The sequence below is a fragment of the Mercenaria mercenaria genome, chromosome 11 (assembly GCF_021730395.1).
Source record: "Mercenaria mercenaria strain notata chromosome 11, MADL_Memer_1, whole genome shotgun sequence".
NCBI classification, from domain to species: Eukaryota; Metazoa; Mollusca; class Bivalvia; order Venerida; family Veneridae; genus Mercenaria; species Mercenaria mercenaria.
Genome location: NC_069371.1, coordinates 12,621,497 through 12,691,239, shown reverse-complemented (window position 1 = coordinate 12,691,239; position 69,743 = coordinate 12,621,497). Strand labels below are relative to the sequence as shown.

At 33.5% G+C, this 69,743-nt stretch overlaps 1 protein-coding gene across 1 annotated transcript; it reads left to right on the top strand.

Annotated features, from left to right (window-relative positions):
* Nucleotides 1-37,350: 37,350 nt before the first annotated feature.
* Nucleotides 37,351-63,666, top strand: LOC128547022 (ras-related and estrogen-regulated growth inhibitor-like). The gene is made up of 4 exons (XM_053518578.1): nt 37,351-37,875; nt 60,906-60,962; nt 61,164-61,237; nt 63,022-63,666. Exons 1-4 carry the CDS (start codon nt 37,737-37,739, stop codon nt 63,466-63,468), a joined length of 717 nt encoding a protein of 238 aa, XP_053374553.1. The 5' UTR covers nt 37,351-37,736; the 3' UTR covers nt 63,469-63,666.
* Nucleotides 63,667-69,743: the final 6,077 nt, after the last annotated feature.

Sequence of the window (69,743 nt, the reverse complement as noted above, 5' to 3'; positions counted from 1 at the left end):
CCATGAGAAAACCAACATAGTGGCTTTGCGACCAGCATGGATCCAGACCAGCCAGCACATCCGCACAGTCTGGTCAGGATCCATGCTGTTTGCCATCAGTTCCTCTAATTGAAATAGACTTCGAAAGTGAACAGCATGGATCCTGACCAGACTGCGCAGATGCACAGGCTGGTCTGGATCCATGCTGGTCGCAAAGCCACTATGTTGGTTTTCTCATGGCACAGTTCATTTTTAGTTAAATTGATTTCTGACATGTGTAAATGACTGTAAATATTCAAAATACAGTCAAACCCGTCAGTGAAGACCATCATTTGGAAGAGAAAAAAGTCGTCTTTTTTGAGTTGAATACACTAAATTGATAATTGGGAAGAGAAAAACATGACCATTATAAGCAGGTTTCATAGAAGTAGTCTTTATATAGAGGTGGTCTTTAACACAGGTTTGACTGTATGCTACATCTTTTTATGGAACCCGAGCAGGATTTAAAAGAGAATCTTTTTCTTCTAACACAATCTGTAAAATAAAAAATTGAAAGCTTTCCAATTATATATACATGTAGAAGGTATCAGTTTATGTAATGAGTGTTAGTATTGAACTTAATGATTTTTTGGAAATGGTTTGTAGTTGGCGTAAATGCAAAACCTACCAAATGGTGAAAATTAAAATTGATTATTTTAAAAAATGACTGGAAGAAACTTAGTTAACAGTAAAATAAATGCAAAAGTGATTGTTGCACAAACCAAAATAAAACTGTAAAATAGTTAAATCTAGATCCCAATGCACAATTATAATATATAGAAATAATAATTACATGTTTTAATACTTTGGGTAGCTTTAAGAAGACAAAATTTTGTTTCATTTTTAGAAAAGGGAATTCCTTATATTTTATTTGGGTTATATAAATATATATTTGTTTTTCTTTTTATTTCTCATCAGAAATCGGTTTTTCATTTTTAGCTGTCCTGAGCAATGCTCATGGAAAAATCTTCAAACGACATCTCCTTCTAAACCGATGGTCCGATTTTGAAATAATTTCACACAAATGGTCCTTATGTCACCCTATACCAAGATTGTTCAAGTTATTTTGATTAGTCAAAAATATGGCCACCAGAGAGCATGGTCACTTTTCCCTATATGTATGTAGTGGAAACTTAAAAATTCTTCTTGTGTGAAACTGCTAGCCCAATTTTAGAATAATTTTACACAAATGGACCTTGTGTGACCCTCTACCAAGATTGTTCAGATTATTCTGATTTGTCAAAAACCATGGCCGCCAGAGGGTGTGGTCATTTTTCCATATATGTATATAGTGGAAACTTTAAAAATCTTCTGCAAGTTGTGTGAAACTGCTAGCCTGATTTTAGAATAATTTTACACAAATGGTCCTTGTGTGACCCTCTACCAAGATTGTTCAAATTATTCCAATTTGTCAAAAAAAAACATGACAGCCAGAGGGCATGGTCATTTTTCCCTATATGTTTATACATGTAATGGTATCTTTAAAAAAATCTTCTTGTGTGAAACTGCTAGCCTGATTTTAAATAATTTTACACAAATGGTTCTTGTATGGCCCTCTGCCAAGATTGTTCAAATTATTCCGATTTGTCAAAAAACATGGCTGCCTGGGGCGTGGTCACTTTTCCCTTTATATATATATAGTAGAAACTTAGAAATTCTTCTTGTATAAAACTGTTAGCCTGATTTTAAAATAATTTCACTCAAAGTTTCCTTGTGTGACCTTCTACAAATACTGTTCAAATTTTTCTGATTCGTCAAAAAACATGGCTGACAGAGGGCGTGGTCACTTTTTATCAACACTTTCTTTAAACAACGTCTCCTCCAAAACTACTGAATGTATTTTAATGAAACTTTACACAAATGGTTTTTGGGTAGCCCTCTTTCAAAGTTATTAAATGGTTCCGGTTCATTGAACATAGGGGTCTGTTTGGTTAAAAATAGGTTTTTAGCTATCAGACTATAAAAATCCTTTTCTCTAGAGCTTTGATATTTGGCATGTGATGTAAGGGTTTGACTCTCTACCATAATTGTCCAAATTTTTGCCCTAAGGTCATTAAAATGGCCATGCCCATGTCTGACATGTACTTACTATAGGCTTATATATCAGAAATTTTGAAAATCTTCTTCTCTGAATCAATAATAGCTAGGGCTTTGGCGTGTGATATCAGAATTGTAATGTCTACTGTAATTATTCAAATTGTTGCCCTAGGTTCAAAAATGTGTGTGACATGTATATAATATAGGCTAACATAGAAGAAACTTAACTCTGTACTTATACAAACACACTTGAAGCCTTGTACACAGGTGAGCGCTTTAGGGTCAGTGACCCTCTTTTTGAATAATACCATCAAATGAGTTGTAGTAAACACACTTGTTTATTGAGTTGAGATGGTTCCTAAATATGTGTCTGCCACTGTCTGGTATAAGGGCATAACTTCCTAGTACAGTCAACTCTACTAAAGACAACATCTACAAAGAGATCATAACCATATAAATTGCCTTGATTTCTCTTCCAAAATCAATTTACACATGTTACAATTTTACCAGTTAAGAAGATCCATTTACACCACTTGTCCATTCCTCAGTTGTGTCTGTTTTTATAGCTTTTGCTGTAGTATATTGCTCAAATCATTTTAAAACTGCAAAGTTTATTTATGTTATATACAAAGAGGTACAATATGTTGATTATGTTAATGTATACCATTTTATGTACTTGTTTTATTTTAATATTTCCTTTACATAACTTATGTATGTGATTTGAATACTTGGTTGATTTTTCGTTCATTTATTCATTTATTATACTTTGCATAGATTTAATAATTCATCTTAATAAAGTCTGACAAATGAAAGCTAGCCAATCTGTGAGTTTTATTAGTTTCCTACTGGTTGAAAACCAGTTTCGGGGACTATAAGAATGCGCTTTTCCAACCATCCGTCATTCCGTCTGTCAATCATTCAGTCCGTCCGTCCGCCTTTTCGTGTCCGGTCCCAACTCTGTCACCCATGAATGGATTTTAATATTATTTGGCACAAGTATTCCCCATGATGAGAGGAGGTGTCATGCGCAAAACCCAGACCCTCGAGGTCAGAATCGGAGGTCAAAGGTCAACAGGGCCTTTTTCCTGTCCGGTCCATAACTCTGCCATTCATGAAGGGATTTTATATACTGACACCCTGACACTTTCAGACAACATCAAAAAAAAAGAAAAAAAGAAAAAAAAGGCATTTGACGAAGTTCCAAAAATCTCCATATACCCTTGCTGGTGGGATCTGTGTTTTTTTCCGAGATCAAACATTTTTAGTAGATAAAAAGCTGACATGTTGTGCTACAATCCAGGTATTTCAAATCGTCAGAACTTGAGTGCTGAAAATTCGCTCCCAGTTAGCAAAAAAAGAAAGAACAGAAGTCCACGCGCATACATTTTGACGGGGTGAATCCTGCGCGTGACCCCTGACTATCAACCAACGCAAATGCGACTTTGGTTTTCATGTTGATCCTGTCTACTATTATTTTCTGTACTTCCGGGAATAGCTGAGGATCAAGTTAGGTCATTTTCTATGTTGTCAAAAACATACCTATTTCTGGCTAGATTGCATGAAAATGTGCCCGTTGTTCTAAGGATATGAGGCTTACAGCCGCACTAACATCAATAATTAGAAAATGACTGCTGCAGTACGCCAAATACATAATGCCGCAGTTACTAGAAGCTATCAAGGACTTGCGGCAGTATGTCATTGCTTTCAGGTAGCAGGGTACACTTGGATTCGAAAATTTTGTGCAGGGCCAGGCTTACAAATATAAAAAATATTGAGGGGGCCAAAATTCGAAGTGTACCCTGCTACCTCATTTTACAACTTGGTATGCTGCGTGTAAAAAAAGCTTATCAACAATGTTCTGACATTTATCACAGGCTGCTATGAACCCGGCCGGCTTTGGGGTATGATCGGGGGTCTCTTGGTATGGTTATCAGGAATTTACAAGTCGGGAAAACCTATCATAGTAAAACATCCGGATCTGCTTTGGTTGATGGAAGTGGTATATGATTGAACTACTTAGCCAGAATGTCGATTTTCACGTACTACAGTCAACCATGTGTTAGAAATATTTTGGTAAAACATTTTGACAAGTCAAATATCTCTGTTACCATCAAAGCTTTTGAGTTGAAACATAAATTAGTTTTTTTACTAACAAAGGCTATCCGATAAGAAACAATCCCCATAACTTTGAGTTGAAGTTTGACAGTTTTTTTTACAGAGGTGTGTCACTTTTACTTGCAAAGCTCTTATTCAGAGCCAAGCACTGAGTAAAGTCGAGCGTGCTGTCTTATGGACAGCTCTTGTTAGGTTAATGGTAAAATGTTACTTGGTGTTATAGTTGAGGAACAATATTCTTTACCCATAGGTTTGACAAATATTTTATGGTCTTACTGGGAATATTGTAAAACTATGAACTTCAAAACCACGTGTTTAGATATTTTACACATAATAAAAACATACCGCTTTTTTGGAGATTAAATTGCAAAATGTTGTAAAGGTAAAGGTTAATTTTATTTACCGTCGCTTTAAGAAACAATTAACATAAGCTCTGTAGAGCTTTTGGGCGACCCTATTTTAAGAACAGTTAAAACCATTTATACCTTACCCCCAGCAATTTGCTGGTACCAATTTACAGCTTGGTCGACTGAGGCAATCGTGATAAAGTGCCTTGCCCAAGGACACACCGAAATGGGAGGAGCCAGGACTCGAACCAGGGGCCTTTACCTCCGTAGGAAAGCGTCGTAGCCCTCTCGACCAATGCGTCAACGTTGTATGGCTGACTATGTTCAAACGAACAAGTTTATATCTGAATTGTATGATTTGGAATTTGTTGAAGATGAGGATGCTGAAATAATATAGAATTTTGTATATATACCTAATTACAACGTATAGAGCGTAATTACGTTGCGTTTCAAGTCTTTGGCATCACTTGCTTTCAAATAATGATGTAATTTTTAAAATAACGGTCGCACGAACTTTCATAAATTGCGACGTCAGATAAGTTCGCGGCGCAGAAAATATTAAAATATTGTGTAGGTCGCGGTATGACTCTTTCACAAACAAAACGGAAGTAGCAAATTCTGGAAGTCATGCAGATTTGAGCAGGGCACTCGTCTTCATGCAGCACAAACGTATTAAGGAAGGTTGGGCGAGTTATTCAAATTGAGGGCGGCATAATACTTTTACTTTTTTCTGCGCCGCGGACTTATCTGGTGTGTCATTTCTGAAAGTGCATACGAACGTTACTTTCAAAATTACCGTGAAATCACTTTTTTAACGTAAGCAATGTCTAGGACTTGAAGCCCAAAATGGATATGCACCACACCTTGCAATTTACGACAATATAAATTTTAATCCTGTGAGATGTATATCGGGAAAGTTACGTTAATTTAAAAGGAAGCCGCTTCTTGTCGTAGGAGGAAAAGTAAGCGTGCGCCGACTAGCACTGACTGCTGTCAATTATTAAAAAATACTCGAATAATATGACAGCTATCTAATTTTAATTTCTACAGTCCTGTTGAGTATACTTTGAAATAACACCAGTTGAAATAATTATTTGATGCGTCGGTTATTTTCGAAATAATAAAGAAAGTTCGCGATTTTCTGGGACAACCCTTGTATACATGTAATATACCACTCGAAAGAAACACCATGTATTATGTCATGAACAATTATGGCTACCAGATGATAGATTTTTGTAGAAATAATAATTTATTTATCTTGAGTGGAAGATTTGGTTCAGATTTCCATGACACGAAATTAACATTCAGACATGCAAGTACGGTTGGCTGCTTTTTGTTAACTTTTTGTGTCTTTTGAAATGTTTCAAACCTTTGTATAAAACCCTTTGTGACCAATTTTTAGATGTATACCGTCCTGAAACTCTTTCTTTAAAAAGAACATTTTCATCTATATTGAAAAATACAACTAAACTACTGAAAATGAACACTACTGTAAACATTGGGAACATTGAGTATATTAGTAAATCAGAATATTTTACGGAAAATGTTGATAATATTTTTAAAAAATGGCAGAGATTGAATTTAGGTTACATAGTTTATATGGAGAGCAAGCTATTTCCTAAAATAATACAGATGATATTGTCTCTGATATTTGATATAGTTTTGAAAATTGTTCAAAAGAGACTTTTGGTATTGTGTACAAAAAAGGACAGCAGAAACGAAACTCATACAAAACAACAACAACAACAACAACATGGTTTTAATAATCGGTCGTGTTTAAATACAAGAACTTAACATAACAAAACAAGAAGGGTACATAATAGATTCAAAACAAATTACTGCTAAACACTGTTGAAACAAGTTAGCAGGCAGTATAAGGAAACGTTTAGCATGTTTCAGAATGACAGAATTGTTAGACTAAAAAGTCTGCGAAATGCAAACCCAAAGCAGTATTGGTAGGTTATAAACTCGAACACAAATTCAAAGCCAGTGAGTGCTCCGTTAAATGAGTTTTATGTTTTTTTTTGAAAAAAGTGAATGAACAGGTTTATGAAGATGGAAATGAAATAGATGACAATAGTGTTAATAGTGTTGACAAAGAATACATATGGGTTTATACAGTCCTATAACAGAGCAAGAAATTTTACAAGCATTAAGAAGTCTCAACAATAACAAATCACAAAATACAGATACTATTGTGAACGGGCAATTAAAGGCAACAATAAATACTATGTTGCCAATTTATACAAAATTATTTAATATTGTTTTAAATGAAGGCATAATACCAGAAATTCGGACAATAGGAGTGTAAAACCTATAATATAAAAACTAAGGTAATACAAATTAACATGAAAACAACCGTCCAATATCATTGTTAAGCTGTCTTGGTAGATTGTTTACCTGTATCAGAAATAAAATTAATTGTTATGTTGTTTTGGTGATTTAAACGGGCCCTTGACTCATATTTTAGTTTTAAAAAGTCACATTGTACTTCAGGATACTCAGGAATATTGTATAGACAAGGGTTTTCAAACCTCAAGCGGTTAATTAAATCATGTTTAAAAAACCTAGGAGATAATTTCATACAAACATGGTCTGCTGAAATAGAAATGACATCAAATATATTTATGTATAAGCTCTATAAAATTGTATATAAACAAAGCATGTATAACAATACTTTATCTACATACTTATGTAAAAGAATGATGTCGTTTTTAATAAACCGTTGTTAACCAACAGAAGTTGAAGAGAAAACCTTCAAACAAAAAATGTTTATTTTGTAATGTTATTGGTTATGAGTTCAATTATTTATACGTATGCTAACACTCCAATAATATAAGACAGAAATATATAGACACTAGGTATTACAAACGACAAAGCATCATTAAAGTTGGAGCATTGCTATTTAACCTTTAGCCTGCTGGCGATGAGTGATTCTGCCTCTGCGAACAGTGCAGACCAAGATCAGCGTGCACATCCGTGCAGTCTGATCATGGTCTGCACTGTTCGCTATTCAGTCAGTAAATTTTCAGTGAACATCCCTTCAAATAATAAATGGTATTGCCCAAATTGAATGATGGGCCTGTCCATTTTAGAAATTTAGCAGGCTAAGGGTTAATGATAACTATAAGTTTATTCATGGATAAGATAATGAAAACTATAAACGTTTAAGATAAACTGTAAAATTGGTATAAATTGCTGAAACATTATGCCATAGGTTGATACGTTTATGCTGAAATACTATTTCATTGTTTGGATACGTTTATGCTGAAATACTATTTCATTGTCTGAATACGTTTATGCTGAAATAAAATTATTTCATTGTTTTGTTAGTATATTGTGTATAAATTTGTTATGTACTGATAACTATTTGTACAGATTTATCTTTTAAATGAATGTACTTTGTTACATGAATCATAATCTTAAAAATCAATAGAACAGAAGATCATCTTATCATCTTGTGTTTCCCTAATACTATCTGTTTTTTATTAATAATCAACTTGAAGGATAATGAAATAGATATGCTTGGAAAGCTATTGGAAAGCTGCAAAATTGAACAAATAAACTTTTATATCTCGAAGGTAGATCATCTAAATTGTCTTCGGAAACAATACATAAATATGTGATCCATGTAACAAATGATTATACAGTGTATAACAAATTATGCTGCCGTTTCCTAATATATCGCTGCACTAAACATAATATTAGAGGACCGCTCGTTAATGCCATGCACACTATACCTAATTTCTAGGCCTGCAGTTTTTACAAATAACGATTTTTAAACATTGCTTTCCTTTCGTTTACCATGGCAACAAAATATTTGCATTGAATGGAATTGTTTTAGCAATTTGCATGTGCATCACGTCATGTATCATTCACGTGTGATTGTTTAAAAGTTATCCCAATAGATTTCTCAAGAAGATTTTGAACGGACGGACGACAGACAGTGAATTTCTCCTTAATTTTCAAATATCAACAAATGATATAATCTAAACTCGATAAGTCGTTTATTTTACCAGAACATTTAAAATTTACGCAATCAATAATACTTAAAACTCAAATAACAAATTGGCGTACACATCTATGCCAATACACAATAAGCAGATGACGTCAAGTAACGTTATGTTTAATCTATGAAGTTCGAAGCTTAGACGCCGGTGTCTGTCTATCCGCCCGTCCGTTAGCAATTTCGTACCCGTTCTGTTACTCTTGAATCCCTTGAAGGATTTCGAAGAAACTTGACACAAATGTTCACCACATCGAGACGACGTGAAGAGCGCATGTTTGACGCTTTCAAGGTTAAGGTCACACTTAGGGGTTAAAGGTCAAAAGTCATATAAGTTTGTTTCGTGTCCGCTCTGTAACTCTTGAACTGCTTGAAAGATTTTAAAGAAACTTAGCACAAATATTCTCCACATCGAGACGACGTGCAGAGTGCATATTTCGGATGACTCGCTTCATGGTCAATATCACACTTAAGGTCAAAAGTCATACCTTCGGGCGTATATTGATCCATATTGCGGTGCTCTTGTTGTTTTTATCAGGATATTGCAGGATCAAGTCAAAATTTTCTTGAGGCACCAAAACGTTGCTATTTTCCACATTTTGCAGGTCAACATCAGATTTGCACTATTTTTTGGTCTGTAGCAAATACCGCAAATTCTATACGGACTTGTGGTCTGGTGTGCGAAATCCCAGAGTTTTGCAAAGTTTGCAAACGCATTGTATAGCCAGTTATCGGATACTACAATTACTGGTATGCCAAATCTAGCAAATTTGCCCTTGAGTCTTCTTATTATCGTAGACCTTCTACATTCAGACAGTTCTTTGACCTCAAAGTAATGTGAATAATGGTCAGCGACTGCCATTGAACTAAAATAGGTCTGAGCCAACTACCTGTCATGGGTATTTTGGAACTTGGGTGTAAATAAGAGCTTCTTTCTGGTTTGAGTGTCGGTGTTGCAAACATACACGACATTTCAAAACGGGATCTTAAATTTCCTGGGTGATTCTAGGCCAGAAAACAATATCACTTGTTCTACTTATTGTTTTCTCTATTTCCGTATGACTTGAAAAATGAAGTTTTGACAAGTCTGCCGTCAGGGAGTAAGGAACAACACTTTTGTGACCCTTCATTACTACCCAATCAATGGCGGTAAACTCATCCCTATAGTTCTTGAAAGCAAGCAAATCTGACTTGTAGTGATTTCGTTCATCAGCCAAACTTTCAATAATGACTTGTTATAGAGACAAAGTTATTCGTCTCGGTCAATGTAGACCTTGATTTCTTGCAACTTCGGGTCACTTACCTGAACATCTACAGAGTCTGTCAGGGACGGGTCTGTATCCTTGACCGGGAATCTGGTCAACGTATCTGGTACAGGAATCTGAGATCCTTGCCTATAAGTGACATTTATATCTTACTACGAAATGCTTAAAAGCAGACGCTGTAACCTAACAGGTGCAACAAATAAGGGTTTCTTACATATAGATATTAAGGATAAGTGGTCCGTAACGACCTTGACATTTTCTCCATAGACCCAATGGTGGTATTTCTTCAAGCCAAATACCAGTCCAAGACACTTTAACTCAATCATAGCATAGTTAGTTTGGCTTGGTGTAAGACTCTTACTGGCATAGAATTTGACCAGGCCATAGAAATTAAGGACAGGAGCTTCAGTTCTGATATCAATCATCTAATCATAATCTTGCTGCTGTGATTGGCCCCAAAGAAATTCTACATCTTTTGCCAATAATTCACTAAAGGTAAACTGGCCTCAGAAAGCCTATGTACATATCTAGCGAGGTGCTGACTCATGCCAAGTACTGTTTCGAGCTTTGATCTGTTTCTGGGAAAGGCGTCTCTCGAACTGCAAAAACCTTATCTTGATCTTGGCTGAGACATTGTTTAGATATCACATGACCGATATAACTGGGACTGCCCAACTTCCAGTTTATTTGGGTTAAGACGTATACCTTTTTTCTAGTGACCTTTGGAGCACTGTTCTCAGACTCGCATCATGCTCCTTTCTTGTATTGCCATAGCCTAAAATGTCATCTACTATGGCAGCTACCCATGGGAGACCCACAAATACCTCGTCTATTTTCTTTTGGAACAGATCCATGGCCGACGAAATACCTATTGGTAACCCCAAGAATTTATACCTCCCAAGTATGGTATTGAATGTGGTCAAAATGGAAACTTTCTCAGTCAAATGAATGACCTAGCGTCTAATTTTGTGAACAATTTTACCACCGTTTAACTGGGGGAAGTATGTTATCCAGTGTTTTCGTAGGATGATAAGGACGTTGCATGTTTTTATTCAAGTCAGCCGGATCCAGTACTATTCTCAAGTCACCTGACTTTTTCTGTACTGTCACCATTGAATTGACCTATTATGTAGGCTCACTTACTTTCGTAATGACCCGTATTTTCTCCATCTAATCTAGCTCCTTTTTTAATTTTTCTCTTAATGCAACATGAATCCTTCGTGGAAGGTGAACCACAGGTTTAGCATCATGTTTCAGATATATAGAACATTGACCTGAAATGGAGATAATGCCCTTGAAAACGTATGAATATTTATTCAGCACAGTTGTTTTGTTAAGCGGGGAGGATACATAATTGGAAGTGACAGCATGTATGAGTTTAATAAGGACAAAATCTATGGAAGTCTGGAAACTAAACAAGAATGGTAACTGAGTGTCTACAACATGACATTCTACAGACTTGGTCTGTGCAGAAGGTTCATGAGTACACTGCAGGGTATTGGGACCTAGACAGTCTAATTCTATCGTAATTTTTCCACATTCACCGAAAGTAAACAACACAATGATATCAACTCTATTACTCTGTCGGTATGGTACAAAGTGAAATGAGTTGGATGGACCATGACACTCGGTTCATTACTTCTAATGTCATTACAAACACATGTTATGAGAATTATGTGCATTACGGAATACGTTCATTCACTTTTGCTTCTCTATAAATAAAGACGGTATCCTGACGGCTTACTAACTCGTAACAGATTTTATCACACCGTCCTAACAACAGTTTAACTGGCATATTTCCAGGAAATGAGAAACACCTGCCGGTATTTAACGTTGTGATTAATGTAAGATTACATATTTAAAGGCTAATTTGCTAATCATTAAACACAAGAATTCTATGAAGGAAATGTATTTTGATATAATTGAAACAATGTATTCAATACGTTTTAGCAACATAGTCATTGAAGTACAATGAAAGTATAGTTATAATAGGCCGAATATTGCCATGATTGTACTAATTGGACCCGCAAACTAGAGTTTTCATCAATGGAATATCGAAATGATATTTTATCTTCACCGGCGAGAGGTTTTATTGTGTAATGGTACTTCATCCATTCACCGGTGAGAGAGAGTAATGAAATTAAGAAATAATTTACAGCAAAACAGTATTTCAAAACTATTTATACATGATTGGTGTTTAAACATCAGGCGTAATTATTTCGTACGGCGTATAACCGCCCGAGCGTACAAATAGTGTTCAAACATGATTTTGCTATAAATTATTTCGATTCAACTATATATCTTTTATTGTAAACTTTAGATAAAATATGTTACAATTGTTTATTGGCGCATGTATAGCGCCAAACGGTAGGTCGTCGTGCTATTTTGTTTATACATGTACACGCCAGGACCGGAAATGGTAATACGTCTCCAGCCGCTATTAACCAACTCCTTGTGTATATAAACAGTGAAGACAGTAATGCTATGTGGCATTTCGTTTTAAACATGCCTTTAATTAAGTAAAATATTGATCAAATTTGAAAGCGCTATTTCTCGATGCACAAATGGAGCTAAATATCACGTCGACGTGACGTCAACATAATATCGTTGCAATGATTTTTTTAGCCATATTAGAATAATACTTCATACATTTACAGTGAGACCATGATTTAATGATATAACAGATGCTCAAGCATAAATAAGTGAAAAGTAGCGGAACAGATATTACATTATTCGGTCCAAAGTAAATATGGTCTCAACCTGATCTTTGATTATAAACGCATAAACGCATTAATTGTTACAGAGATGATTTCATCATAATCAGACATTTCACACATCAAATTTTGATAAATACGGTCTTTCATTTACGCTTTGCATTTAGTTATGTTTGTATATAAAATGAAGGTTTAAAAAGAAGCAAGTGTTGTTTTATTTGTTATTGCAGTATAAGAATTATTATCTTCGAGAAATCTTCAAAACTGGAAACATGATAAATGCATCTTTTATGTGTCAGTAATTAAAAGGTGTATAGGTAAACATTTGCAAGGCATATTCTAGAACCAATGAAAGCAACTCAGTAAGGTCGTAAACAGCAGGCAAATATCTTGGAAGTTTAGAGCTTAAGTAAAGCGTACAATAACGATGTAAAGTATTCACAAGTAATTAGGAAATATAATAGGATTTCATCCGAGTGTCTATACTATCACTCAACTTGTGTATAAAGAATTGTTCACCGGTATTTATTTTGTTACTGGTTCTTTTGTTTGGAATGCACATTACAAAAACAGCTAAAGCGATAACAAAGCTAAAGCAATGTTTTTGAAAATTTAGTGAGTGATAGAAAATGGATAGAATAGCGAGACGAAAACATAATATTGAAATTTTTGTTGTGCTTAACGTATAGCAAATAGTATTCACGGGTATCAGTGTTGTTTCCATATGAACTTTAAAAAATGCAGTAATATTCGCTGGAGTGTACCAACATCATGTCTATGGAACGTTTAATTGAGAGTACGAGAGCAGGGCAAAAATGTCCAAAACCTTTGGCTGATATTAAACAACCACATTGTGGTGGAAAGGAAATAAATGTGCTTGTGTTAGGGAAACGGTCGGTCGGAAAAACAGGTCAGTTTCATAGTGCTGCTTCATTTTTTTTTATTTATGAAGTAATGTCCAGAATAAGAATTCAGCGCTGCTTATGTTAAATTGGTGAAAATGGGTAACAAGAAAATGTGATGAAATAAGATTTTTTTTTTTTGAAAATCTAGAACATCCGTTTTATGATGAAATATAATAGAACTTTAAAGTTTTCTATATGTAACATCCTCTATGATAATGCATTTATGTTAGTTTTAAATTGTCGTATAATTAACCCGTAACAGGATAATTCTATTCAATTTATCGGTATAATACCTGGGAGCAGACAAATATAAAGACTGAGAGATCAAATGCCAGGACGGTAAAACCAGTTTTTGTTCCGACTATTAACGTGTCTGATACCTGTCTCACGAAGCCATACAGAGATAAATGATGAACTTTTACATACTTAAAATAATAATAATATCAAAGTTTACATAGTTTAATCATATTTTTTTTGTAATTATCTCACAAGACATTATGGTTAATGTACATCAAGACAATAATATACAGATACATATGTAAATATATATACAAGAGCAAACTATCATTACATCTAGACATATATAATACTACTGTACATTAAGAAATATTCAGTAACTTTGCAAATGTGCGATAATACAAAAGGGTTGGACCACAAGTTTTGCCAACATTAGAAATCGGTCCGTCCCTGGCTGTCAAATTAATGTTAGATTAAACTAAATGGCGGATTTTTGTTTGGACTAGAATGGAAAAAATATATGCTTAACAACAATATGATTTTCAGATATAAACTTACTTATATAGTAGAAGAGTTAAGATAGTAAATTAAATAGAAAGAAAGCGGGAAAAAATAAATAATCGATAAAAAAAAAACAACAACAATAAAACAAACACAGACAAGCGTAAAATCAATCAGTGCACCTCATTGCATCCACTGTCGAATCCCCACACGTGCACCCAGCCCAACCCAGAGCTTTCAAATCAGATATATAGTCAAACGATCAGGAGGCAGTGCTAGATAAATGATGTATATTTTTTATATAAGTAAAACAAAGATTTGTTCTCCTCAACAGTTAGTGAATCAATTCCGTGAAGTAATTTGTGAGTACTAAGAGAATGAAATCTTCGAGTATTATTAAATAACAATCGACGAGCATTGGCATAATGGCTACATTTAAAAAAGAAATGTTCCGCATCTTCAATACCATGTTCACAAGAGCAATCGGGATAGTCTCGTAAATGGTTATAAAATAAATCATTGTTTAAGTTGCTGGATCGGTTTCTAATACGAGTTTGAACTACATTATAGAATCGTTCTCCTATTAGATAAAAAGACGGAACAATTGGAGATTTAAATTTACTCTTCAATTGGCTCTTAAAAGATGTAAGCGTGTTAGCATTGCGTGTGTGAAGGTCAAGGTTATTCCATAGTTTTAGTGAATCGGGTATAATTAATTTTGCGTAAATTTCGAGACGTCTAGGCAATGTAAAAAATTAGTGTTATTTCTAAGTTCATAGTTGTTAGAATTATGAACTTTTGGTGGAAAAATGTCTATAAGGTAATTCGGAAGTAGTCTGTCGTTTCCTTTATACGCTAATATTAATTTCTGCATAATTCTACGATCTGCAAGAGAAACCCAGCCAATTTCAGTTAGTAAATTTTGAATGGTAACGGAACGAGTCAAACCAGTAACAATGCGAGCTGCTTCATATTGAAGTTTTTCTATACATAGTGTCCTTTTCATATTGGGTACAGCTATCCCATACAACTGAAGCATACTCGAGCAGAGGTCTTAGATACGATAATAAATGTTGTTAAAGAGAATTCCTATAGTTATAGAATTTTTTTAAATTCACATATATGATAGGAAAATTTGTGCTGAAAACAATGAACAAATAAAAACAATAGGTCACCAGGCTTGTTTTTGTGAAAAATTGTTTTGAACACACCCACTGTTGCTGAAACTGTCAGCGATTTTTCAACATTTTCATAATTTTCTGCATTTTTATAGATACCAACCAAAATATACATCAAGACAGCACAATAAGGTTTTTTTTTCTTTTTACAGATTTTATAATATACTTATTTGATATCATAGTCATATTTGTAATACTCTATTCTTTTAATAATTGGTACAAATGAAAAAAAATCTTGTTTCATATTCACTTTTGTGAACTTTTTTCAATGAAAAATACCCATAGTAAAGAATAATTTTTTTAAATTCTGAAAAAATTCTTTCATCCTATTTTTCTTGCGTATAGATAATTGTATTGCGAGCATAAAAATGGCTAAAAATGTATGGGTCACCAGGCTAAATTTTATGTTAAGACCGCTAGAATACAACACCTGTTCGGACGGAAAATGGCGCGAACCTGGCCAAATTGATTACATGTATGTGTGCTACAAGTTAAAAAAAAGTTTTAAAAATTCTTAATTCTTTCTATAATTGAATACTAAATAATCTGACAAGCGATATTGTCTTATCAGTACTAAGTCAATTATCTTACATTATATGAACAACACTGTCCTTGTACTAAAATGCGATGTGAAAACACAACCACAAAAATAGCAAGATACCTGTCAGGCATGATACTTGTCAATACAACATAAACCAGTATCAACATTTGATTACTGAAAAACCTTATCAAAATGTTATTTAATTCAAGATTCCTCATATTTAAGATTGTCTGTAACATGTTTCAAAAAAATGTTGACTTCAGTTCAGTTTTCCATAGAAAGTGTCGGCTGCGCAGAAAGATGCGCATAAAAAACTATAGGAATTCCCTTTAAGAGTAGACCTTTTAACTTAAATTTTAACATTCTCATCGAGCCGAGTACTTTTGAAGCTGAGGAAGTGATATTGTTTATATGGGTGTGCCAAGAGCCATCATGACTAATTGTTAGACCTAGATGTTTGTGATCATCAACGAAGTTTAGAGGGGTATTATCAAACGCTAACGAAGGTTGAGCTATATCTCTAAAGGAGAAAAACATGACTTCAGTTTTAGAAGGATTGAATTTTACTAGCCACTGTTTTGCCCAACTGGAAATTTTTTCTAGATCTGAATTTAAAACAGTGTCTATATAAACGGAGTCTGGTGAAGATATAGCAAGTGAGCTATCGTCAGCGAATAGTCTAGCGGTACTTATTACAGAACCAGCAATATCATTTACGTATACAAGAAATAAAAGAGGGCCCAAGACCGGTCCTTGAGTTACGCCTGCAGTTAATGACCTACTATTTGAAAACGATTGCCCTACAAATACTTTTTGCTATCTATTTTCCAGGTAATCTGTTATCCAGTTGACCAAGTTTCCTGAAATACCATACTGCTTCAGTTTAAATAAAAGGCCTTTATGCCAAACTCGGTCGAAAGCTTTCGATATATCACAGAAAACCATACAGGTTGCTTTCTTCTTGTCTAGAGATATACAGATCTGGTTATATATGTCTACAAGTTGGTATACAGTGGAGTGTCCAGGAAGAAATTCTGACTTATTTATATATATAAGATTAAAGTTTACTTATCATGTTGTGCGTCATTTCACAGTAAATGCTATAATAATTCTGATGACTTTAATCCTTTTTGGAGGCCTAGAAATCAACCAACGGAATTAATAGCAGACTCGGTTTGATTGAGTCTATTCATGTGAGGTAATGTTAAATGCAACATCCCCGCTCCCCTAGCACCGGTTTAAGCTAAATTCTATTACAAAGATATTAAATGGACTCCATGATCCCAAAGAACCAGAAAATATAACAACACCTAGTCCAAGTATGGGGAATCATTTTACGGCCGCCACACGGCTCTTAAAGGTCCACTACTAAGGCCCAACGGGTATCATATGAAAATCAGAGTTTGAACCGAGATTTCATATTTACTGAAAATATGACCCACCGCATCGGATCTGAACAAATAGACATGAATATGTTCAAGAATAAACAACAAATAAACAAAAGCCTTTTGCCTATTTCAAACAGAAAGTATGTTTTCCGACTGCTTACGAACCCCTCACGCATCTTTGGATATTTTCTGAAGAATGCTCCAAAACGAGGCTATATTTTATAAATAGATGCAAAATATATTATATGCCCCAACGATAATGTGATGTTTACAAACATAGTATAGGGAATTAAAGATTTTTGTAACTGGTCAAAATTTTTGCCGTGTGGATTCGAAGCTCATTGCAGTCAATTTCACCCACAAACACGTCACAAAAATCATTCTTATGATACAGGTAATATACAGCTATACTACAAGTTTTCAGGTGGGCAATTTAGGCCCTTCCCGAATAAATGTGTTTTCACAACTTCATCTGCAAACTTATTTAGTTAATCTCTTTTCAGCATAGTTTTAAGAATAAAGATGAATAACATCTTACACTGTAGAAACAAAATGTGATTTAAATTTAACTAAATACACTGATTTATGTATATATTGTTACATTAATTCGATAAACGTTTGGACTGAACATTAAACACTTTGTCTTGGCCTAATATATGAATATATGTCTCAGTCAATTTGAAACTAAAATCTTGTATATCTCGTATTTGTCATGCAAAGCATGTATAATTACCATCATGGAAACACAAAAGAATGCTGTTATTTTGTGGTGCGTCTTTAAACGGATATTCGTTTGATTTAATTTTGAAATCACGTGATCCCGAAGAATTTCGGACCAATTACGGAAAAGCGATAAACACGAAGTAGGACAAAATGACCTCCCATGCCAGTCTGAGAAAATAACAACAAAAATCATTCGTTTCTCTGCACATGTTTTGACTTTAAGGGAATATTGCACGGCTAGCCTAATGTTTAATAGCATATTTCAAAATGTATAGTCTTTTTTCAGTATTTTGGTCTTTTATTTGTTTTTATTTGGCACCTTTAAATATAAGTACAAAGGCAATGTTCTCATGTAAATGCAAAGGTAATGTTCCCATATAAATACAAAGGTGATGTTCCTACATAAGTATAAAAGTAATGTTCCCATATAAACACAAAGGTAGTGTTCCCATATAAATACAAAGGTAGTGTTAAACACAAAGGTAGTGTTCCCATATAAATACAAAGGTAGTGTTCCTACATAAACTTAAAGGTAATGTTCCCATATAAAAACAAAGGTAATGTTCCCATATAAATACAACGGAAATGTTCCAGTATAAATTCAAAGGTGATATCCCTATATTAGTAGAATGGTAATGTTTCTATTTTTGCTTTATGTGCCTTTTCGACAGGAAGAAATCAGTTGTTCTTCTGCTAAATGGAAATGTAGTTATTGTTGGACAGTAACAGGTGTAATGTATATGTGTGAGCTGACTGGTTTGATGTACGAACAAATGCATTGCAGTTTCAGGGTAACATTTGCTGCAGTCTTTGCAGAAAAAAAGTAATTGCGAAAACTTAGGTATGAACATGATTAATAAAGGTAATTACTATCTTATAACAATCTTCAGATTATAAGCAAACAACAAAGTGCAGTATTCAGGTAGAAGTGTCTGAAATAAAAGATAATACGACATTAATGAAGGTAATCTCGGCAAGCACTTAGCCAGGTGTACTCTTGAATTCATGGGAGTTACCTCAATAAAGTCTTACAATAGAAGAATTTGTGCAGGAAATGTCTTAATAAATTTGAACAAGTACAAATGCCTTGGGATATTCAAAAGAAATGAGAACATACGATACTAGTTCAAACATGTTTCTGTCCATCGTTTTTTTAAAAGGTTAGTCTAAATAGGTATGGTGTTCAACAAAACGGGCTACTTAAGTCATATTCAAAGTAAGCGCGTTAACGTAATTACATAACAAAAGGGAAAGAAACATACTTGAAAATATTGTTATTTTCAGACCTGCCTAAACAGTGTTACTAGCATATCTTCCCGGCATCTTGGCCAAAATAAAAAAAGGTTTTGAAATGTATGATAGTATTTGTGATCTTGTTGAAATGCACACTCTTTAGGAATAGTATTTTGACGCCCGCGAAAATATACGAATAATTTATTTTATGTTTTCCAGTGAATTATAGAGTTTTCTCAGTGAAATAAAAGTGATAATCCACAGTTTTGAAACAGTAGATTATCATTTTTATTTTTCACTGTTTTTGCCGAACTAGTTCCGGTACTCCATCGCGTTTGAAGTCATACTGTATACCGAGCGTTATGAATACCGGGGACCATAATGACGATGACGTCGTTAAAATGACGTCATTTGTGTTATTCTTTCTGCTGACCTTTCCCGCGATTTTCGACGTTTTATAAATTACGCGACAAAAGTAGAGTTTTACACATGAAATAAAAAGAAAATTTGTTTGTTTCAATGAAATATCAATTTTATTTCACTCGTGAGCACCAAAAAAGTCATTTTCACTCGTGGCTACGCCACTCGTGAAAATATCAGTTTTTGATGCTCACTTGTGAAATAAAATTGATATTTCACTGAAACAAACAAATATCTATATCATCAACATATAAACATATAAACTGTACGGATAGCTAACATTTGTTCTGACTAAAAACAAACAAACAAAAAAAAAAAAAAAAACAAAAAAAACAATAAAGTTTTATGTAAGAATGAACGGTAGAAAACAAAAATGTTTTATAGGCGGTAAAGGCAGTTATGAATGTTTGCAAATGATTCGTTTGGGTACAGCTTTGAACAGACTGATTGGTTATAGTATCAGATTTATTTGAATCCTTTGCAGAACAATTGACGGCCAGTTTGTTGACTGTCCGCAGAAAAAAATAAACAAATCCTCAGGAACTAGAAATCGTGTTTCACTAAACTTGCTGCTAGTCTGATAATTCATATTTCCTAGTCAGAGAGCTTTCATTATAGATTGCTACCTGTTGATTATCTGGCTGTATTATCACATTTGGCAGCAGGAGAAGTTAACCGTGTTACAACTATGACAGGAAGTAATTTAAAATGAAATATAACGTTATATGTAAGAATGAATAGTAGAAAACAAAAAATATTTTACAGGCGGTAAAGGCAGTTATGAATTTCTGCAAATGACTCGTTTGGGTACAGGTTTGAACAGACTGATTTGTAACAGCATCAGATTTATTTGAATTCTTTGCAGAACAGTTAATGGCCAGTTTTGTGAGAACTATGACAGGAATTAATTTAAAATGAAACATAAGAAGAGGCTGATTTGTTAATGTAAGGAGCGTGACCAGTCAAATGTTTCACTTACGAAATGTATGCAAGCAAATTGAAAGACATTTACGTTCAAGTTTACATATGAAACACCTTTGAACAAAAACACAAAAATTCATCCATGTTCTAATTTCAGGTTGAAATGTATAAAACTAAACATAATTGATAGATAAAGATAATCTTTAGAAATTGTGAACTGTGTTCGGATACAGGTGTGAACAAGTACGTTTGTTTAAAGGAAGCTGAATATTAGATAATGAAAACAATGCATTAAACAGGTGTTTGAAGCAAACTTTGGGCTCCAGTATGAATAATTCTAACAGACTGATTTTCTAGTAGTATTTTACATTGAACTTGAAAAATATATAGATATAATATACATTTCAATAAATATAGAATAGCATTGTCAAAACTCAGTCTCTCTAGCAATCTTCTCAACCAGTTCTGAAATCCTTCATTGTGTCATTAGATTGAATATCTTTTTAAAGCAAGTCATTAAAACTATGGAATATATATATATATATATATATATATATATATATATATATATATATATATATATATATATATATATATATATATATATATATATATATAAATTTCTTATATAATGCTTTTAAAAACACTAATTTTTTTTAGACATTTTTGTAATTTCTTAAATCTTACACGTCTGCGTATCATATTTATTTAGACAAATATTGTTTATGTCTACCTTCTCAGAAATTTCTTTGAGATTGCTATATGTTTTTGACTATATGTAATTTTGTATGGCTTTAAATATGCAAATGTTGTTTAATACAAATAAAATTATGCTATGTTATGTTCATGAAATAATCTATTGGCAAAGTACATATTTTACATAAGACTGTACAATGAAGGCAGACATTTAAACTTAGTTTAGAGAAAGTGCTAAAATATAAAACCAGAACAAGACAAAAGGCTTAGAAAATGATTTCTTAGTCCTTTATATTTAAACTAATAACATCAGAAAAGATAAGAACAGCGGTAACAATAATCTTACCGACCAATTTTTGTACAAGTAATTATTTTTATATCTACATGTATAATATTTTCAGCTATTATGATTACAAACATTTTATTCACATGATTACTTTTTCATTTTGTGAGTACGAATTTCAGTTTCGAATAATGGCTTATGCATCTTACCCTTATGCGCCATAAAACATTTATTATCATATAATTTTTGATAGAATGGATTAATGCAGCTCATATTCTTCTGAGAGGGGTCATGGGCATATTCTTTCGCGTCCAAAATGCATTCGTGAGCTTTTTAATGTGGAAACCATTAAGTTCTAATAAATTGCCAAGGAATTATGGTACAAGGCTTAGTATTTGGCATGTGATAGTCATTAAGTTTCTTAAAGACCTTTTAACATAAGTATTTTGGCATTATGAAACTGTAGGAAAGGATGAATGTGTGCAGTAGTCTGTACTGGCATGTAGCAAGACCTTTAAAAGTGAGGGAGGCATTTCTCTCGTGGATGGTGGGGGTCGAAGGTATGCAGTTCCGAAAAATTGAGCTGTATGCACTTTCATGAATTTCACAGACATTTTTGCAAGTTTTAACAGAATTTTCTCTTATCGTCACTTAATCGATTAATCATCTTGAAACATAAATTTAGAAATTCAGTGCTATGATCTTAGCTTTCATGTTAAAAAAAGACAACAACTTAACCGTTTACTATTTGTATTGCATTATTCATTAGTTTGTGAACAAAGGCATTAACATGCTAATATCTGTAATAATAAGAATTTCATGTATATTTATGGAAAAATAAAACTTTGTTGATAGGAATCTTTTGTTTAGATATTTAAATCATCAAAACATTCGATTTGCTGTTTTGCATTGTGAATTTCAGCCATTTGAAAACTCATGTTTATAGGCTCACAAAGCGATATTCATTTTGTGCTTCGAAACAACAATTAAAGAATTGAAAAATGTTATTTTGTATAATGTAAGGTATTCAATATGATACTTGCTGATTTTTAGCTCACCTGGGTGCTCGAAGTTAGCTATTGTGATCGCTCACAGTCCGATTTCCGTCCGTCGTCCGTCGGTTCACACTTTCCTTTAAACAACATCTCCTTTAAAACCATCAGACATCTGCGTTAACCTTTGGAATTTTGTTAGATTATTCAGACTGAAGAAAGTGTTAGGGAATTTCGAAAATTATAACGATCGTTTTCAAACCAGAAGTTGTATACGTAAGACACGTCCATTCCGTAACAACACTCCCTTGTTGAATTACAAGGATGGGCTTCGTATCGATAGAAGTAAATAAAAAACCTCTATCTATCAATTTACAACGGGGCTAGTTTTCCAGTGGGGGTTTTGTCCAGCGGGCGTCAGGATAACCGGTTATTGATGTTGCCCATCTGAGTATGCAGTTTGGATAAATTCAGCACTTAAACAGTCATATCCAGACAAGTAAGTTATATAAAGGCTTAGGGCGATAATAAAAAAGTAAGCAAGGTAATGTTATAGTTCTTGTAAAAAGCAACATATCTAAATGTCCTCTATTTTCCGTTTGCAGTTTAAATCAGTCTGCTTCAACACTTAATGATTAATCTTCAGAAATTCATAATTCAATAAAGGATATGATTTGAACAGAAATCAAGGAAGATTTATAATTCTTGTAAATGTAATTCTACTTAATGTCTTTTGTCAGTGTAAAATTTTAACACACACTATTTTATAACCTTAGAATTATTATCCGGATATAAAAGTCAAATCAAATACAGAGATATTATTAAAAGTGGGATAGAATTAAGGCGCTTTCTATGAATGTGCTTTGTCGTTCTGCGAATTATCTTTATACATTGGTGAATTTCTATCCAATAGAAAATTTCCTGCAAATAGTTATTCTACTTTTTATGATGGAGTTACTCGCCTTCAAGTTTAGCGTTTTGGTTTCTAAAGTGTACCATATTGCAACAAAAGTCTTATTTGCCAGCAGTATCACAAACAACAACTTATTAAACTATGGTATATTGTTCCATTGAAATGGCTTCAGTATTAGGTGACAATTGCTATATGTTCTAAATGACAAATTACGTTCTTTCGTTACAGTTTACTGTGGTATTATTCCGAATATTCATAAGACATTTCAAACAGAACGGGATGATGGGTGAAACTCATTGAAATCTGTGACCAAATAAATACTGCCAGATATCTGTAATTGATATTCAGTTCTAAACGTCTTTTTATCAATTTTGTAAAAAACAACAACATTAATACTAGAATACGGAAGGAAACAAGTTTCGAACATTGAATGGGAAAATAATGGTTAGAACACTTCTAAGTATATTTTTGCGTTACACTCCATCACTTTTGATTGTTTTATGATACCACTTTGTATTATGTAATGCTATCTACCGCGGAGTCAGTTTCCAGTATATGTTCACCCGGGAAATAATGGTTTTCTTTGAAAAAAGATTTGCCTGGTGATATATCTCTTTTATAATTCGTAAGTGAAGAATGAAATAATGACGGATCATTATTTTGCAGGTACTGGGAAATAAATTAATAGCATTTATAATATACTTAAGCAACACCTGGCATCAAAACCAAACGTTTACACAGTAAATAACTAGTTCGTTTACATTTTATCACCAGAAATGCTTCTTGTTATTGGCTTTTGATTTTGGCAATAAATACCATATGTGCAATAAGGTAAAGAAATAAAAGCTAATTTAACAAATAAAGAAACTGCGATCTTAAGGTGAAATTGGAACATTCACAAAAGTTAGGCAATCTCATTTACTACAAATTGTAGACAAAACGTTATTTTTTGGAAGTGATTGATTTGCTATAAATTATTTTGTCTAGCAAAAAGGCAACCATTTGGAGACACACTGTATGTTTGGTGTTATCCCTTTTGCTGATGTATTCAACGCTCTTTGATTGTATTTGAAGAAAAGATGTAAAGCTTCATGATAGACAATGTCAAAGCCTATTGATATGGTTCTTTTACTTTTTCTTTTTTTTACGTGGGCATTTTTGTGGTTTACATTTCCATTTCATATATGAGTATATTTTTTAATCTTTGATTCAGCTGGCGTTGATGACTTTATTTACACTGCCCTCTAAATGATGTCTGTTAAAAGTGGGATTAGGGTAGGTGCGCACCATTAACAAGTTTAAAGTCCCCATTAATGTTTTGACACAGGTTTGTCAGGAACGAGAAAGGAAAACCGATAAAACGGATTTAAACATGAATATACACAGTACATCTCTTTTGCTATATCAATTTTAGCTACATCTCCTTAGTTAGAGCTAATTTGGATAATCTGGGTACGTCTAATTATTGGTTAGAACAGAAAACTCCATCGTTAAGCTCAGTTTACAAAAAAAAGTATAAGATTCAACGTATTCAAAACATGTGCGCAAAATTTGTCCCTAACAGGAGGAAATTTGACAGTTCTAAACAAGCATTGTACCACTTACATTGGTTGCCGGTGAAAGCAAGAATTGAGTTCAAGATACTCTTTTTCATGTATAGCTGTCACACTGGCAGAGCACCTCTGTACTTAACAGAAATGCTTACAGAGGATATTCCAAGTAGACAAGGTTTGAGATCGTCTGAAAATTCTGAAATGCCGTTATGTTGTTCCATACAACAAGTGCAAAACATTCAATGATAGAAGTTTCGGTACTATTGGTCTACAACTTTGGAATGAACTGACGTTAGAACTACGCAAAAGTAAATCACTTGACACATTCAAAAACAATCTTAAGACACTGTATTTCAGAGATTTCGCGGCATTGTTTTAAATATTTGATAATTCTTTATCATGTGAAAACAGCAGGTGATAGTTCTTAATTTTTTGTAAAAGGTTTTACATTTCAACATTTATATCTTCAAGGTTTGTTTAATAAACGCACTTGTTGGTAAGGCTCTACGGGTAGAGAAGTGTGTAGTATTTCTTTCTTAAATAGTATATGATAGCAACATTAACCGGTGTGGGGGGGGGGGGGGGGGGGGGGGGTTGAACCTCTGTATGCAGCCCGTCTGGGCGAACCAGATGCTTTAAGCACTGGTAATGGCAGTAGGGGTAAAATGACCTCAAGGGGATGGGTGCGATCAGGAATGTTTATTACAATAAGGTTGTTATTATAATTATTATTGTCATTATTAATATTGTTATAATAATAATAATTATTATTATTCTGTACAACGCCATTGAATATATCATTGTATAAAAATAGGCGTTTAATCAAATTATTTAGTTTCAGTTTCAAACTGGAACAGTATTGTTAATAATTCTGGTAAATGTCTCAATTACAGAATGTATAAGCAATAATTGGTATTTGAGAAATTTTGCAGTCTTCTGCCAATTGATATTGCTATCACACTATGTAAATTTAGATGTAAGAATCACAAACTGCCTGTAAAGAATAAGATTATTTTATATTACTGCTAGAGAACGGAGACTGTCATTTATTTAACAATAGCTTGTTAGGTGGTGAATTACATTATCTCTACAATTGCTCTTACTTTTATGCTGATAGAAAAATATAGTTAGATGACTGAACATCCGAATTAAGTTTTTGAAAGATACGCATTATGAAAATAAAATGACTTTACTTAAATTGGTCTTGTGTAAAGAGATAATGTCAAGTTTCAGATAGTTTGTTAGTTTTGGGATGGTGGACCCGTAATGACACTAAGCAATATCCGTGTGGTTGTGTATTCTTCAGCATTCCCCAGACGTAAAAGTACCTCAACGCGCACAGGCCTTGCCGTAAGAACCAGAAAATGCTGATATTGCGTACTGAGAATGCATAATTCATCAATTGTCACTGCTGTTCCATTACCTAAATAGAATTTCTTATCGCACATTATTGACCATTAATATATATTTTATAATATGTCATATTGTTTGATATTTCACTAAACATGAAACTTAATACAGACGCAGAAATTTTTGCCAGTAATCGCTGTTGAAATATAACGAAATATTGTATGATTAGATTTAAATTAAGCCGCCATCAAAAGAGTTGACTCATTTGTCTCGTCAAGCCCGTATCCTGTTGAAAATCTTTGCCCGACATTTTATTTCTGTGCAGCATATGTTCATAAAATCACAAAATTGATCTGATGTAGTAATATTTTAGTATCGTCTGGAAATCCTTCTTTGATATTTGTCTGTTTAATTCAAACCGATTTTTGTATTCTTTAAGGTTTACTTAGATAATTTGAATTAACTTCTCAGAACTTTGTGACTTTCTAAATTTACAAAAATGCACGTTCGCTTTCTATGTACATGTATTATGAAAAGTAAACGTATTGTTTGTTGTCATTAACTTCAGGTTCAAATCTGATAATGATCACAGAACAGTTTCCTGACCTATTCAATTTTGCTCATAAAACGCGTCGATATAAATACATACTGTTGCTAGAGTAACGCGCACCTTGCATTTGGAATAAAAACCGAACAATCCGAGTAATAATTCAAGACGCTGGATGCGTCCCCTAGCCGACAGTTGCAATAACTATAGCACTGATGCTGAAAATAATGATAATACTCATTGAAACCCGGGTTAGCACTTGTTAGGGGTTCCCATTATATGATCTTGTTCTTTTGATTTAAATACTTTTAGCAAAGAAAACAAATGCAATATTTAGACCAACAGCGTTGTTAGGAGTTTTAGAAAAAGAGTTACCAAAGCATTGATAAAAAGATGTTTAGACAAACGCTTTGCCAGGTATATTCTTGAATTAACAGATGTACACAATAAAATTTCACAAGAATAACAGAACCTATGCAGGAAATGTCTTAATAAATTCAAACCTGTACACATGTTGTTGAACATTCAAACGTAATAACATCTGAAATAGTTCACACAACCGAATTTATTGGTACCCCGAGTGATGTATAGGAGATCTGATGGAGGATTTTCATTTAGAAACATTATTGAACTTTTCAATTTGATCGGACGCGCAAACGTTAGAACTACAATATCTATATTTACATCTATAAACTCACTTCAGAAATTAAAAGCATTAGTTTTAGCAACATGCTTGCATATGTGCCAAAGGCAAGTTGAGAAATTTCTCGGGAATATTTTCTTACATTCTTATCAAATATACAATGCTCGCGTGATTTTCTCAAACAGAAATGAAAAAAATAATATTTTGTTAAAACGTGATTTGCAAACACATGTATGACAAAAATATCTATTATTATTTTTTTACTGTGGTCTCTCATTAACCGAGAAAAGTAGACAAACAATAATTAGCTGTCTTTGTGAAATGGATCGTTCAAAGAAAATTACCAACCTCTGTTTCTCCTTATACCAGCGAGAGATTTCCGTCGGAATGATAGACAAATGTTTGATTTTGATATGGAAACAATAATATTGTCATAATGCCCATACTATAAACACTCGGAAATGTTTTAAATGCACCGTGCTATAAACGTTTGTTTGTGAGGCCTGTAGAAATTTTGTACATAATATTTCTACACAAAATTATTTCTGATTTGCCTTGTAAACGATAGTTCACACACGAAATAGAAAAAATATTTATATGATATAATTTATAATTTGAAGAAATAAACGTGTAATTTACTGTAGTGAAACGGTATTCCAGTACTTATATTAGACTGTCGGATGTCGTTGGTCATGCATTGCAATCCTTGGTTTCCGCCCAATAACGTTAATTAGGAGAGACCGATTGCAATGAAACTTTGTATATAAGTAGTTGGTATAGGGACGGAGTTTGGGACTGCATAAAAGTTCACTAGGGTCAAGGTTAAGGTCACTGTCACTGAAATAGAAAGGAAAACGGTTTTCGCTTAAAGACGCTCGCGGCAGTTTCGTGATTTTCTTTTCGCAAAAATAGATTTTGATGAAATCTTCTGTATTACAAGATCATGTTATGATGTATTGAAAAAATGAAATAAAAATACTAGGTCACGAGCACTGTTTCAGTTTTATTTGTCCTCAGATATGATGCTATTTTTAATATTTTTCAAAATTTCATTTAAGTACAATTACTATGTTAAATATGAAATCTAAGCATTTTTTACAACAGAAAACAATATTTCTAGTGGAAACATGCTTAGAGAAATCAAAAGAAATTGACTTTATAAAACAAAAAAGCAATAGTTGTTAAGCAGACCGATGGTTAGTTTTTCATATTATTGTCAATCTTAAGTTGGTATTTCTGCTATTTTATCGAGTTTTAAATAATAGAACTAAATCAAACTCTGCACATGTATTTGCTTATGTCTACCTAATCTAAAACAAAAAGAAAATTTATAGGTCACCATATAGATTTGGCTTAAATTAAATTACATCGAGGTGGGTTGTGGCGGGCATTTATAGAACGCAGGCTGGTACGGAATACTTAATCAATTTTTATTTCAAACAAGGGCATATATTCAGCCAAAATCTTTTAAAGTATTCTGTTTTTGTCCATAGCTTAAGGCAAAGATCGTTAACAAGAAAATCAAATGGCACTAGGTCGCTCATCCGAGGAACCTCTTGAATAAACTCGCTGAATGTGTGACCAAAGAAACTTTTTTTTAAACGAAGAAACAGAGAGGAATCATTCCGGCTGTTGCATCCTTAGCCTTTAACATATTGATCTTAAAAGCAATAGGGGTTCTCTACTCCATTATGCCAATCACCCCACTAAGTTTGAAGGGTGCAGGTAAAAGGCTTCTAAACAAATGCTACGGGAACTCTTTTCAGTGTTTAGACGTCAATGATTTGAACATGTGAACCTAGAGATAACTAAAACTGTTGAGTTTATATGTCGAAATTTCGGCTTGATAGTTAAATATTTGGAGCAAAAATCTTGAAATATCTAGCTAATAAAAAATTACTTGGTACTAAATTAATGTTCTTTGGACCAACATAATGTCGATATTTAATGGATAATATATGAGCAGGAAATAAACGTCCAGAACTTTTACTGGATATAAAACAATCGCACTGCGGAATGTGCTTGTGTTGTTGAAACGCCCTCTCGAAAAAACAGGTCAGTTTCAATCATAAATTATAGTAAAATCAAAGCTTTCAAACAAACATAAGAATTAAGATGCGTACATAAACATATAGAAAACGTACCCGTATAATTATATGAAAATGCATGTTTGAGTAAATAAAATATCATTTTCATTAATAAACATTGATAAATAAATTTGCAAATTATTGCAAATTGTGAGCTTAGTTTTACCTATGAAGAGTATTTCACATGACAATAACAAATGTGTTGATTTTTATTCAGTAAGGTAAAGACTTAGTATACAAGAACAGAACAGAACAGAACAGATAGTTTTTTAAGACTTGTACATAGTCATCATCTATAATACATATTCTATACATATATAATATCAACGTGACAATTAACATGGCATTATGGATCATTTATATTTAGTATTTTATCCTTGAATATAATTACATATACAGTAGAAAATGTGTGGAGAATGAACATAAGATATCAACGTTCGACAGTTAGAATTGCATTTCTGATGGTTAGAGCTTCTTTTACATATCTAGATAATTGAATAAGTTCGGTTTTGTTATTTGAATTAAGGAGCTGTATGAACTTATACACCGATGGACGTCTAAAGTATTCTACTTTTAAATATTTCTTTCTAATATTAGCGTAACATTTACATACACAAACAAAATGGTATTCGTCTTCAATGTCTAAATTGTTGCAACATAAATAATATCTTTCCTCACGAGGAATTCAATTTCTACTATATCTGCCAGTCTGTATTCCGAGTGGAAGACCACTCATCCTTAGTCTACAAAAATAAAATCTAAAGCATCTTTTCAGTATATCCAAATACCGCTCATATTCAAAAAGATATTTAACGTTTTTATACATATACAATACAGAACTGTTTTCAATATTAGCATACCATTCTTGTTTAACAGTGTCAATAACGCGACATTTAAATTCGTTCATAAACAAAAGCTTATTTATACCTTCAGGATGATCAAATATATATGAGAATCCGTTTTCTAACATCTGAAACCCAATATGTATAGCCATTAAAACTATCTTCCAATGCTTGATTATACACTGTTTTTATGCCCTTGGAGGGAGGCATATTAGTTTTCAACTGTCCGTCCGTCCGTCCGTCCGTCCGTTCGTTCGTTCGTTCGTTAGTTCGTTCGTCACAACGTTAACTTTTTGCATGAAGGCACTTTACTCGCGAACCACTGCACACAGGACCTTCAAACTTCACATGCTGATAGTACTTATTGAGTACACGACCCCTACTGACTTTGGGGTCATAGGTCAAGGTCACCAGGTCAAAGGTCAAGGTGCTGCGGGGGCATTTGTCACCATTAGTGACAGCTCTTGTTTAATATTATGTTCTCAGACAAAACAAAAAGTAGAAAACAATAAGGTTAAAAGACGTTAAGATAGATTTAATGATTTTTAGTGGCGGACTTTTCACGATACAGGTGAAGATAAGTTTATTTTAGAGGTAATGAAATATTCTTGACTGTTCTTATGAAAATCTACAATAGATGTAGCTTGATATCATTCATACAGATGAAAAGTGATATTCGTGATAAAATTTAAGAAAATATACATTGTTTTTCCCTCCGAAACGAATTGCTAGTGAAATTGTCTCTAATTTATGAGATGATTGAAAAGTTTTCATGCAAAAACAAGCCAATTTTGAAAACAAAAAATATCTAGAGAAATATGAAGAGAAAGGCTAAGTTCGCTACCTAGAAATGCATTATATAAAATGAACTTCTAATGTGCAAAACAGTTAAAGTTACTTATATCATTCAAAACCTAGTATAACAACGAAAGTTTGATATTAAATATATCTATTATGTTGTTTCAAGAAATATTAGACACAAATTCATATTTAAGAATATAAGCAACTCATGATGACTATGTTAACATAAAATCAATGTGTTTTTGTGTGTAAACCGTACTGTTTGTTGGTTGGAAAATAGTACACAACTAATAAAAGTCCGCATAGGATGAATTTATACTACTACCTTACTAAAAACTGAAAGTGTTATTAACAAATGACTGTTATACATGACATTAATTTGTGTATATACTCCAATAAACACATTAATTAAGTCAATTTAAATTTCTTTGATAAGGAATTTTTACATTTAATATTAGTACCTAAATATAAGCTATTATAGTCATAGAAGCGCATCGGAAATCTTTTAGATATTTTGAAATTTCTTTTTCAGTGTCCGTGCATATCCTCCTTCAAATATTATTATTATTACTAGGCCATTGAAATATTACATTTCCAAATATTAAGGGGTTAGTACTTAATTTCTCGACGCGTTTACGGAATAATTGCCAACTGATTTTTATAAAACATTCTTAGAGATTCTTTCTGGTTTGAGTCTCAGTGTCGCAAACATACAGGACATTTTAAAACAAGATTTTTAATTAATTTCCTGGGTGATTCTAGGCTAAAAAACAATATCCCTTGCTCTACTTATTGTTTTCTCTATTTCTAAATGACTTGAAAAATGAAGTTTTGACAACAAGTCTGCCCTTAGGGAGTAATGAACAACACTTTTTGTGACCCTTGTGACTACCCAATCCACGACGGTAAACTCTGTAGTTCAGAAATCAAGCAAATCAGACTTGCAGTGATTTCATTTATAAGGCAAACCTTCAATAATGACTTGTTTTAGAGATCAAAGTTGTTCGTCTCGGCCAGTGTTGACCTTGATTTCTTGCAGCTTCGGGCCACTTACCGGTAAGCTTTCTTTCACAATATTTACCTGGACATCTACAGTGTCTGTCAGGGATGGGTATGTACCTCGATCGGAAATCTGGACAAATCTGGTACAGGAATCTGAGTTCCTTGCCTATAAGTGACATCTTAATCATACTACGAAGTACTTAAGAACAGACGCTGTAACCTAAAAGGTGCAGCAAAGAAGGGTTTCTTACATATTGCTATTAAGGGTAATTGGTCCGTAACGACCTTGACCTTTTCTCCATATACCCACTGGGGGTATTTCGTCAAGCAAAATACCAGTCCAAGACACTCTGACTCAATTGTAGCATAGTTAGTTTGGCTTGGTGTAAGACTCTTACTGGCACAGGGTTTGACCAGGCCATAGAAATTAAGGACAGGAGCTTAATTAAGTTATGATATCAATAAACTAATCATAAGCTTGCTGCTGTGATTGGCCCCAAAGAAATTCAACATCTTTTGCCAATAATTCACTAAGGGTAAAGTGACCCCAGAAAGCATATCTTGGGAGATGTTGACTCATGCCGAGTACTGTTTTGAGCTTTGACCTGTTTTCTGGGATATGCATCTCTCAAATTGCAAAAAACCTTATCTTTATCTTGCTTGAGACCTTATGTAGATATCATATGATCGATATAACTGGGACTGCCCAACTTCAAGTTGATCTGGGTTAAGGCGTATACCTTTTTTTCTAGTGCCCTTAGGAGCCCTGCTCTCAAACTCGCATCATGCTACCCTCTTGTGTTGTCATAGCCTAAAATGTCGTCTGCTAAGGCAGCTACTCGTGGGAGACCCTCAAATACCACATCTATTTTCTTTCGGAACAGGTTCACGGCCGACGAAATACCTATTAGTTAGTGTATGTACCTTTCAAGTATGGTACTGAACATGGAAATGAACAACGTCGCAATAAAAAGGATTGCACAATATATGGCCTAGCGTCTAATTTTGTGAACAATTTTACCGCCGTTTAGCTGGGGAAGTTTTCGTAGGATGATAAGGACGTCGAATGTTTTCACTTAAGTCACCCGGATCCAGTACTATTCTCAAGTCACCTGACTTTTTCTGTACTGTCACCATTGAATTGACCTATTCTGTAGGCTCACTAACTTTCGTAATGACCCGTATTTTCTCCATCTAATCTAGCAGCTTTTTTATTATTTTTTTTCTATTTATGCAACAGGAATCTTTCGTGGAAGGTGAACCACAGGTTTAGCATCATGTTTCAGATATATAGAACATTGCCCTGGAATGGAGACAATGCCCTTGAAAACCTGGGAATATTCATTCAGCACAGCTGTTTTGTTAAGCATGGAGGATACATAATTGGAAGTGACAGCATGTGTGAGTTTAACAAGGACAACATCTATGGAAGTCTGGAAACTAAAGGCAGTAACTGGGTGTCTACAACATGAAATTCTACAGACTTGGTCTGTGCAGAAGGTTCATAGGTACACTGCGAGGTATTGCGATCTAGACAGTCTAACTCTATCGTTATGTTTCCACATTTACCGAAAGTAAACAACAGAATAATATCGACTCTAGATCTATTACTCTGTTTGTCTGTATGTTGCAAAGTGAAATGAGTTGGATGGACCATGAGACTCGGTTCATTACTAATAATGTCATTACAAACACATGTTATGAGAATGTGCATTACGGAATACGTTCATTCACTTTTGCTTCTCTTAAATAAAGACGATATTCTGACTGATTACTAACTCGTTACAGATTTTATCACACATTCCTAACAACAGTTTAACTGGCATTTCTAGAAAATGAGAAACACCTGCCGGTATTTAACACTGCGGTTAATGTAAGATTACATATTAAAAGGCTAATTTGCTAATCATTAAACACAAGACTGTTATGAAGGAAATGTATTTTGATATAATTGAAACAATGTATTCAATACGTTTTAGCAACATAGTCATTGAAGTAAAATGAAAGTATAGTTATAATAGCCGAATAATGCCATGATTGTAATAATTTGACCCGCAAACTAAAGTTTTCATCGGTGGAATATTAAAATGATACTTTCAACATCATGTCTAATTGCTGTGAAAGCCCACGTGGAAAGATACTGCGATAAAGTATACGAGAACTCTGGTAAACACTTATTTTGGTCGATTAAAAATTCTGGTGAAATCCTGGATAAGTTGAAAATTAATAATTACAAGGTATCTACAGTCAGTACATACGATTTTTCTACTTTGTATACCACTTTACCACATAACTAAATAAATGACAAATTAACAGCCCTAATTCAAAAGACTTTTGCCAGATAGAATGCTACATTTATTGCTTGCAATTTTGGTAAAGCTTTATTTACTAACAATATTATTAAACATTATACAATGTGGACCTGTGACGAAGTTTGTAAAGCCCTTTCCTCTTTATTGAACAACATTTACATCAGGTTTGGGAATGCAGTTTTTAGACAAGTTGTTGGTATTCCCATGGGAACAAATTGTGCACCCCTTGTCGCAGATTTGTTTTTATATTGTTATGAAAGAGACTTTATGTTGAGCCTCTCTCCAGATACGCAGGCAGATATTATAACGGCATTTAATAATACATCACGCTATCTAGATGATATTCTTAATATGGATAATCCGTTTTTTGGTCAATTGGTGGGTACTATTTATCCTAGGGAGCTTCAGTTAATTAAAACTAACAATTCGGATACTGATGCTTCATTTTTAGATTTACATCTCTCTATTTATGACAATTTTATACATACCAAAATTTATGACAAGAGAGATGATTTTAATTTTAGTATTGTAAATTTTCCCCATTTGGATGGGGATGTACCTCAGGCTACATCTTATGGGGTATATATTTCTCAATTAATTCGGTTTGCCAGAGCGTGTAGTCATGTCAAGCATTTCAATGAACGTAATCAATATATTACAGGTAAACTTCTTCAGCAAGGCTACCGTTATTACAAATTGCGTAAATATTTTGCTAAATTTTATTATCGTAATTCTGATTTAAATTTAAAAATTCAATAGTAATTTAAAGACACTTGTGCGAGAAGGTATTTCTAAACCCGTTTTTTATGAGGATGTGGTTTACAAACTTCGTAAGATCTTGGGTCACGGTAATTGTCCAAATGTATTTGGAAAGATTATCAAACGTTTTATTAAAAGAGGTTACGACCCAGCTGTTTTGAGACATACCGCATGTTTAGTGTTCAACCCGTTTACAGTTGGACACTACGCTTCCCTCTTTGATTGCGTCTGACGGAAGAGGGGGAGGACTCTATGATAAGCAGTTTTTAAATCCTACCAGGACTGAACTGTTTTGATATTTGTCTTCTGGCCTGTTTCGTCGGGCCCTTAAGGGTGTTTCTCTTGTTGCTCTGTCTTCTGAAAAGGCATTGAGTACATACGTTTTTGGTTCTTAAGGTTTGTTTTTTATATATTTATACACGAGTATTTTTGTGTTTTACATGCCATGCCTTTTTGTTTCCATAACGTGTGTAAGAGATTCACCTGGAGGGGATTACTTTTATTTACACTGTCCCATGTCTTTGGAACATGGTGGGGGTAAGAGTGAGGTTAGGTGCACCATAAACCGGTTTAAGCTCCCCAGTGGTGTTTTTGCCACTGACCGTTCCAAGGCGGTGCCCCACTGTGTTCCTTTGTTTGTTCGTTTCGTCTTATGTGTTGGCTTTGTGTGCGTGTGTGTTGTTCGTTTTGTCCTTATGTGTTGGCTTTGTGTGTGTGTGCGTGTGTGTGTGTGTGTGTGTGGTGCACGCGTCTGCGTGCTGGGGGTTTCGTTTTGAGGAGGCTACGTTTTTGGTGCGTGGCATTCCCTGTTTGATATTTTTCTTTGTTTTTTATCTTCACCGGCGAGAGGTTTTATTGTAATGATACTTCATCCATTCACCGGTGAGAGGGAGTAATGAAATTCAGAAATAATTTACAGGAAAACCGTATTTCAAAAACTATCTATACACGATTGGCGTTTAAACATCAGGCGTAATTATTTTGTACGGCGTATAACCACCCGAGCGTACAAATAGTGTTCAAACATGGTTTTGCTATAAATCATATCTTTTATCGTAAATTTTAGATAAAATATGTTAGAATTGTATATTGGCGCACGTATAGCGCCAAACGGTAGGTCGTCGTGTTATTTTGTTTATAAACGCCAGGACCGGAAATGGTAATACGTCTTGCGGAAGACTTCCAGCCGCTATTAACCAACTCCTTGTGTGTGTAAAACAGCGAAGACAGTAATGCTATGTGGCATTTCGCTTTAAACATGCCTTTAATTAAGTAAAATATTTGATCAAATTTGAAAGCGCTATTTCTCGATGCACAAATGGGGCTAAACATCACGTCAACGTGACGTTAACATAATATCGTTGCAATGATTTTGTTAGTCATATTAGAATAATACTTCATACATTTACAGGGGCGAGGGGATATTGTAATATGTAATAAAGGAAATATTAAAATGATGCTTAATCAATTCTCTGGTGAGACTGAGCATTGCAATGATTTTTTCAAATTCTACTGTGTTTCTCCCGAAACTGTCAAAGTTGTAGAAAACCCTTCTTGAGAAAAAACCCCACAGGAGACCATGAATTAATGATATAACAGATGCTCAAGCATAAATAAGTGAAAAGTAGCGAAACAGATATTACATTATTCGGTCCAAAGTAAATATGGTCTCAACCTGATCTTTGATTATAAACGCATAAACGCATTAATTGTTATAGAGTTGCTTGCATCATAATCAGACATTTCACACATCAAATTTTGATAAATATAGTCTTTCATTTGCGCTTTCCATTTAGTTATGTTTGTATATAAAATGAAAGTCTAAAAAGAAGCAAGTGTTGTTTTATTTGTTATTGCAGTATAAGAATTATTATCTTCGAGAAATCTTCAAAACTGGAAACATGATGAATGCATCTTTTATAATTATGTCAGTAATTAAAAGGTGTATAGGTAAACATTTGCAAGGCGTATTCTAGAACCAATGAAAGCACCTCAGTAAGGTCGTAAACAGCAGGCAAATATCTTGGAAGTTTAGAGCTTAAGTAAGGCGTACAATAACGATGTAAAGTAGTCATAAGTAATTAGGAAATATAATAGGATTCCATTCGAGTGTCTATACTATCACTCAACTTGTGTATAAAGAATTGTTTACCGGTATTTATTTTGTTACTGGTTCTTTTGTTTGGAATGCACATTACAAAAAACAGAGCTAAAGTGATAACAAAGCTAAAGCAATGTTTTTGAAAATTTAGTGTATGAGAGAAAATGGATAGAATAGCGAGACGAAAACATAATATTGAGATTTCTGTTGTGCTTAACGTATAACAAATAGTATTCACGGGTATCAGTGTTGTTTCCATATGAACTGTAAAAAATGCAGTAATATTCGCTGGAGTGTACCAACATCATGTCTATGGAACGTTTAATTGAGAGTACGAGAGCAGGGCAAAGATGTCCAAAACCTTTGGCTGATATTAAACAACCACATTGTGGTGGAAAGGAAATAAATGTGCTTGTGTTAGGGAAACGGTCGGTCGGAAAAACAGGTCAGTTTGATAGTGCTGCATCAATTTTTTAGCTCGACTATTCGAAGAATAGTCTAGCTATTCTACTCACCCTGGCGTCGGCGTCGGCGTCGGCGTCACACCTTGGTTAAGTTTTTGCATGCAAGTACATACAGCCATCAATTAAAGGCATATAGCTTTGAAACTTATTTTTTCTTTTTCTAGGTCAATTACCAAACTCTCTGGGTCAAGTCCCATAACTCTGACATGTATTTTGAGCAAATTATGCCCCCTTTTGGACTTAGAAAATTTTGGTTAAAGTTTTACATGCAAGTTACTATCTCCAAAACTAATGCAGATATTGATTTGAAACTTCACATGTGTCTTCCGGGTTATAAAACTAGTTGATAGCAGCAAGTCCCATAACTCTGACGTTCATTTTGGCCAAATTATGCCCCCTTTTGGACTTAGAAAATTCTGGTTAAAGTTTTGCGTGCAAGTACATACAGCTATTTCTAAAAGGCATATACATTTGAAACTTATTTTTTCTTTTTCTAGATCAATTACCAACCTCACTGGGTCAAGACTCATAACTCTGACATGTATTTTGAGCAAATTATTCCCCCTTTTAGACTTAGAAAATTTTGGTTAAAGTTTTACATGCAAGTGACTATCTCCAAAACTAATGCAGATATTGAATTGAAACTTCACATGTGTCTTCGGGGTTATAAAACTAGTTGATAGCAGCAAGTCCCATAACTCTGACCTTCATTTTGGCCAAATTATGCCCCCTTTTGGACTTAGAAAATTCTGGTTAAAGTTTTGCGTGCAAGTACATACAGCTATTACTAAAAGGCATATAGATTTGAAACTTATTTTTTCTTTTTCTAGATCAATTACCAACCTCACTGGGTCAAGTCCCATAACTCTGACATGTTTTTCGAGCAAATTATGCCCCCTTTTAGACTTAGGAAATTTTGGTTAAAGTTTTACATGCAAGTTATTATCTCCAAAACTAATGCAGATATTGATTTGAAACTTCACATGTGTCTTCCGGGTTATAAAACTAGTTGATAGCAGCAAGTCCCATAACTCTGACCTTCATTTTGGCCAAATTATGCCTCCTTTTGGACTTAGCAAATTCTGGTTAAAGTTTTGTGTGCAAGTACATACAGCTATTTCTAAAAGGCATATAGATTTAAAACTTATTTTTTCTTTTTCTAGATCAATTACTAACCTCACTGGATCAAGTCTCATAACTCTGGCATGTATTTTGGGCAAATTATGCCCCCATTTGGACTTAGAAAATTCTGGTTAAAGTTTTACATGCAAGTTTCTATCTCCAAAACTAATGCAGATATTGAATAGAAACTTCACATGTGCCTTCGAGGTTATAAAACTAGTTAAGAGCAGCAAGTCCCATAACTGATATGCATTTTGGTCAAATTATTCCCCCTTTTGAACTTAAAACTCTTTTGATGTTTAACCTTTTTGGGTAATATTTTCCTGCTTCTGGGACAATATTTCGAATAGTCGAGCTTGGCTGTCTTATGAACAGCTCTTGTTTATTTATGAAGTAATGTCCAGAATAAGAATTCAGCGCTGCTTATGTTAAACGGGTGAAAATAGGTAATAGAAAAATGTGATTAAATAAGATTTTTTTTTGAAAATCTAGAACATCTGTTTCATGATGAAATATGATAGAATTTAAAAGTTTTCTATATGTAACATCCTCTATGATAATGCATTAATGTTAGTTTTAAATTGTCGTATAATTAACCCGTAACAGAATAATTCTACTCAATTTATCGGTATAATACACGAGAGCAGACAAATATAAAGACTCTAAGAGATCAAATGCCAGGACGGTAAAACCAATTTTTGTTCCGTCTATTAACTTGTCTAATACATGTCTTACGAAGCCATACAGAGTTTACATACTTAAACAATAATATCAAAGTTTACATATTATGTTGTCCGTCATTTCACAGTAAACGCTATAAAAATTCTGATGGCTTTAATTCTTTTTGGAAGCTTAGAAATCAACTGACGGAATTAATAGCAGACTCGGTTTGGTTGAGTCTGTTCGTGTGAGGTAATGTTAAATGCAACATCCCCGCGTCCCCTTGCACCGGTTTAAGCTGAAATCTATTACAAAGATATTAAATGGATTCCATGATCCCAAAGAACCAGAAAATATAACAACACCTAGTCCAAGTATGGGGAATCATTTTACGGCCACCACACGGCTCTTAAAGGTCCACCACTAAGGCCCAACGAGTATTATATGAAAAACAGAGTTTGTAGCTGAGACTTCATATTTACTGAAAATATGACCCACTGCATCGGATCTGAACAAATAGTTATGGATATGTTCAAGAAAAAACAACAAATAAACAAAAGCCTTTCGCCTATTTCAAACAGAAATATGTTTTCCGACTGCTTACGAACCCGTCGCGCATCTTCGGATATTTTTGAAAGAATGCTCCGAAACGAGGCTATACTTTATAAACAGATGCAAAACATATTATATGCCCCAACGATAATGTGATGTTTACAAACATAGGATAGGGAATTAAAGATTTTTGTAACTGGTCAAATCTTTTGCCGTGTGGGTTCGAAACTCATTGCAGTTAATTTCAACTATAATCAAAGCCTTGAAATGTCGGATGATTGCGGGTTTTTTTGTAGATTTATTTTCTGTTTAAATGCCAGTCTATGAATATACATGAATGAGAAACAAATACAAATTTAATGTGCCTCATATCTCATGGGCTGAAAAACCTTATTATTGATAGATCTTATAGAATCTAAATGGTCAGTATGAGTGGATACAGGTTGAATAAGAACTGCTTGTTCATTGGTAATTCATCCGCATTGTTCATAAAATGGGACTATTTTGTGTAGCACATGAACATCCTTTGGATGTGATTCGGAATAAAATAAAGATGCTATATGATTGTCAGAAATACATTTGTAACTTTGGTAGCGGGATAAACCCGTAACCAAAAACTTCACGAAAATCATTCTTATGATACAGTAATATACAGCTATACTACAAGTTTTCAGGTGGACAATTTAGGCCCTTCCCGAATAAATTTGTTTTCACACCTTCATCTGCAAACGTATTCAGTCAATCTCTTTTCAGCATTGTTTTAAGAATATAGATGAATAACTATCTTACACTGTAGAAACAAGATATGATTGAAATTTAACTAAATACGCTGATTTATGTACATTTTGCTACATTAATTCGATAAAATTTTGGACATTAAACACATTGTCTTGGCCGAATATATGAATATTTGAATCTAAAATCTTGTATATCTCATATTTTTCTTGCAAATAATGTATAATTACCATCATAGGAACACAAAAGAATACAGTTATTTTGTGGCGCGTCTTTAAACGGATATTCGTTTGAATTAATTTCAAAATCACGTGATCCCGAAGAATTTCCGACCAACTACGGAAAAGCGACAAACACGAAAGTAGGACAAAATGACCACCCATGTCAGTATAAGAAAATACAAAAAAAATCATCCGTTTCTCTGCACATGTTTTGACTTCAATGGAATATTGCACGGCTAGCGTAATATTTAGTAGTATATTTCAAAATGTGTAGTCTTTTTTTCTGTATTATGGGATTTTATTTGTTTTTATTTGGCACCTAAAGATAAATACAAAGGCAATGTTCTCATATACATGCAAAGAATATGTTCCCATACAAATACAAAGGTAATGTTCCTACATAAGTATAAAGGTAATGTTCCCATATAAATACAAAGGTAATATTCCCATATAAACACAAAGTTAATGTTCCCATATAAATACAAAGGTAATGTTCCTACATAAGTATAAAGGTAATGTTCCCATATAAACATAAAGGTAATGTTCCCATATAAATACAACGGAAATGTTCCAATATAAATACAAAGGTAATATCCCTATATAAGTAGAATGGTAATGTTTCTGTTTTTGCCTTATGTGCCTTTTCGACAGAAAGAACTCAGTTGTTGTTATGCAAAATGGAAATGTAGTAATTGTTGGACAGTAACAGGTGTAATGTATATGTGTGAGCTGACTCGTTAAAATTGATGTACGATGTATTGCAGTTTCAGGGTAACATTTGCTGCAATCTTTGCAGAAAAAAGTAATTGCGAAAACATGATTAATAAAGGTAATTACTATCTTATATCAATCTTCAGATTATAAGCAAACAACAAAAAGTGCAGTATTCAGGTAGAAAGTGTCTGAAATAAAAGATAATACTTAGTACGACATTAATGAAGGTAATCTCGGCAAGAACTTAGCCAGGTGTACTCTTGAATTCATGGGAGTTACCTCAAAAAAATCTTACAATAGAAGAATTTGTGCAGGAAATGTCTTAATAAATTTGAACAAGTACAAATGCCTTGGGATATTCAAAAGAAATGAGAACATACGATACTAGTTCAAACATGTTTCTGTCAATCGTATTTTTAAGGTTAGTCTTTTTGATATGATGTGCAACAAAACGGGCTATTTAGTCATACTCAAAGTAACCGCGTTAACGTAACTGCATATCAAAAGAGAAAGAAACATACTTGAAAATATTGTTGTTTTCAGACCTGCCGAAACAGTGTTACTTTCATATTTTCCCGGCATCTTGGCCAAAAATAATGTTTTGAAATATATGATAGTATATATTGATTGTGATCTTGTTGAAAGGCACACTCATTAGGAATAGATTTTTGACGCCCGCGAAAATATACGAACAATATCAACAACATATAAATATATGAAATATACGAATATGCTAACATTTGTTCTGACTGAAAAAAACCCCCAAAAACAACAACAAACAACAACAATAACGTTTTATGTAAGAATGAACGGCAGAAAACAAAAATGTTTTACAGGCGGTAAGGGCAATTATGAATTTCTGCAAATGACTCGTTTTGGGTACAGGTTTGAACAGATGGATTTGTTATAGCATCAGATTTATTTGAATCCTTTGCAGAGCAATTGATGGCCAGTCTGTGGACTGTCCGCAGATAAAAACCCAAACAAATCCTCTTGTACATGTTTCACTAAACTTGCTGGTAGTCTGATAATTCATATTTCCTAGTCAGAGAGCTTTCATTATAGATTGCTACCTGTTGATTATCTGGCTGTATTATCACATTCGGCAGCAGGAGAAGTTAACCGTGTTAGAACTATGACAGGAAGTAATTTAAAATGAAATATAAGAAGAGTAAATGTAAGGAGCGTGACCAGTCAATGCTTCACTTACGAAATGTATGCAAGCAAATTGAAAGACATTTTCGTTCAAGTTTACATATGAAACACCTTTAAACAAAAACACAAAAATTCATCCATATTCTGATTTCAGGTTGAAATGTATAAAACACAAAATAATTGATAGATAGAGATAATCTTTAGAAATTGTGAACGGTGTTCGGGTATAGGTGTGAACAAGTATATTTAAAGAAAGTGCGCTAAAATATAAAACCAGAACATGACAAAAGGCCTAGAAATTGATTTCTTAGTCCTTTATATTTAGAAATGGAATTGAAAATTAATAACCTTTAAAAAAAAGATAGGAACAGCGGTAACAATAACCTTACCGACCAATTTTTGTACAAGTAATTATTTTTATATCTACATGTTTAATATTTTCAGCTTTTAAGATTACAACCATTTAATCCACACGATTACTTTCTAATTTTTATCTGTGAGTACGAATTTCAGTTTCTAATATTGGCTTATGTATCTTACCCTTAAGCGCCATAAAAACATTTATTATCATATATTTCTTGATAGGATGGATTAATGCAGCTCATAGTTTTTCGAGAGGGGTCGTGAGCATATTATTTCGCGTCCAAAATGCATTCGTGAGCGTTCTAATGTGGAAACCATTAAGTTCTAATAAACTGCCAAGGAATTATTGTAAAAGGCTTAGTATCTGGCATCTTTAAGTCATTAATTTTCTTAAAGATGTTTAATATAAGTATTCTGGTATTATAAAACTGTAGGAAAGGATGAATGTGTGCAGTAGTCTGTACTGGCACGTAGCAAGACCTTTTAAAAGTTGTGAGGCATTTCTCTCGTGGAGGGATGGGGGTCGAAGGTATGCAGTTCCGAAAAATGTAGTTCTATGAGAGACATTTTTGTAAGTTTTAACAGAATTTCTCTTATCATCACTTAATCGATTAATCATCTTAAAACATAAATTTGGAAATTCAGTGCTATGATCTTAGCTTTCATGCTCAAAAAGGACTATAACTTAACCGTTTTCTATTTGTATTGCATTATTCATTATTTTGTGAACAAAGACTTTAACATGCTAATATCTGTAATAATAAGATAATTTCATGTATGCTATTTGGATAAATTCAGCACTTAAGGGGGAATGGTACTTTGTCAAAATTTAAGATTTGCTAATAGTCGTATATACCAAAATAAACTTGAAGATATTTCAAATTTGTATCATCATCTTTTAGAGCGATAAACATGCGTATGACGTTACCATGACGTCGCAGACATGACCCGTTTTCGCGCTTTTTACGTCCGTTAATGGTAGCACTAAAATGGTATAAAACTCGATACTACAAACGTATTGTTGGCGTCAATGCATTAGATTATATATCAAACGACAGAATAAAGCAATTTCTTAGTGATCATTAACATGAAAAGGTATTTTCTATCTGAATTTTCGAAGGAGGTTCGAAAACAGACATTTGGTTGTTTAAGAAAATTCAGGAAAAAATCGCTTCTGATCCATTTTGCAAAAAAATGGCCCGTGGAATTTTTGTCAATTTTTTGTATGTAAAAATTCATTATGTTGTTAATGGCTGTGCCAAAATAGAAAAAAGTTCACCGAAGCGTTTTTCTAGTACAACCATTTGAATTAGAGCATTGTGACGCAATAAACAACGTCGCTTAAGACATGACGTAAGCACGTGAATATTTACATTATTAGCCTTATTTTTACACCAGTGGCTGCAAAGATGGTGCTCTCCATACATATGTGGAACTATGCTTTCTAGCGCCTGTATTAATTCAGCTTCTCCTTTTTCTTCAAGATTTATTGAAACTCACTTTGCACTGGAAAACAAGCTTGCAATGGAAATTATTTTCTATTATTAATTGTTCTTTAAAAAAATATTCAGGACAATTAAAATGTAGAGTAAAAATATGTTAAACTTTGTACATCAGTCCAGAATTGCTTGCCTCTTTATGCAACTGAGCACGAATATCGGGCTCCATAGCTTTTACAGAATTGCTCCATTTTTTGGCATCTGTGAAGTTGACCATATTTAATTGTTTTCGTGTAAACTTTGATAAGTTTTCACACAGTTATTGTTACTTTCAAACATTACATATGTTGCAACAATATTTGTTACTTATTTATAAACTTGAACCCATATAATAAAACAGTTATTGACTGTTAAGCCATCGTATATGATGTGATATTCAACGGAGGAGGACAATATTGACTTTTTCCAGTGAATACCGTAGCATATCCAATGGCTCAAGGGTCAATAATAATATAATTTTCAAAACGAAATTAACATAAATAATTGACAAAAAACTCAATAAATGTATTGCTTTTTTTCACTCTAACTTTTAGAAAATTATTAAAGTTATATAGCAGTCATAGATAATTATCACTCACACGGGTGTGTTAAATTTACATATATATTATTTTTGTATGTGTATTTATTTTATGTAATAAGTTGCTTTGAAACAACATAATATTTTGATGGCAAATTTATATTTATAGATAGATTTATTGATAATATTTCTTTAGTACTAATATTTACGAGATTATCCCATTTTTGTCTTTATGCAAAAATATAGCCAAGGGAGACAAACAGATACAGATTAAGTACGGCTGTTATATACATTCTTATTACAGAAACACAACCTAAAGTATAGATTTGTACCAGCATCGTGTTGACTTGTCAGGAAATTATCAATAGCGCGGTACGGTGACCTCGGAAAAGGGCGCATAACATGCGAGATTGTCGGCTTATATGGAAATTCCAAATGAATTCATATTATTGTTTGTTTTGATTGATAGAATCCTGTTTTACGGCCCTTTCAGTATTTCAGTTATGTCAGGCAGGTAGACAAGCTTACTGTCGCTCATTGGCTGTTTTTTTTTTATTAAAAATATAAGCATTCTTAATTTATTAAGACCTATTATAGAGCCATTCTATTCAAACTTATTCTTTCTAAAATACGTGTAAAATAAAAGCTCAGTACATAATCCAGGATCGAGAACGGATTTAGCATCTTTTTGAGTGATCGTTCTCTAGTGTATACTGCTAGTTTCTATTTAGACCAACATTGCAAACTTTAATATATTTTTATTGAATTTTAGGAAAGACAATATTGTGAAATAAGCGCGGCGGCATAGGGACGAACATTCATCATTCTATATGTCGTCATGTAAACGGAAGGGGCATGTCCGTGATGGCATGTTTAAAATTCATAATTTAGTCGTTTCTATTCAGTTTTTTTCCCCGTCCTGTACAACAAATAACAAATAACAGAAATATTTAAATGAAATGAGCCGCGCCTTGTGAAAACCAACATACGGTGGCTTTGCAGTCTGGTCAGGATCCATGCTGTTCGCTAACGGTTTCCTAAATTGCAATAGGCTTTAAAAGCGAACAACATAGATCCTGACAAGACTGCGCAACCTGGTCTGGATCAAAGCTAGTCGCAAAGCCACTATGTTGGTTTTTTCATGGCGCGGCTCAAATAACATATGTTAAAACAGGTAGAACGGTATCCATTTATGTAAATGTTTTGACGTGTAATCTTTGCAAACAGTACACGGCGGAATCTTAAAATTCATACGTAACATTCGAATTTTAAAATTCCGTTGTACTGCTTGCAAAAGAAAAATAGCGTATATATATAAACTGTCAACTTTTAAGACTGCCTACGTGGTCTGATTCACTGAGATATCTCACTGATGGAGGACTGTAAGTTCGAGCCCCGCTACCGAACATGGCTCTTTATGTGAGAACACTTGGTAGTTTGTGTCGGAGGTTAGGGGTTTAGTACTGGGCGTTCCCAGGAACAATGTTTAAGGAAACTACCCGCCATACTGTTGAAACGAGCGTAAAAACTTGATTCAGAAAATTAATCAACTTTTTAACAGCCTTATTACCGTTTTCTATAAATCTGCCTTTAATTGTATCATTAATACAATTTAAACGAAATTCACATTCGGATAGAACTGTGCGGAAATGTTTGTATTTTAATTATCCCATGCGTACCTAATGCAGCTGCAACGTTTATTAAATAGGGGTTCCGTAAAATGCCGTAGCATTTTAGATTTTACATCTAAATGTTTTTCAGTCATATAACGGCGGGCTGTTAACCTAACCAGTTTTCCTGGATTCTGTACCAGTACAAACCTGTTCTCCGCAAGTAACTGCCAACTTCCCCACATGAATCAGAGGTGGAGGACTAATGATATCAGACACAGTGTCGTTCATCAAATAGTCACGGAGAACATACGCCCCGTCCGAGGATCGAACTAGCGACCCCGAGATCCGTAGACCAACGCTCTTACTATTGAGCTAAGCGGGCGGGCTTCAGTAAAGTCTTTTTCCGCATATTTTGCAACCATTGTCAAATACATTACCAAAATATGCATAATCGACGATTCTGCTATTTTGCTTTTTCTTCCGTTTTATTATCACTCCCGACACTCCCTTTCTTCAAAAACTTAACTTTTAAACCTTTGAACAGTCCGTATTTATCGCGACTTATTTTAGAGAGCAGCTGAGTTTGAAAAAGGTGCATGAAGTGGCTATTGTAAATGAACATCAAGAACTTCTAGTAATTTAAAAGATACGCACTTTTCAATGAAAAATATTTTGGAATACTGCATGTTATGAAATGTGTAATTTTTTACGATTAGATTGAAATATTTAATTCATGTCTCATAACTGCTTGTTTATAGGTTTCCAGGTAGAATTATGACAAGCCATTTAAAAGAAACACATGCAACATTACATAACGATTACATGTCTTTTAACGACGCTGCAGTAGTCAAGTTCAAACGGTTTTACTACAAAAACGCTTCGGTGAACTTTTTTCTATTTTGGCATAGATATTAACAACATAATGAATCTTCACATACAAAAATTTGGCAAAAATTCCACGGGCCAATTTTTTGCAAAATGGATCAGAATCGATTTTCTTCCTGAATTTTCTTAAACAACCAAATGTCTGTTTTCGAACCTCCTTCGAAAATTCAGATAGAAAATTCCTGTTCATGTTAATGATCACTAAGAAATTGCTTTATTCTGTCGTTTGATATATAATCTAATGCATTGACGCCAACAATACGCTTGTAGTATCGAGTTTTATACTATTTTAATGCTACCATTAACGGACGTAAAAAGCGCGAAAACGGGTCATATTTGCGACGTCATAGTAACGTCATACGCATGTTTATTGCTCTAAAAGATGATGATATCAATTGGAAATATCTTCAAGTTTATTTTGGTATATAAGACAATCAGCAAATCTTAAATTTTGACAAAGTACCATTCCCCCTTAAACAGTCATATTCAGACAAGTAAATTAAATAAAGGCTTAGGGCGATAATAAAAAAGTAAGCAAGGTAATGTTATAGTTCTTGTAAAAAAGCAACTTATCTAAATGTCCTCTATGTTTCGTTTGCAGTTTAAATCAATCTGCTTCAACACTTAATGAGTTTATCTTCCGAAATTCATAATTCAATGAAGGATATGATTTGAACAGAAATCATGGAAGATTTATAATTCTTGTAACTGTAATTCTACTTAATGTCTTTTGTCAGTGTAAAATTTTAACACACACTATTTTATAACCTTAGAGTTATTATCCGGATATAAAAGTCAAATCAAATACAGAGATATTATTAAAAGTAGGATAGAATTAAGGCGCTTTCTATGAATGCCCTTTGCCGTTCTGCGAATTATCTTTATACATTGGTGAATTTCTATCCAATAGAAAATGTCCAGGAAATAGTTATTCTGCTTTTTATGATGGAGTTACTCGCCTCCAATTTTAGCGTTTTTGTTTCTCAAGTATACCATATTGCAACAAAAGTCTTATTTGCCAGCAGTATCACAAACAACAACTTATTAAACTATGGGATATTGTTCCATTGAAATGGCTTCAATTGCTATATGTTCTAAATGTAATTTCGTTCTTTCGTTACAGTTTACTAGAGTATTATTCCGAATATTCATAAGACATTTCAAACAGAACGGGATGATGGGTGAAACACATTGAAATCTGTGACCAAATAAATACTGCCAAATATCTGTAATTGATATTCAGTTCTAAACGTCATTTTATCAATTTTGTAAAAAACAACAACATTAATACTAGAATACGGGAGGAAACAAGTTTCGAACACAGAATGGGAAAATAATGTTTAGAACACTTCTAAGTATATTTTTGCATTACACTCCATCACTTTTGATTGTTTTATGATACCACTTTGTATTATGTAATGCTATCTACCGCGGAGTCAGTTTCCAGTATATGTTCACCCGGGAAATAATGGTTTTCTTTTAAAATAAGATTTGCCTGGTGATAGTGATACATCTCTTTTATAATTCATAAGTGAAGAATGAAATAATGACGGATCATTATTTTGCAGGTACTGGGAAATAAGTTAATAGCATTTACTTAAACAACACCTGGCATCAAAACCAATGATTTACACAGTAAATAACTAGTTCGTTTACATTTTATCACCAGAAATGCTTCTTGTTATTGGCTTTTGAGTTTGGCAATAAATACCACATGTGCAGTAAGGTAAAGAAATAAAAGCTAATTTAACAAATAAAGAAACTGTGATCTTAAGGTGAATTTGGAACATTCGCAAAAGTTAGGCAATCTCATTTACTACAAATTGTAGACAAAACATTTCTTTGCCAATTATCGCTGTTGAAATATAACGAAATATTGTATGATTAGATTTAAATTAAGCCGCCATCGGAAGAGTTGACTCATTTGTCTCGTCAAGTCCGTATCCTGTTCCGACATTTTATTTCTGTGCAGCATATGTTCATAAAATCACAAAATTGATCTGGGGCCGTATTCATAAAGCACCTTAAGTATAAGTATAAGAAATTGATTATTTACTTAAGTATTACTTAAGTAAGAAATTTATTTTACTTAGGTATATTTGTTATTCATAAAACAACTTAATAAGTAATTCTTGGCTTTTATTGTGAACGAAAACATTAAAAAAACAAGATTAATTTCAGACAGATACAACATGCACAATTATGTTTAAAGTGCTTTTATCTGAAAAACAACACTTTAATCGTACTCACGATGCTATTTTGTTTTCTGACTTAAGTCATTTCATACGTATCTTAAATTTAAGCTGTTTTATGAATAGGACTTATGTTTTTACTTAGACTTATGCTGAAATCACCACAAACTTAAATAAAATCTTCAACTTAAGTCAAAACTTATACTTAAGATGCTTTATGAATACGGCCCCTGATGTAGTAATATTTTAGTATTGCCTGGAAATCTTTATTTGATATTTGTCTTTTTAATTCAAACCGATTTTTGTATTCCTTAAGGTTTTTTGCGTGTATCAGTGCTATACACTGGGCACGTTAAAGAACCAGGCTGTCTATTCGCAACGAGCTGGGCTAAGTTAGCCGGACAAGCATGTATCTGATTTCTGATCTCTCTATCGTGGGGGCTTTGTCTCTCTGTCCCTCTGGTCAGATCGCTCTGTGTCTGTACTAGTAGAGGATGATTATGCGCCCTGTGTGGCTGCATTTAAAAGTAAATTGACATGAAAAGGGCGCTATATAAATCTGGTATAATAATAATAATAATAATTTACTCAGATCATTTAAACTTCCGACCGCATTCGTACCCATTGCTGTGACTTTTTTAATTTACAAAATGCACGTTCGCTTTCTTTGTACATGTATTATGAAAATTAAACGTATTTTTTGTTGTTATTAACTTCAGGTTCAAATCTGATAATGATCCCCAGAACAGTTTCCATGGCCTATTCAATTTTGCTCACAAGTAAAATGGTTTATCGCGGCCAGAAATTTGTACAAAACGGACAGAAGTTGCGAAATTGTCATCTGTGAAGGAAAGAAGCGTTTACCATAATGTCCAGTACTGGACAGGTATAGTGACATACGTTTAAGATATCATGCTTTCTGTTTATGCAGGTAAACTTGTGTTTGGTTAAATTTCAACAGAGCACAATTGTCTGAACAGTGTACAAACTCATTACTGTTTTTTTCAGGCAAGGGTGGAAAAAAAAGTGGTAGACAATGAAAGCAGTAACATTTTATTAAAAAAAAAAAAAAACAATGAGACAAACATTTCCAACATCTTTGGACGGTTCAAAAATCCCATGTTAAACATAGGGATAAAAGCCCGAAACGCGTGAAAATGTTCCGAATGTAAATCGGGTAAAGTGGGCGCTCTATGTATAGAATAGATTATGCGTTTTGATACTGTACCAGAGGGGTCGGTCAATTGTGGGTTATTGATTACACTGGGCGAGTCTACTTACTTATTACTTGAGATGAAAAAAAAAGTGTTTTTTAAATGTTGCTCTTAAACAAGGGTGGCGGTTGAACTACAAAAAGTACAACAACAGTTAATTCACAACAAATCGTACGGTTTTTTTTTATAATCAGTAGAAGCTAGTCGTTTTTTACGCTTATGAGACCTGTTTCACCCAAAAGTAAAGAATTCACAGGTCCATCATGAAATATTTTCCCAGCGCGCATTTTACTTCCCCTATTCCATATGATCGCGGCCGGGCCCGATCAATAAAACGCGTAGATATAAATTTGCATATGTAGCAGTCGAAACGCGCACCTTGCAACTGGGATAAACCCGAACAATCGAGTGATAATTCAAGACGCTGGATGCGTCCCCTAGCCGACAATTGCAATAACTATAGCACTGATGCTGAAAATAATGATAATTATCAGGGAAAACCCATGGTTAACACTTGTTAGGGGCCCCATTTAATGATCTTGTTCCTTTGATTTAAATACTTTTTAGCAAAGAAAAAAAAAAGGCAATATTCAGACCAACAGCGTTGTTAGGAGTTTTAGAAAAAGAGTTCCCAAAAGCATTGATAAAAAGAGTTTAGACAAACGCTTTGCCAGGTATATTCTTAAATTTTAACAGATGTACACAATAAAATTTCACAAGAATAACAGAACCTATGCAGGAAATGTCTTAATAAATTCAAACCTGTACACATGTTGTTGAACATTCAAACGTAATGAGAACATCTGATATAGTTCACACAACCGAATTTACTGGGTACCCCGAGTGATGTATAGGAGATCTGTTGGAGGATTTTCATTTAGAAAAAATTATTGTACTTTTCAATTTGATCGGACCGCAAACGAAAGAACTACAATATCTATATTTACATCTATAAACTCACTTCAGAAATTATTAAAACATTATTTTTTAGAACATGCTTGCATAGTGCAAAGGCAAATTGAGAAATTTATCGGGAATATTTTCTTACATTCTTATCAATTATACAATCCTCGCGTCATTTTCTCAAACAGAAATGAAAAAAAAATTTGTTAAAAAGTGTTTTGCAATCACATGTTTGACAAAAAATACTGTTTTATTACTTTACTGGGGTTTCTCTCATTAACCGAGAAAAGTAGACAAACAACAGTTGGCATTTCTTTGTGAAATGGATTGTTCAAAGAAAATTACCAATCTTTTTTCCCTTTATACTAGAGAGAGTTTTTCCGTCGGAATGATAGGCAAATGTTTGATTTTGATAGGGAACACTAATGTTGTCATAGTGCTCATGCTATAAACACTCGGAAAGGTGTTAAAGGCACCATGCTATAAACTTTTTGTTTGTGAGCCTCTAGAAATTTGTACGTAATTCTTCTACACAAATGATCTCCGATTTGCTTGTAAAACGACAGTAAACACAAATAGAAATAAAAAATATTTATATGATACAACAATTTGACCGCCCCCCCAAACCCCACCCCAAAAAAAAACCCGTGTAATTTACAGAAGAAAAACGGTATTCCAGTACTTAATTATACTGTCGGATGTCGTTGGTCATTGCAATCTTTGGTTTCCGCCCAATAACTTTAAATTTTAAGAGAGACCGATTGCAGTGAAACTTATGCATAAGTATTTTTGGTATGGGGAAACGGAGTTTGGGACTGCATGAAAGGTCACCAGGGTAAAGGGTTTTAAGGTCACTGTCACTGAAATAGAAAGGAAAACGGTTTTCGTTTAAAGACGCTCGCGGCAGTTTCGTGATTGTTTTCGCATAATAGATTTTGATGAAATGTTCTGTATTACAAGATCATAAAATGGTGTATTGAAAAAAAAATGAAATAAAAAATACTAGGTCACCAGCACTGTTTCAGTTTTATTTGTCCTCAGATTTGATGCTTTTTAAAACATTTTCAAAATTTCCATATTCCTACCAGTTTTTCAGTTAAGTACAATAACTATGTTAAATTTGAAATCTAAGTATTTTTACAACAGAAAACAATATTTCTAGTGGAAACATCCTTAGAGTAATCAAAAGAAACTGATTTTGTAAAACAAAAAAAAAAAAACAAAACAAAAAAAAAAAAAAAAAAAAACAAAAAAAAACCAACAAAAAAACAATACTTGTTAACCAGACCGATGGTTAGTTTTTCATATTTTTGTCAATCTTAAGTTGGTATTTCTGCTATTGTATCGAGTTTTACATAATAGAACTAAATCAAACTCTGAACATGTATTTGCTTTAGGCCTCCCTAATCTAAAACAAAAAGAAAATTTGTAGGTCACCATATAGATTGGCTTAAATTAAATTACAACGAGGGGGGGTGTGGCGGGTATTTATAGAACGAAGGTTGGTACGGAATACTTAATCATTTTTTTTTTTTTTCAAACAAGGGCGTATATTCACCCAAAAATCTTTTAATGATTCTGTTTTTATCCATAGCTCAAGACAAAGACAGTTAACAAGAGAATCAAATGATCCTAGGTCGCTATTTGAGGAACATCTTGAATAAACTCGCAAATGTGTGACTGAAGAAACTGTTTTTTTTCTGTATTTTTAAACGAAAGAAACAGAGAGGAATCATTCCGGCTGCTGCATCCTTAACCTTTAACATACTTAGACGTCAATGATTTGAACATGTGGAGCTAGAGATATATCAAATTATCAAACAGCAGATTTTTAATAAGCGGAGTTTTACTTGTTTCTGGAGTATTTTGATGTCATAGATGTAGGTTTCCGCCATTCTCCGAACAAATCCGATAGTTCCTGAATGTACGGTACGGGTACGATACGAGGATTAGGAACAACAAAATTGGCACGGTGTGGGGTAAATATCGACTCGTCCGAAAATACTACCACGACCCGTCTTTAATTATTCTTTAGCTTACATTGATGTGTTAAAATTTAAAATTTGACTTATAAATAGTTAATAGAAAAAACAAAGTTGGAGTTGTATATTGGTCAGTGGAGTCAGGTCTTAGGTCAGCAGAACTGAATTAATCTTCATATTAAGAATATTCACCGTGGCATAGGGGGCTAAAGCGTTGTTTTATTGTACCGACTGTAATATTGAACAGATGGGTCGAGGTTCAAATTCCGGCCTGGGTCTTACTTTTTGTAATTAAAAGGGGACCATTTTGATGTCTATAGGGACTTTTATTAAAGGGTTTCACGGTCATTTAACACAACTCACCAAAAAGATGTTTTGTGGTTTTATAATTTCTGTTGTTTGGTTACACCTCATAATTCGTCTCTATTAACTATTGTAATGTCTCATGAAAGTGTATTCGTAAAGAACTATTTGTCGTCTCGAAAAAAGGCTCGATGAGGTGCATTCGTCACGAACTATTGTATTGTCCCCCAAAAAAGTATCAATGATGGTGTAGTTGTCACGAACTATTGAATTGTCTCTAAGAAAGCCTAGATGAAGGTGCATTCGTCACGAACTATTGTATTGTCTCCAAGAAAGTATCGATGAAAGTGTAGTTGTCACGAACTATTGTATTGTCTCAAAGAAAAGCTCGATGAACGTGCATTCGTCACAAAATATTGTATTGTTCCAAGAAAGTATCTATGAAGGTGTAGTTGTCACGAACTTTTGTATTGTCTCTAAGAAAGGCTCGATGAAGGTGCATTCGTCACGAACTATTGTACTGTCTCCAAGAAAGTATCTATGAAGGTGTAGTTGTCACGAACTATTGTATTGTCTCTAAGAAAGGTCGATGAAGGTGCATTCGTCACGAACTAGTGTATTGTCTCCAAGAAAGTATCGATGAAGGTGTATTTGTCACGAACTTTAAATTGTCTTTTAAGAAAGCTCGATGAAGGTGCATTCGTTACGAAATATTATTGTCTCCAAGAAAGTATCTATGAAGGTGTAGTTGTCACGAACTATTGTATTGTCTTTAAGAAAGGCTCGATGAAGGTGCTTTCCCGTCACGAAATATTTTATTGTCCCCAAGAAATATCTATAAAGGTGTAGTTGTCACGAACTATTGTATTGTCTCTAAGAAAGGCCGATGAAGGTGCATTCGTCACGAACTATTGTACTGTTTTCCAAGAAAGTATCTATGAAGGTGTAGTTGTCACGAACTATTGTATTGTCTCTAAAAAAGGGCTCGATGAAGGTGCATTCGTCACAAACTATGTATTGTCACCAAGAAAGTATCGATGAAGGTGTAGTTGTCACAAACTATTGTATTGTCTCTAAAAAAGTATCGATAAAGTTTTATTCGTCTCAAGCTATTGTTGAGTCTCGATGAGGTTTGTATTCGTCACGAACTATTGTATCGTCTCCAAGAAAGACTCGATGAAGGTGTATTCGTTATGAAACTATTTGTCTTGTCTCCAAGAAAGGCTCGATGAATATCCTGCCGAGTCTTCATAAAATAGGTGTCGATACAAAAACTGTGTAGCCTTTTTTTACTAGATGCTATGGAGGATTCTACAAAATAGTTCCGAAACAAATTTTCTATGATCAACCTTAAGTTTACTGATTTGCTATATATTTTGCAATATCCAGACGCTAAGTGCCTATTAAAGCTCTTTCCTCTGTTATTAGGTGACAATAAACAATTTGCTAGGTTTACTCATTTTTTCAAAAGAAAACGCCTCATTTTAAGCTTTAACAGGTTTAAAATCTAATTTTGCTGTTACCGTAACAGTAGAATAATAACAAAAAAAATGACAAAGCTTTAAAATTAAATTACCGCTATATGCATAAAGTTTGTTTTATACAAGACAAAAAGTAGAAAACAATAATGTTAAAAGGCGTAAAGATAAATTTAATGATTTTTAGTGGCGGACTTTTCACGATACAGGTGAAGATAAGTTTGTTTTAGAGGTAATGAAATATTCTTGACTGTTCTTACGAAGATCTACAATAGATGTAGCTTGATAACATTCATAAAGATGTAAAGTGATATTCGTGATTAAATTTAAGAAAATATACATTGTTTTTTCCTGCGAAACGAATTGCTATGAAATTGCTAGTGAAATTGTCTCTAATTTATGAGATGTTTGAAAGTTTCATGCAAAAACAAGCCAATTTTGAAAACAAATATTATCTAGAGTTTACAGTCAGCTTTTGAAGAGAAAGGCTAAGTTCGCTACCTGGAAATGCATTATTTAAATGAACTTGTAATGTGCAAAACAGTTAAAGTTACATTTAAAACCTAGTGTAACACCCAAAAATTGATATTTAATATATCTATATGTTGTTTCAAGATATATTAGACACAAAGTCATATTTAAGAATATAAGCAAGTCATGGTGTCTATGTTAAACATAAAATCAATGTGCTTTTGTGTGTAAACCGTACTGTTTGTTAGGTTTGAAATAGTACCTAATAAATGTGTAAGTCAGCATAGTATGAATTAAACTACTACACAACTAAAAACCGAAAGTGTTATTAAAATGACTGTTATACAAGACATTTTAAATTTTTAAATGTATTCAAAAACACAGTTAATTTATACATTAATTAAGTCAATTTAAATTTCTCTTTGATAAGGATTTTTTTACATTTAAGTTAGTCCCTAATATAAGCTATTTTAGTGAAAGAAGCGCATCGGAAATCTTTTAGATCTTTTGAATTTTTTTTTTCAGTGTTCGGTGCATATCCTCCTTTCAAATATCATTATTATTATTACTAGGTCATTGAAATTGTACATTTCACAATATTAAGGGGTTAAAACTTAATTTTTTTGACGCGTTTACGGAATAAGTACCAACTGATTTTTAACATATTCACAAAAAAAAATGATGATCACTATCAGTAGCTCATTAATGCATTTAGCAGGTGTCAGACAGATGCACGAGTAAAATAAAAAGTAGGAAACATTTTTTGTGCTTGATGTGATCTGTAGTACAATGTCTACACTCGTGCTAGCTTCATTTAATTATCCTGTGTTAGAACAGGACTAATAGCTTTTTAAAATTTCTGAAAGTCTAGCTTTTTGCATAGATGTTTTGCTGAATGTGAATGATAATTTCTCTTTCTATAAACATGACGTCAATATTTCTGTTGTCTTAATGATTATGAGAGTAAGGTGCATTTCGCTCCCATTGCGCAGGAATTCAGATGTAATTGCAAATATTAGTTATTTTTGTTACTTCTTGTCGATATGTTCTGGTTACTTATACATTATAACACCGTTAATGTATACCCCCATTTGACGAACCTATCAGCAACGTATATTTTTATGCCGTAAAGTAATGATAAAAGTGGTAATATATATAAATTTAAAACACAAACTGAAACGAAAAGAGAAAACAAATCATTCAACACAGCAGACTGGTAAATTTATGTCCAATTGTTATAGAAAAAACCCAAATTAATAATTTGTATCATGCTTTCACTTTGCCAAATGACAAACATTATTTTCTAATGTTCTTTATTGTGAAAAAGTTAAAGTTTCTCGTTTTTTGATCGTCATGTGTCCGTCGTCCTTGTTCGTCAAAAAAATTTCTATTTTTAAATTTAAAAAACCCCTGAAACAATTCGTCAGAACAAACACCAAACGTAATCTGTAGCAACCAGTATGTGTAAAATCTTATTTTATTCGCTACAAATAACCCAAGGGGCGACACCTGCAGAAGAGTAAGTAAATTTTAGTTGCTGAGAGTGCAATTAATATACAGAAGCGTTCCAATTCTAGAGGCTTCCCTGGTTCTTTGATATTGTAAAGCAGCCATAGACGGCATTCTTTTCCCAGTGTTAATAATTTTTAGTTTGAGGAATGGGACTCAAACCACAACCCTTATTTCGTAGTCAGGTATACTACCACCGAATCAGCCCCATCCATTTCTTTTTTAATTCGGCATAAAACCTCTCTTGAATTTTTTTCAGATGGTTTCGCTTGACTACATTTAGAGGTCATCATTGCTAAGAAAAAACGAATAACCTCCAAAGACTCTTCTATTGAATCCTCCTTTGATTTTCACTAACCTTGGTATGCAGTTTTCTGACATAGCCTTCTCTCTAATTCAAATAGTTTTGCTGCACGACATGTAGAAAAATGCCACAGCTTACAATAGAATAAAACATTCCCGGACGCCTCTTCTCATAAACTACTAAATGGATCTTCACTAAGCCTAGCCTGTTTGCATTCAGCATAAATCTTTTGTAAAGTCCCGTTCAATCGTTTTCCCATTTTACTGTGTTAGGGATAACAGAACTAACTAAAACAAAAGAACAATTTTTAAAAAACTTCTTGTCATTTTAAAAACATGTGGATAATCACCAAACTTTGGGCAACTGTATCTTTGCACGAACGTTTTTCAGACTTGTTTCAATTGGTTCCATTTGACTAATAAAAGGGCGCCAAAGCTAAAAAAAATAAACTATCCTGTAAACGACTTCTTCTCATTAACTGCTAGATGGATTTTCACCAACCTTATATAACAACTTTGGATAGGCCTGACTTAAATTTATTTAAATGGTTATGCTTGACTGTATTTTAGAGGGCACAATCGAATAATTTTAAACATTATTGTAATAAGGAAAGCCTTTATACAACTTCTTATGATATATTCTATAGATATTTCCAAACCTAGCAAGAAGCATTATTACCTGACCTGATGAAATGGTTATATTTATTGCACTTTTAATATATGTATATTTTTCTGTACAGGATTTATCAAGATTTATGAAGTGGCAGTTTTATCAATCAGATAAAGAAAATGAAATAATTGTAGATACTTATATTGGTCTAAACAACGTTCTGAATTGTTATTTGACTTCATGCCAAATAAGCCTTCATTAATGGTATTTATTTTAAAATTAACAGAATGGGTATAAAATGACTTATAATGAAAATAAAATGAAATAATACATTATGAGATCTACAGTTTATGCTTTTTTTATTTTGGATGGAAACACGTGGAATACTGTTATATATATGTATAGTAGTAGATCTAGTTAATTCATCATACTTAAAAGTGGATAGACGTAATTGTCAAAATGTTTGAATCGAATAACGCTAAACTTGAATCTTTATCAATACAAGCGAAACAAGAAATGAAATCACAATCATGAATGAGAACTAATATAAATATAGGGCAGCTTTTTTATAACATTAAAGTGAACATGAAAAAAAAATTGTCATTCAAAAACAGTGAACACAAATTAACAGAAAAATGTGTTCAAAATAAAGAACAAATGATTGACTATATGATACATTAAAACATTTTTAGAAACAAATTAAAAAAGGCAAAATGATAAGAATTTTGCCGTTTACATTATGAAAAAATGTAAAATGACTGATTAAGCAAAAAAAAAAATAATGATTATGTATATTTGCTACGTTGACAAACATACAATATAATTATTATTAACCTTGCTGCTAAAGAATTTGTTATTGAAAATTAAACCATATCTAATGGTTCTTTCAGAGGAATAGTACTTTCAGTTGTGCCTGTCAGAAATCGTGGCAGTTCTTGGGTAGAGCTTTATCTATATTTGCAACAGAAAATAAAACATTAAAAGTGTTGGTTTGATTTTCCTTAGCTGAACGGAAGAGTGTTCATGAACATCAGCACAGATGAGCGAAATACGGCAACCATGGTCCTCTTTTTCTATAAAAGTTATACTTTTCAGATTTTATTTACTTCACGACAGCGGGTGTTAAGCGCTGTGTGGCGGCCGTACAAAGTCGCCCCGACTTCATCTTAGTGTTGTTATATTTTCTGGTCCTTCGGGACCTTTGATTTCAACTCATTAGATTTGGGGGGCGTGGGCAGTGTTGCATTTTCCATTACTGTGCACGAACAGACTCAGTCAAACCGAGTCTGCAATTTTCACTGTTTGCCTCGTTCTAGGTGCTTCCGAGGGATCTACTTTTCATATTTTATTTACATGATATGAAATATGTGATATTTCGACGCTCTGAAAACATTAAAATCAACACCAAATTTTGTGTTAGTTCAAATGTAATTCCGGTTTGGACGTGGTAGCAAACATATCTATTTGCATGCAAATTGTGCTGCATTTGAAATCGTTTAGTGCTTTAAACGCACTGCTGATAACTAAACACAAGACAAGACATTTAATTCAGGTAAATATACATTGAACAACAAATACATATCATATGGACTCAAAATATATGTAACAGCATCTATTATTTCAGTGAACAGATATCAATTATAATAAAATATGATGTTTCTTTCTGAAAACATTTCAAGCTGTTATTATTGACTATATTGCAATGCTATAGGCAATGATGTTTGGACAATACAACGTTCGCATCAAGCCACATTGCAAACGTACAGTTAAAATGTAATGTACGAATTTCATTTTCAGCAAGCACATAAAGTAAACATTCTTTTCAAACAAAAATGTATGTTAACAAAATTCATCTTGGAAGTGCAAATAACAAATAGCTTAATGGTTCACATATACATGAGTCATCGCTTAAATTGTTATTGATCAAGTACAGAAACATAACTTTGTTATCGAAGAAGATTTCACACGCTCTTTAATAGTTATCAGATGCAGTTTGTTTTATGATTTCAGCTTTGATTGTGAGATACTTAACCAAGCGATTTATAGGAGACTACAACTCGGAACTTGGTGAGTAACCACCTCTCTCTCTCTCTCTCTCTCTCTCTCTCTCTCGCTCTCTCTCTCTCTCTCATGTCTATTAACAATACTTTTAAAAATGTCGAAACAGAATATTAACAAAGACAGACGCATCCAAAATAGCAAAGAAATATCAGTTTTACATGTACTTATTCCTCTACGGAGTAATGTTTTATCCTTTCCATATTTCAGAAATACTATACAGTCATTGTACAGTTATAGATGGCAAACACGTGACGTTACACATCATAGACACACTTGGACAGGTAATTATTTTAAAGAAAGAATCGTTTGGAACAATGCCACTGCAAAGCAAAGCATATCAGCAATGTATATGCATAAACAAAACAACTACCATTGGGTATGCTTATGACCGGAGGTGTGCATTGATATGGAAAATATTTTGAAGAAGCAGTCTGATATTAAAATTGGGTTTGCAATAAACAAAATTTATGATTGAGTAAAGTGCATCAACATATATTGTCATACATGACATGAAACTGTTAAGATTACTTGGGCATGTTCCTAAGGCAAAAAAAAAAAAAATAAATAAATAAGAAATAAAATAAAATATGTGTGGTTCAGGGAATAGTTAGGAGGGTTAGGAGGGTAGGTAAGGACTTTTTTTAATCATTTCATTTTCATATGTGCTGCTTAACTTGCTTAACTAAAAGATTTTAGTCTGGCAATGCTGAGAACACAATTACTGAGTTTTTTGTTTAATAAATGTTATTCCTTTGATAATGCTCTCGTCTAAGTCAGCTTCGTGAAACTGCATATATAGGTTATTTATCAAACTTACATTCACACTTGTTTTGATAATGCTAGTTAGGCTTTTAGAATTGAATAAGAAATAAATAATGAATCAGATTGTCCTAAAACAGATTTTTAAAAACGATCAGAGATTTAAGCAAAAATATAATATTTAGCAGAGAAAGTCATCTAACACAAATAAAGTACTTTGCCGCGACTTGAATCAAAGTTACTTGAATACATAAAGTTGAATGTTTCAATGACTGTAAGTCTGGAAGAAGTTGAGTTACTCTTTTTCATCATTTTTCCCAGCAGTTTTAGATTTCGCTGCATACCAAAAGAGTTCAACAACATCACCATTCTTTACATTTGACGAGCAGTAATGCTTCCAGAATCAATACAATTATTTTTTATAGTTTTATCTGCTGACAGAAGTCACCAGGATATTCCATCGTGCTACATAAGGCGATAATCGCACACGTACTTTCGTCTTGCATTTTATTAACTCTAGATAAATAAAATTTTCTATACAAGAAGAATGTGTAAGAGTAAAGTATCCATATGAATATATAATGTTTTGTTTTCATTCGTATACATGATACTCTGAATGCATCTTGATTATTAAAATTGTATAAGCTGTTTCTCCTCTTAGTTACATTAAATAGTCTACATTTAATTTTCATTGAATAGAAACAGTGTTATTATATTTGCGGTCCTTTGGAATCACGAAGTCCATTTAGCGTATCCGTGTAATAGAATGTTAGAGGGACATTCAGTGACCTTTCACGAACCGAATCTGCCATTCTTTATGCTCATACACTATATATGATCTGACATTCATTCTGTCAAGTATGGTCCATAAACCGTCTGGCGCTGACAATGTCCATTTGTGCTGCCAATAGCCTTTTGTAATATACTATCCAAATCTACAAACACTTGCAAATTCACACACTTTTTAAAAAATTCTCGTTTTTTTCTGTTTTTTAAATATTAGATTGGCTAATTGTTGTTACTGCACTTAAACTGAAACCGTTTATATTCAATAGTTCGCACAATATGGAACATTATATCTGTATTTATATAAATTGTATCTCCTGTAGAAGGTTTCATATTTAAACAAGTAAATATGTTGTGACTTTGCACTTTAGTGGTACATGTATATGGAGACGAAGCAAAGAAACTGAAAACAAGTCTTAAACATAATTGAAATGCAGGTAGCAAACTCCTTTAACCCTGAGCTAAAAGTATTGTAGTGTTAAATGTTGGTTTGTTAATAGTCTGTTCTCAAATATTTAAGGTTAAGAAAGAAGACGTTAGTGAAGAACAAGTTAAATGGGCAGATTGTGTTGTAATCGTTTACGCTATTGTTGACAGAAACAGTTTTGACATAGCTCGAAGCATAGCGGAACATATTCAGATAATGCGAGAAGACAATCAAGTACCAATCGGCATCGTGGCTAATAAATCCGATCTCATTGACAGGAAGGAAGTGTCGGATACAGATCTTTCAAGAACATGTGCTGAATTCAACTTGTTATACTTTGAAACTTCGGCAAGTGAAGCGAGGGCAAGTGTTTTAGAGGTTTTTACAGTATTAGCACGCCAAGTAAGAATGATTATGAAAAAGCGGGAAAAGTTGACTCGATTTATGTCGAATCCTGCAGTTGCTGCTAAATTACAAATCCAGCAATCTCTTAGAAGTCTCGCGGAGAAAACCTGGCGATCTAGAACGTCTACATTATAGCCCGTGAAACTCATGTGATAAAGTGTTTTATTATTGATGTACATATCTAATAATGAGTGAATCAATGTTTCTTCTATAGATGAAATTTGTACATGATAAAATGTAATTTAATTAAAGTGTATATTTATGTAATAATCGTCTTTCATCATACAGTATTATTTTGTGATATATTTCAATCTTGCTTCTGAGGTTTTGATCACCGCTATCAAAATGTCCTCATAAATTTGTGGCATCGGGGTTTATTAAGTGTATGGTGGAGAACAACATGAACATTAAGGGAGCATTTTCAAAGAATATCATTACATAATGATTCGAGATAAAATCGTAAAGGAGTAAAGACTGAGCGTGAACATGGTATATTCCATGGGAACTCAGACACGATATTGTAAAGTAGTTACCCTGCTTAATAATTTTTTGTTTCAGAAAATATTGATGTACGAAAATTATCAGTATTTTACAAACATTCGTTTTCGTTTTTGCGAAGCATTTTCTCTAGGTGTCGGTTTCTGAGTCCTTTAATGTACCACACAGCGGTCCAAATGGTGCAGAAAGTGAATAAAAATAAACTAGTTAGTTCTCTTTACTACACATGAAGGTGTTAGCTCGACCGCTTAAATGTCCAAGCATCAGAACTATGAACCGTGGTGAATCACACAATAAATTACAAGAAGGCATCGTTTATTTTCAAAAATACTCATTGAGTTATTATAATAAATATTATGTTGAACGTTATTCATGCGGACAGTAATGACCTTGGCGTCATGCGGCAATTGGACGTCATAACTGACGTCATTATGTGCTCTAACCTATCCGCCACTCACCCGTTGTTTGTCCAGAATTCTAACATGGTTAGTTTTTAGTCATGTTTAATAAAGATGGCAGTCAATCATTGTATATTTTGACGCAAGCAACGGTTAAAGCATGAACTGGTGAGAGAACATTATGGTGTCCATTATGACGTTAATTGTGACGCCAAATATTCGCATGACTCCCTTTATAGACGTTTTAGCCACTGCTAGTGATGAGTGTGAGGATTGTGCATTTCACTTAAAACAACAACAACAAAAAAAAAAAACAGACAGTAGAATCTATGGTTAAAACGTAAATTGTTAGAGAACGCACACATCAGCCATCATACAGGACTCAGATCTATACACACACATTAAGTAATGATTGAAAATGCACCTTTCTTCATGAGTCATATTATGCTCACTCTCCCAAAGAAATGGGATGATATCAATACTATTGACAAATCACTTTATCATATTTTTATTTTATACCATTTGGTTATCTGGTTATCTGGTGACATCTAAATACCTTTTTTAGTTTTTGTCGGGTTTTACGTTACATCGACGCAATTATAGGTAATATGGCCTAGCTATTCATGATGAAGGGAGACCTGAGGTGCCCCTCCTGGTATTACTTCATTATAGACGGGCTCCTGGGTAGAACCGCCTACCTTCCATAAGCCAGCTGGATGACTGCCTCACTTGAAGAATTCTTCTCGAAACCACATCGGTCATGATCGGTGAGGGGCAAGTGATTTAAAGACAGCGACTATAAACACCCCTATTTAATTAGTGTCACGTTATACCTGTATAGAGCACGTTAACTTGCAGTGACAAAACAGACCTGCAGGATTCTAACTCGTGTATTATGAAGAACTTTCAATTAACTTTGTTTCTATTTTCTCTTTATGTAGTTTATATTTTAATACTTTATCGAGTTAAAATATATTTAAATTACTATATGAAGATGCCGGCTCTTCAAAAAATACTAATTTCGATATAGTTACGATGGAAACAAGCACGCCTCTTTTTATTGTTGGTCATACTTTATGTAGTTTCAATAAGTAGTACAACTGAAGCACTATCATTGACAGTATCAATACAATATTTGTATTATTTTGTTCTGAAAATTCAGCACTCGATTTTTGTTTCGCTTCCCATCCGATTACTCTGGTCTTTGTTCATATATTCTTTCTGTTCCATTTCGAAACAACAGTATCAAAATTGAAATAAAATATCTAATGAGATCGAAACCATTTGACCTTGGTGACACTTTAAAAACAAAGAAAGTACACTAACACCGAAAAATAACATTAGTCTTTCAAATGATCTACGACCAGAAATCTTATTATTATTATTATTATTATTATTATTATTTACCAGATTTTTATAGCGCTTTTTTCATCTATAAAATAAACGTTCAAAAGCGCTGTACAAACTACATATCACAGAATGATATGGACATACAATACAACACAAAAAATATATCAACAATAAAAGGTGTTTAGCCTGAATCAGGTTTTACTCTACATTTTAATTGTACTAGATATTTTAAAGAACAATTAACATTAGGAAATAATTTCCATTGCAAAGCTTGTTTTTCAGTTCAAAGTGAGTTTCAATAGACCTTGAAGAAAAAGTGTGTTTTCAATGATCGTTTGAAAGCATCCAAGCTTTTAGCGTCTCTAATGGTAGCCGGAAGAGCATTCCATAACTTCGGTGCAGCTGATGTATAACTACGATCACCGTACCTCACAGTTTTGCTTTTTGAACAACTGGTTGTTTTGATTTGTTCTTGTATCTCAAATTTCTTGCTGGCTGATAGAGTTCCAGCAAGTCTTAACATAGATCGGTGTTGATCATGCAATGCTTTGTATGTGTGAACTAGAATCTTAAAGTAAACTCTATGAATAACTGGTATCCAATGCAGTTCTTTTAATACCGGCGTAATGTGATCATAACGCGATATTCTCGTTATAATTCGAGCTGCAGTGTTTTGAAGTCTATTTAGCAAGACCTTCGGAAGTTGTTTTGAAGTCTATTTAGCAAGACCTTCGGAACACCACACAAGAGCGCATTGCAATAATCAAGGCGTGAAGTCACGAGCGAATTTACTAGAGCTTTTGTAGCATTTGTATTTAGATATTTCCTGATGTGGCCTATTTGACGTAGCTGTCCGTACCCTGATCTACAAACTGAGTTAATATGTTTTTCTATGCTCATTTTGGAGTCTAGAAAGGCACCAAGATTCCTTACACATTTAGATGGTTTAATGTTCCCTTCTCCAATTTTCACAGTAACCGATTCAACATGTTTTTCGTTTCTTTGAGAGGTAAATACAATGACTTCAGTTTTATCGGCATTGATTTTCAACATGTTGCTGTTCATCCAAGATACGATTTCTACGAGACAGTTTTCAACACAGCGTAAAGCATCCTTTTGAGAGACCGGATTTGTTGGTTTGAAAAAAAAATAAAGCTGCCCATCGTCGGCGTAAAAATGATGATTTAGTCCATGTTTCTTGCATATTGTACCAACTGTATGTCATTTGCCCTGGTTTTGACAATTCACTATCTATGGTCACTGTTTGGTACTGGTCGCTCAGATATGAAGTTATCCATTCAAGTGGTTTCCCTGCGATACCAATAATGGAGGCGGTGCAATAGTGTTTTGTGGTCGATGGTATCGAAAGCAGCCGAACGGTCAAGCATCACTAACATTGTTACATCATTTTAGTCAAGGGAGTTGAGAATGTCATTTTGAACCTTCAGTAATGCAGTCTCAGTGGAGTGAAATTTTCTGTATGCAGACTGGTGTTCTTCGTGGAGTCTGTTCAAAACGAGCATCGACTACCTTTTCAAGTATTTTAGACACGTACGGTAAATTAGATACAGGTTTGTAGTTCTTTAGAACATTTGCATCTAGATCTGACTTTTTGATGAGTGGTCTGATCAACGAACTTTTGAAGTATTTAGGTACATATGCTTTCTCCAAAGAATAATTGATTATTTTAGTGAAAAATGGTAGCAGTTCTTCTAAGCATTCTTTCAAAAGCCATGTTGGAAGTGGATCTAGCTCAACCGATTTACTTGCAGATTTTGAAATAACTTTTTTCACTTCATCCTGTGAGACTGGAGAGTGAATTCAACAAGTTTATCTATTTGCGTGTTCGAAATTTCCTCGATGGTAACACCGGTTTGTAATTCTGTTTCTGACTTAATTTTATTTCTTATTCCATCAATTTTATCGATGAAGAAATCGCTGAAAGTTTGCGCTTCTTTGGAAGAGGAAGATGTTGGCAGCACGGCCTCATCGACTCTACCAAGAAGATTCTTTGTCACTTTGTTTAAAGTTTTCTGATCTCGTCCGCAGGACTCTATCTTTTCAGAATAGAAATTTACACGTGTTTGTTTCAGCAATTTAATCACAGAAGCACAGTGACTTCTGTACATCCAATGATCCACTGTCAGATTTGTTTTTGCGTTCAAGTTTCCGTTTCAAATGTTTGACTTCGTGTAGTTCTTCATTATACCATGGACAAGTTGGTCTAAGGACTATTGTTTTAGTAAGCAAAGGGGCGTGCTGGTCAACAAGTGATATCAAACTGTTGTTTAGTGATTCCACGTGCTTGTCAACATCAGAAATTAACGTGTTCATGTCAAGAATCTCCAAAGATTTTATTTCGTTTTTAAATGATTCAATGTCAATGGATCTCAACTTTCGGAAGGTCACAGTTTTCTTTATTGGAGCAGGTTTTTCTGCTTGAATATGAAATATCACAGCGAAATGGTCACGTGATATCTTCCCATCAGAATCAGGGAGTCCTGGGTCAGTAACTTCTATATTTGATACAATATTTTCAGTTTCTCTTGTGATAAGAACATCAAAAGTATGTCCTACAACATGTGTTGGTCCTTGAAATATATATCAACGTTTATACTTTCAAAAAGGTTGATTAAAATGTAAACATTATGAGAGTAAGGATGAGATACATTCAATGAAATAAAATAATTTTAGATAGTCCTTATGTTCGCAATTACTGACATAGCAACTAAAATGGTGAACTATGTTGGTGAGATGGTTTACTTTCAAAAGATCTCTTCAAATGTTAGAAATTGAATATAGTTTTGATGAAATGCACTTAGTTGATTTTTTAACTTTGAGATTGTCTGGTGAATGAAAAATGTATGTTTAAAAACGAAAGATTTAGAAAGATAACCTTATATCAATACAATGTCAACGCACACCATAATCTTATCTCTTTCTGTAGAAATAACAATATTCTTATTTTTTCATGCCTCAAATTTCGTGAAACTACACAAAGTTATATATTTCATAATTATCACCGAAATAGTGGAAATTCATAGTAAAAACAGTAGCAATAATGGAAAATGTGCACGTCTTATGCACTAACTTGGCCCATGATATCGTGTTTTGACGTTCTATGACCTTTAAAACAAGCCAAAAGATTCTGTCAAAATTTGTAAGACAAACATCTTGCGAATTTAATATTTCTCAATATTTAAGATTCCACTGTCCGTCATTTTTAAGAACACTGTATTTCATAACGCGAGAAGGAAATCTAATCGTTTTATCTATATTTGATACATATAATATAAAATCAAATATTGAATAATTCATTTTTCATTTCTCTCACGGAAATGAATGTACATGTATCTATTTAAGAGCCTTCGTATTAAAGTCTATTTCACACATGGATCAGAGTTGACATTGAACAAAACGTCCGTGTCAATAAAAATGGAAAATAAACAAGGAGAATACATCTTCGGACCCCGCGACACCTTATGCTTAAACTGTATAGCTAACTTAAAGGGTGATTATTCTTTATATTTTCAAACTTTGTTTATCGCATCACATTCTGCCGTGTAAAAATGCTATCTTAATGAGTTTCACTCAAAAGATTTACCGACAAAATATCAAAGTGTTACATTAACATTGTAACATTAACTTAAAGAAATGGGAAAGCTGCAAGCAACATAGAAACAGCATCATCTGCCAATATTATCAAACCTGAACGGCATTTAATGCTGTTTGCATTTTACTAACACAATATTATAGTCCACCAGGGCAATCCTGAAAGTTTTGATTGACATTACTTCAAGATCTTGTCATAGACACTGCTGCATTATATATATCAAATTTACAAATGCCTGTATTTATTGACAGAAGCCAGCCAAAAGCTGTTAAAATAAAAAAAGAATCCATACAATACATATGCATTTCAAACAAAAATGAAAGCTTTCAGAAAGAAATTATGCCTGCAGTGTTTTGCATTTTACATAATTTTCCTTCAAATTCTGGAAGAAAACATACAAACAAGTAGTATAGTACGAAATAGGTAGCTGATATGTGTTAGTGGCTCATGGTACGTTAACATAAACCACGTTTACTAGTACGTTTGCAATTCTTACAGCCGCTTTAAGCGGGAAATTTCTTTTTCTAAGGTTTTACTTAGCACTAATAAGT

What these genes read in the sequence shown, in the direction of transcription:
- LOC128547022 (XM_053518578.1), top strand. Translation starts at nt 37,737, where the DNA reads ATGTCTATGGAACGTTTAATTGAGAGTACGAGAGCAGGGCAAAGATGT. An exon ending in ACGGTCGGTCGGAAAAACAG is followed by an intron (nt 37,876 to 60,905) that starts GTCAGTTTGATA and finishes TTATGATTTCAG; the next exon opens with CTTTGATTGTGAGATACTTA. An exon ending in AGACTACAACTCGGAACTTG is followed by an intron (nt 60,963 to 61,163) that starts GTGAGTAACCAC and finishes TCCATATTTCAG; the next exon opens with AAATACTATACAGTCATTGT.